The 72,089-nt window shown below is 36.7% G+C and overlaps 1 protein-coding gene across 1 annotated transcript; it reads left to right on the top strand.

Annotated features, from left to right (window-relative positions):
• The first annotated feature begins 15,540 nt into the window (after positions 1 to 15,540).
• On the top strand, positions 15,541 to 54,989 carry PLPPR4 (phospholipid phosphatase related 4). Its single transcript, XM_022553379.2, has 7 exons — positions 15,541 to 15,919; positions 36,211 to 36,396; positions 42,241 to 42,370; positions 44,550 to 44,745; positions 46,382 to 46,439; positions 47,198 to 47,371; positions 50,753 to 54,989. Exons 1-7 carry the CDS (start codon positions 15,842 to 15,844, stop codon positions 52,076 to 52,078), a joined length of 2,148 nt encoding a protein of 715 aa, XP_022409087.1. The 5' UTR covers positions 15,541 to 15,841; the 3' UTR covers positions 52,079 to 54,989.
• Positions 54,990 to 72,089: the final 17,100 nt, after the last annotated feature.

Below are 72,089 nucleotides of genomic sequence, written 5' to 3'. Positions count from 1 at the left end.
AAGCTGTAGTCTGCTGTGAACATTGAGTCATTTTGGTTATAGCAGCCTGAATGGACTGTACTTACTAAGATCTACAGGGCCTTGGCTTGTTAAAAACAGCTGTTGGCTTATGACTCCCGTCACCACAGTGACTTCAGAAGGCTCAGTATCTTCATGTAGTATTTGTTCACCAAATCTTGTGACCACATCAAACTTTTCAAGAACTGTGCATTGGGTTTTCAATGTCCTAAATAATCAAACTCCTCCATTTTTCCTAGGGTTTAATTCTAAGAAAGAAATAATCAGTTCTAGATTTTTTTATGAGAAAACAAATTTGATAGCAACTTAAATGTCCAATAAAATATAAAGAGTATATACACTAATATGTTAATAATTATCACAGTGTAGTGGATTTTGTGTGTGTTTTCCTGGGTTTTCTAATTTTCATGTATCGAACATTTATTAATGTGACGTTTGCTTTGTGAATAAAGAATATAAGATGCTAAGAAAAGGAATCATTAAAATTTTTGGTACATTTTCTTTATCACATACCTCCTGTTGCCAAAACTGAGTTCAAACACTCTGCCTCCAATGGTTGTGATAAACAGCTTGAAAAGCTCTTTACTTGGACTTAGGAAAACAATGGACTATCTGTGTCTGGCCAGATGTATGCTTATGATTACAATGCGATCTTCTCTTAAAAGAATGGCTACTTAACCCAGATGAAAGGCCATTCACAAGCATGCCCTAAATAAGTGGACACAACTGTTTTGAAACTGTTTCGGCAATTGATGCTAAATTATATTCTGTTGCATGTTTTAGACTCAGAAATATTTGAGAAAAAGAATACACAGACAAAAGAAAGGGAATACAAGCTTAACAAAATTTCCATATTTTTAAATTTATTGAATCACTTTTCTAGCAATTATTTATATTAGACTGTGGAGGCAAGGATGACTCATATTCTATGTGTGTCCTCAAGTAATCTACAATCTAATGAGAAGTACCAATACGCATATAAACAATCGTACAACAATGAAATAGATGCTGGAATAAACTATGAAAATAAATACCAAGTGCAATGGGAAGAGAAGGGAGAGACTGACAAACCATAAATCTAAAACAAATTGTCCATGGCTTTTTCTTTCTTTATTTGGTGCATAATAACGTAGTGGGCAAAGAGGAGTCTCACTGTACAATTCTAATCAGGATATAGACTACTCTATGAAGAGTATCCCCTGCAGTTATGTGTCATGGAAACCCTAGAAAAGGAAACCATCCTGGCCTTTGGGGGTTTATAAAGATCTCCACATGGCAGCTTAGAATCCACCACTTCCTAGCCCTATAACTTAGTAATGTTTTCATTGCAAAAGCTTAAGTTTATGATTTATGAAAGACATCATTATCTCAAATTACAAAAACTGAAGTTAGACACTCTCTAATTCTTCTTGAGAATTCTATTAGCGGCACTCTGATTCTCTGTTGTCATGGATGATCTGTTCTTTCTTCCAGAAAACTGAGGAAGGTGAGGGAGAAACCATGCAGGTAACTCAGGGAAGGGCATGCCAGCGGCAGATGTGCAGGCTTCCTCTCAGCAGGCTGGACTTCTTCCTGTAAATCACCTTTTCAAATGTATTGGTTGGCCAAGAAGTTCGTGCTGGTTTTTCCCCCACATCTTATGGAAAAACCTGAACGAACTTTTTGGCCAGCCCAATACTTTACCAAATAGCCTTCCCTGGCCTTCATGCATGTAACAGTGACCACCCCTCGCACAGCCCAGACTATCCCCCTTACCTTTCTTTATTTTTCACTCCATTATGTTCACTACCTGACATATATTTATTTTTTTATTTGTCTGTTCCCCTCCATTAGAATGTAGCTCCTTGCAGGGCAGGGACTTGGTTTATTTTGTTTACTGGCCTATTCCCCATGCCTAGACTGTTCTTGCATGTTCAGTAAATATTTGCTGAGTGAATGGAAAGCTAGTATAAGGGCATGGTTACTGTATCATTTTCATTGTGTGCAAGGCATGCATTTTGTGCCCGTTCTGCTGCTCTGAAGTGGGACTTTTTTAACTCCTGCTATCTGATTCTCTCTCTTAATTAAGTAATGGAATCCAGGAAAAACTGCGGTGCTTGGCATGTACTCTTATCTAGGCTTTTTTGATGTCCTCTGCTTCAGCGCATAGTATTTTACTTTGGGGAATTAATTTCCCAGCATGCAGTGCACCACTGTAAATCTCTCCTGGTTGGTTTTTGGGAGTTGCAGTCTCTGAATGAAAGTAGGAATATGGGGCTAGTTGTGCAAAAAGCAGAAATTTACAAGAAAAGGAATACCCACTCAGTTTCCTGGCTTGTAAAAAACTATTGCTTGAGCCAGGGGCCATTTGGCTGAAGAGGGATTTGATTTTTTTCTATCTTCTTTCAGGTGGGAAGAATTACTTGATTTCCTGAGACAAAGCCAAAGGTACTGATTATAGTTTTCAACTAATGGTAATTCCACCCTGGTTCTAATGAAAGACTGACTGTTAAAATTGTCAATTTTGTATGTTTTTATTATTCCATCATTTATTTTTCTTTTCTCATAGGTACGTTTTCTGGAAAATATGCTATGTTGCAATCCATTAACCATATGATTTTTTTACCCTGAAGTCAGAAATGATCAAATAGAGGCTAGTAAACATTGGTTAGTGATGTTAAAGAAAAAAATAATTCTTAGACTGAATTAGGTAAAATTTAACTTTTCTTTCAACTTTCATATTCCATTGACAGTAAACACATCTGAAGTTGATTCAAAGAAAAGATGCTTTACAAATATAAAAATGTTGCCTTACATTTATACCTATATCTATATCTACATCATCGATCTCTATGTCTGTCTAGATTTATATCTAATCTATATCTAATTTATATCATTATACCATCTATATCTACATTACTTTTTAAACTCACCTTTCTTAAAGCTCACTTTACTCCTCTTCTAATTTTTTCTCTTCTTCCAAGACCATGGAATCTTCCTCTAGAGTTGGTGGGGTGCCAAGGGTGGTAGGGTACACAGGGAAAATGATAAACTTTTTCTTTCTCATTCTAAGTTTCTTTTCTATACCAAGAACTGCCTTTTTAGTTCACCACAATATATTTCATCTGTTTTCCAAATAAGTTAGCGTACAATATATTAGCTATTTTTAGTAGAAGAAAATATTATGAACTGTTATAAATTACTGGCAATAAAAAAATGCATTAGAGTATCAAAATTCTATCTCATTCCAAGTGTATCATTAGTCAGAGTTCTCAGTTGCAAGCAACAGAAACTATTTCTAGCTGATTTAAGCAGAAAAGGAATATATTTAATAAAGAATCTCAGTATCACCAGATAAGCTGAAAGCCAGGCTTGGGAAAGAAGAATGAAAGAAAGATTTTGCAGCCAGAATCCCAGGCAAAGTCGTTCCAGCTGAAATAGCTTTTGCTGTGTAATGAATCATTCCACAATTTAGTGTCAACCATTTGTTTAGCTTACAGTTTTGTGGTTTGACAGTTTGGACTGGGTTCCCTCACAGGTTTGTCATCAGCTGCCAATGAGCTATGTGGCTCTGCTTCTGGTGGTTGGCTGGTTGTTGGAGGACACAATAGGGCTATGTGATTCTCATCAACCAGCAGACTAACCCAGGCTCATACATATACCTGCTACACAGGGTTCCAAGAGAATGAGAATGTGACATTCTTTTGACTTTACAAAAGACAGATATAATTCCCACCCATCTTGACTCTTATTGTGGTGTAGCAGATCCCAAAAATGCAATTTACTGGTATTTATGTTGAATTTAAGCAACTACATTAAATTAATTAATATCAATTTATCTTCCACAGATGGAGATGTGCTGGTCAAATTGTAAATGTAATAACTATTAATCTTAAAAATATTAATCAATTTATGTGTAATAATTATTTTGTCTATTTATATGGTCATTTGTTTCATATTTTAGTACTTTGAGTGATATTTGAAATAGATTCGGAACAAACATATAAGTTTTTACTTGAAGTTAAAGGGCAAACTCCAAAAATAAATAATTTCCAATTTTATAGGGTTCCTTTTACTTCCTGTATCATATAAATTTCACTTGATAAACAGAGTGCTCCTAAGTGAATGAATAAGGTATGGTTTAGAGTCATTTGCTATGTCTTGGTACTATATTTTGATATATTTGTAAGAAATTGAGAAAACAAATGTGCTCATCTATTCAAGGAACTGCACCCAGTACTAAAGGTAGAGATAAATGAGCACAGTTCCATTCTCAACAAGTTCATACTAGGCTAAGGGAAGTTATGCAAAATCAAATGCTTAGAAAACAGATATCAGTCTTCAAAGTTTTTTCTCATCTACCTCTTAAACTAATATGAAAAAATACTCTTACTTGCTCATTTTATGTTATTAAACTTTGATCTGATTTGATTAATTATGCAGAGGCAGATATATGCCGGAATGTAGCTACCTCTCTCGTACAAAATTGTATTGTGTATGATGGCAATGAGTAACAGGTCAGTGGAATACAACATTATTTCCATTAAATCTAGTCATATTCCATTCTAGTCAATAGGATTCAGTGTTTAAATGACATTAAGACCAAGGTTCCATCTGCTTTTCCTGGAAAATTGCTTAATTTACTCTAATTTGCCTGCTGTTTTAAATAACTTTGAAAGAACTCAGCACAGATTGAACAAATTAAAGATATTCATTTAATGTGGCCTTTGCCATTTTATGGCATTTGAAGGTTTAAATTCTTCTCTGAATAATATTTGTAAAGGCACAGGGATATCTGAAATTTAAATATAATATTAAAACTAGTACTCTAATGTATTTTGTGACAGATTAGGAAATATTTTTAATTTCTTTCAAATCTTTAAACATAAATTTTAGACTTTATTTTGTGTTCATATTTTTTCTGTGTGTCTGAAGTCATGTCAGAAATTCACTGTCCTCGGTGAATTCACATCCCTAGAATGTGACATTGAAGAATCAAGCACTCAATATTGTAGTGGGGTAGGATGTTGTTTACAAACGCAGCCATAAGAGAGATGGGTGAGAATGGTATATGAAGAAAGAGTCATGGTCCATTCTGAAGACAGTAAAAGCAACCACATGGGCTCAGAGTAAATGCAGAAACTAAAATTGGGAGTTAGAATAAATGGAGTGAAGCAAAATTGTGAAAGCTGTTGAATATCAGGGGTCAGCAAAGCTTTCTGTAAGGGACATTAAGAGTAAATATCTTAGGTTTTGTGGGTGATATAATCTATGTCACAACTACTGAAATCTGCCACCTGAGCACCACAGCAGCCACAGACAATACAGAAAGGAATGGGAGTGGTTGTGTCCTAGTGACACTAGAAAAGAAGGCTGGATTTGGTCTGCGAGCTGGTCAGTCACCAACCCTGCTCTGGAGAGACCAAGGCCCCCAGGGGCTGATTTGTTGCTCAAAGGGTTCAGTCCGCTGCCAACGCCAGAAGAGAGAGAATCACAAGCCTTACTTGGCTTTGGCATTTTGGATCCATCTGCTGCCACACCCTTGCCATCCACAGCCCAACTCGGATTAACCTAAGGCTGCTGAGGTTCCCTCAGTGACTCGGAACCCTGCACAGGCTACAGCAGCGCCCCGCTTTGGGATGACCAGGTTAGAGTTCTCTTATTTTGCAAATGCTCATCCATTGTTCCTCAAAGCACCGCACCATGTCAGGGTCAAGTCCAGAGGGGCTTCCCACCTTAGTTATATATCTCTCCAAAACTAGCCCTTCTTCGACAACTCTTGGGCCCTATTATTTTGGACAGGGGTCACCAAATCAGAAACTCTTTCCTTCCAGCGTGTTCCTCCTGTGAGTTTTTATGTCTCCTCCTGCCAGGAGACCTCTTGTTTAGGGCTACCCTAGGTCACCTGGAGAGTCTCCCTTAACTTTTATCCAGTAAAATAGGTGTCAGAGTCTGGGCTTCTTGCTTCCATAATGATCCTTACTTTTTAAAAAAAATTATTTATTTATTTATTTATTTATGGCTGGTTGGGTCTTCGTTTCTGTGCGTGGGCTTTTTCTAGTTGCGGCGAGCCGGGGCCACTCTTCATCGCGGTGTGCGGGCCTCTCACTGTCGCGGCCACTCTTGTTGCGGAGCACAAGCTTCAGACACGCAGGCTCAGTGGTTGTGGCTCAGGGGCCTCGTTGCTCCGCGGCATGTGGGATCTTCCCAGACCAGGACTCGAACCCATGTTCGCTGCATTGGCAGGCAGATTCTCAACCACTGCGCTACCAGGGAAGCCCTGATCCTTACTTTTTATAAAACATGTTCATCTCTCAGCATACCAAAGAAAACAGAAAAGCAGCTTTCCTGGCCACAAAACTTTGTGACATCCTTCTCTAAGGATGTTGGATCCTGTTTAATTTACATTTGCCTATGTCCACCCTTTTAAAGCAAAGATCTGCACCAAGGTGACTTCTCTCTCTGCCTGTAGAAAAAACTAGCAGTTTGTCATCGTAAAAAAAAAAGTTAGCCCTCTTTCAAAGAAGCTCTTGTTCAGGTGTGAAGTCATTTTCTTGGGATGCAAGAAGCTCTTTCTGGAAGGATGATGCTTTCTAAATTGAATAAAACTAAATTATCCAAAACGCAAGTTAAAAGAACACTGCACATTTGGATTCTTTTAAATTGCCAGTACTCTACTTATCTTTATCCTGACATCACCTCACAAGTGTTGGCTCATCGCACAACTTGCACAATTCACCAGTCAAAATTTGCCAACTTCAGTTAACCCCAATGAGGTGTGTAGGTGGACAAGTTATGTGTGGCCACAAGTAGTGAAGCTCCAGAATCACTACATAAGAGTGGTTCAGGGACACCCTTATCATCATCCCTTCCTACAAGTTATGCAGTGATGAATAACTTGCGTTGAGGCTTCATTTGTAGTCCAGGGGTCCTCAACCCCCGGGCCACGGACCAGTACCGGCCTAAGGCCTGTTAGGGACCGGGCCACACAGCAGGAGGTGAGCGGTGGGCGAGCGAGTGCACCTTCATCTGCCGCTCCGCATGGCTCCCATGGCTCCCATCGCTCGCATTGCCACCTGAACCATCCTCCCTTCCCCATCCGTGGAAAGATTGTCTTCCATGAAACCTGTCCCTGGTGCCAAAAAGGTTGGGGACCGCTGTTGTAGTCTATTGTGATACATTACAGGACGATGGCATGGTAGGACTGTAGCTTGACATCAGTTAGACACTGACTGCTAACACCTCATATTTTATTCCCAGAGAACAACTCTTACAATATCATTAGTATCATTCTTATAGAGAGTCTATTACACAGAGGTTTTTGGTTATAGGTGATGGGAATTCAATGAAAAGTAACTTAAGCAAAAGTGGTTGGGGAAGGAGCTGGTTACTGACTAATGTAACTGAATCTCCCAGAAGATTGTTTTGCAGCTGGTCTTGTGGGTAGTTGAATTCAAGGGCTCAAAACTCTCAGAAATCTCTCTGTATCTTTGATATCTTCTTCTGTCTTAATCAGCCTGATTCTCTTCTACTATTTTAAGCCTTTCTTCAATTTGGTTGAGGAAACATAACTACAGGCAGTTTGGGATTTAACACTTGTTCAGTCTTGCCACCAAAAAGGGAAATGCATTCTTCACTCCTAACTCCAGTTAGGAAACTCCTGGGAGAGTACTCTGATAGGTTTCCACTTGTTTTATGACCATCTCTGGACAAATCTCCATTGCCAGAGGATAGGGTATCATACATGATAGACATCACTTCAGTTGTGTGCTCACACCATGACCAATATGGTGAATTCTGTGACAGTAAATGCCCCCATGCCTCACAACCACACATTAGCTTGTGTTTGGAGATGTCCTATCTCAGAAGGAGTGGGCTTAAACCAAAGCAGCACATGTTTCCTATGCCTGGAATCTATAAAAGCTAAAAATTGGATAAGATAATATTTCACTAGATTACAAATCAGTGACATAAAATTCCATGTGAAAAAGTGAGTCGAATCTGAGAATTCTAGAGTTTGAACGAGCACCATCTACACATCTGCAAAGACAGACAAGATCCTCTCCACACTTATGTGAAATCGAATTTGTATTAATTTTGCACATCAGAATAAAGTCCAGCATGAATATGGTTATTTTTCAAATATCAATGAACAAATCTTTATCAAAGGTGTAAGTAAAGGAGTAAAAGTTGCTTGAAATGTATAATTTTCATGTAGTGTATATATTACTATGAAATTAAACTATAATCTCTTTCATTTTAAAGTTATGAGACATCTTCATTTTAAAAGCCTATCTTGCTTTAACTCTTTTCATAAGTGATTCAAGTACATACTGCAAGAACAAAAGTGGTGTGAGTGGCGGCAAAGGTTCAAAGCTTTCACACTTCTTTACATCATTTTACATTGCTTTACATTGCTCCCATGTCTGAGAAGATGTTTCCTTTCAGTAATTCCTTCTAAAATCATCTTGACTCCTGCCCTAATTTTTCTTATAATTGGTTATAAAACATAGCATGGTGACTATAGTTAGTAGTATTGTATATTGCACATTTGAAATATTGCATATTTGAAACTTGCCAAGGGAGGAGATCATAAAAGCACTCATCGCAAGAAGAAAACCTGTAATTATGGATGTGTAACATTAACTAGACTTATTGTGGTGATCATTTCACAGTGTATACAAATATTAAATCATTATGTTATACATCTAAAACAAATATAATATTATATGTTAATTAGACCTCAATAAAAAGAAAACATAATGGTTATCATTATGACAGGCAAATGAAGAGGGCACATAGAGAAATCGTCGTTTAGTATAACAAATAAAATAGAAGTCCTAGCCCACAGAGAAGTTCAATAGCTAAGGAGACCAGGATAGGCCAGAGGATCTATGCAAGAACCACACAAGTGCACAGGTGCTCAGAGAAAGAAGAGGACAACTAGCGTATGGATTATGAAAGATGTTTGGAGCTGTTACAGCTCGAAGACAAGCCTAAAAAGCTTCCTAAGAGATGTGTCTCTTCAGTAGAATTGAGGAGAATTTGATCTGCAATATTTAAGAGAGATCCCTGTTGGCTAGACACTGGGCAGAGAAGAGAGGAGGATGAAAACCTGCTGATTGGAGCACACTTCTTAGCTACAGACAGATGCTCAACATCCTCTTTTGGACTAATTATGATACAAACTCTATGTGATCAATGAGCAATTATGGAAGGATTGAGAGAACAGGAGTCACTCTGGACTAATTAAAATAAATTCTCTTTTGTGTGTGTCAGACTCATTTCAAACTTCTTGGGAGACTTGTCAGTGTTCTCAAAGTGTTGGGAGAGAGGAGAAAGAATGGGGGAGCGTGATTATTCCTATGGAATAATGACTCATAAAACCCTAAATTAATCAATAAGTGTGTACTCAGAATCTCTATGTTGTTCTAGAGCTGTGCTAGCCACTGCAGGGGAGAGCAGATATTATGGAATTTATTCATTCAGTAAATATTCACTGAACTTTTGATATGTACAAAATATTATGCTGAAGGTTCAAGAGAATAAAGAGAAGAAAAGAAAGGTGAGTTATGCATGCTCCATACTTCCAAGAAGCAAAATATCTTTGAGGAAAAATAAGACAATTAATGCAGAATATAACATGATCTACAAACAATGTCCAAGGAAAGTCTTAAAGGATCATAGACATGGAAAAGATTGAGGAAGCTTAATCAGGAAGTTGCTTTTTGTCTGCAAATTTTGAGGGTGGGAAAAGGAAGCACACATAAAAGACTTCAATGCAGGAGAGTATGGTTTATGCAGTACCATGTAGGTTGGGGTATCTTGAGTGTAGAGTCTGCATAGGGGAGAATGGGAGGTGAGACAAAAAGATTGGTGGAGGCCAGACCAAGGAAGCCCTTAAATGCTAGGGTAGAGGCTGGAAAACCAAGGAGCATTTTTGAGCAAATGAGTGGCAAAATCAAAATTGTGCTTTAGGAAAATTATACTGGTGCAAAGGTAAAGAACTGATCAGAAAATGAAGAGCTGAATCCAGGGAAATTGGCCTGGAGGCTATTATAATGTCATAGAGATAATGAAGAATTGAACAAAATGGGGAGAGTAGAGGTGGAAGGGAAGGAGATGGATAGAAGAGAAATGATAAGTGTCTCTCCCCCAATTCACTCCTACAGTTGGGAGTACAAGATTAGAATGTATCAGATAAAACAAAACAGTTCATAATCAAGGGCTAGAGTGTGCAGGTCTTAAGTTAATCTTTTAGCAAATAAATGTCTTGTGATCGCTTCATATTAGTTAGGGGTTTTGGGTCACAGAAGTGGACTCTGGCTAAATTAATGAAAGAATGAGAGAGGGAGAGAGGAAGAGAGACAGAGACAGAGAGAAGAATTTATTTGAAAGGATATGGGATGTGCCAAGAAACAAAACTAAACAAAACAAAACAAAACAACAAAGGAGAAAAGCCAGACTTCTGAAAGGAAGGAAACAAGGGCAGTTTGAGAATTGAAAGACCAACATTAATTGCTGTTCTCTCTACTTCTGCTGTGGATCAACACCAGGAACTTTCTGTCTCAGTATGTCTCCCCTCAAGTTTCAAGTTCCTGGGAATAGAGTCTAGGAACTCCAGAGGGGGCTGAATACCTTCAGTACAGGCAGAGCCCTGACTGTGGGGAGTGGGATGGTCCATCAGGAAAATTCAAGAAACTGACTCAAGAAGAAGGAACAATGGATCTTGGACAAACAGAAACAACAGATGTCCACTTCACCATTTTAACTCCATTTTTCGGTGAGGAAACTGAGTCCCTGAGGTAAAATGTTCTCCACAGCCTCACAGTTAGTCAAGGATGAGGCCAGAACTGTAACATCATTTTATCATCTTCCGGAACTCTTCTCATTCCAGTACTTTTCTTCCTTCACACATCTGCATTTTCAGTTCTTTTAAACCTCTCTCTCTTAGAAAAATGAAATAAAAGCTGACATTGTCTTCTCGAAATGCTATGAAGTGAGCTGATTTCTGGGAAACACATTACTAAATTAAATACACCTTTTTATGATCTTAAAGATAAATGTCAGACAAATATCCTGAGGATGAATAGTTGCCGGGAAGCTGAACAAGAGTTTGTATTTGGCTGTGGGCAACCAAAACCAATACGTAGGAAAGCTACTTCTTTCTTATCTCAGGAGTTTGACAGTGTTAATGATGATGTCAAATGCATTTTCAGGCATATTTTTTTCCAGGTTATTTGTGCTGTGAAGTACACTGTCTTGTGAAATGTCAGAGTGCTGTTTTTTCAGTGGGTGCCGTTTTTCATTTGAATGCACTGGAACAGGATTTCCACGGAAAATATTCAAGTTCTGTGAGGCACATTAAATTGTTTTTAATGGCACTATTATTATGAGGACCTGCAGCTAGCATACCTGAAGCAACATTCCACATACAAGTTCTGTCTTTGGCCTAAAGGTGGATTTACATGGTGAAGGTGGGATGGAGCATGTTTGTTACTTCAGGAACGTCCTCTAGGAGCCTCGATGCCATAAGTGGCTTGAATGTCAACTCCTCCCAAGGTCTTCCTTGGTCACCATACTTAAGTTTCTCATGGTAATTACAACTGCATCCTAATGGTTTCTTCAGTAGTATATATCACAGGATATAATTATATGTTTGTTAAGAGAGGCAGTATGTGCAGCCTTTAAGATCACAAAGCTGTAGCAACCCACTGGGTTCAAAATCTCAGCTCCACTGATTATAGTAATTATACTTGTTGCACTTGCATAATCATAACTAACCTCTTCAACTCTCAGTTTCTTTTACTGAAGACATATGACACAGTGGTACCCAGTTTTAAGGATGTTGTGAGAATTAAATGAGGTAACATGTGAAAAGCATTTTTAACAGTTCTTTGTCAGCAGTGAGCATCATGTGTTTTCTATTCCTATGACTAGTGTAATATCTGTGTCTCTCCCCTCTCCACCTGTATTTGACTGTGAGCTCTGTGAAGTCAGGTATCATATCTATTTTCTCCTGTGAGTATCCAGAAAGAAAAATGCCTCTTGCATAGTGGGGGAATTAATCAATATTTGTAGGCTGAATGGATGAATGTATGAATGGATGGGCCAATTTGACAATTTACCAACTGCTTTCACATATATTGTCACATTTGAGCTATAGAACATTGCTGTTAGTTGGTACCAATAGTTTTCTCATTTTATAGATTAGGAAACCGAAGCTGAGAGCTATTAAGTGACTTGCTCAAGAGAAGATTTCAAACATAACAAATCAGGTTTTCTGACTCCAAATCTCATTCTCCTTTGGTTCAACTATTTATTTATTTATTTATTTATTTATTTTCCATCTCTGAATCTTGTCTAGAAGATTTTTCTATAAAATAAGGAAACAATTTGCCCTGTTTACTGCATCGTTTTGAGCATCAAAAGTTTAAGGAGGTAAAACGCATCAACTGTTACCCCAATGTAAGGCATTATTACTGTGTTTAGCATTTAAGGTATTGTATAAAGTAGCTTGATTGTTTTTTGAAATGATTTTAGATGGGAAAGAGAATGTTTTAAAAGAAGGAAAGAAGAAGGAAAGAGAATCTGGGCAAGGGAGGGATAAAGAATTTGCAATAGCAATTGGTTTTGAATTCAGGAGCATTTCCTGATCCCTGACCATGTGGTCAGGTCAAGCTGGTCAAACTACCTAGAGAGGAAAGGAGAGTACCTTTCTTATGTCTCAATACTTCCTTGAAGTTTGAGGTGTGGTCAGCATGCATCTCTGATATTTTATCACATATTTTCAGCTCCTGGCCAATGAAATTAAGGAGCTATAGTTTTAGACTTATGTTTCACTTTCCCTTCATATATAAATGCTGAGTTTCCAGGATGATAAATTCAGGAATGTTCTAACTTGTTTTTTACATCTACCAAGAACTGTAAATTCTGTTTGCATACTAAGAAAATGGAAAAAAACAATACTCACACACAGTAACTTTGGTAGTAGTGAGAAGTATAGCTGATCGACAACACAATAATAAACAGAATCAACTAACAATTCTTAAACATTTAGCATGTGGAAGAAGCTATGTTACGTGATTTTATATGCATCATGTAATTTAACTGAGTCATTCATTTCTTTAACAAATATTTACTGAACATCTGCTATTTTCCAGGAACAGTTCCAGTAGCCAGACACATAATGATAATGAAATGCTTGACCTTATAGAGTTTACATTCTAGTGTGAGAGGAAGGCAATGAAAAAATTGGCCAATAAATACTTTATAAGCTAGTTATAGATAGATAAACTAGATAGTTTAGATAAACTAGATAGCTATAAGTTCTATGAAAACACAGAAAATAATGTGTAAGAGTAGAGTAATGGAGGCCTGGGGTGATTAATGCTGCTTAGGTGGAGCGAGTGGTCAAAGAAACCTTCCCTGAGGAGTTTAAACTTGAGCAAAGGCATGAATGGAGCCAGAGCTTAAACCACGTGATGTTGGCAAAACAGCGTTCCTGGACAAAGGAACAGTAAGTGTAAAGTCCCTGAGGCAGTACAAAGCTAGAGTGGGACTGCCAGACCAATAAGGCACAAAGCAATGTGAATGAAGTCCATGAATCAGGCAGGGTCCTTGGGTAGGGCTTTGAGGAAGAGGTGGGGAGTTTGGATTTTCTCCTGAATGTAATGGAAAGCTCTTGGAGGGTTTGGGCAGAATGACACAATTAGATTTACCTGTCAAAAGATCATTCTGGCTGCTGTATAGGGAGTGGTTTGTAGGTTATAGGGGTAGCAAGGGTGGAAGCTGGTAGAACACTTAGGAGCCTATTGTGCCAGTCCAGGACGGAGATGGTGGTAGGTGTGGAGGGTGGAGGTTGGAGGCCAGTAGTCAGCTTTGGAAGATGGCATAATTCTCTCCTGATTACCTACATTCTCTGAGTGAAATAAAAGTTGAAGTCATTAGCTGAAAATGTCAAGATCTGAAGAGACTGGAGAAGGTATGAGTTAGTTCTCAGAGATTGAGAACGTGAACAGACTATGGAAAAATTACTAGGATTGTGAGGTAGTGGGGACTGTTTGAAGTTTGTGGTCCTGAGTCCAATGTGACACAAGGTGACATGGTTGTGTGTTCTTCTCCATCCACCTTCAGTTATTCTGGTAAAGGCAGAGAACTGGGCTTAACTGGGGCTGGGATTTTGCCAGGTGAGTGTGGTGAACAAGGAGTGGGAACTGAGAGATTATACTGTTGGACTCTGAAACCTAAGCCTGGTAGAAGGTGAGGGCATGAGGTGGTAGTGGCAGTGGTAGATCAGAAGTGTGCACATTGGTAGATCAGATTGTCCTGATGCTGCCAAAGATCTACTGGATTATGCAATGGACTATTTATTTCCCCTCAAAATTCATATGTTGAAACCCTAACCTCCAAAGTGATGGTATTTGGAGGTGGGGGTCTTTGAGAGGTAATTAGATTTAGATGAGGTCATAAGGGTGGTGCCCTCATGATGGGATTAGTGCCCTCATAAGAAGAGAACAGAAAAGTAGCTCTCTTTTTCCTCCATGTGAGCATATAGCCAAAAAGAGAGTCCTCACCACAACCTGATTACACTGGCACCCTGAACTGGGACTTCCAGCTTCCAGAATGGTGAGGAACAAATGTATGTTTTTTTTGCTACCCAGTCTATGTGTTTGTTTATTTGTTTGTTGGATAGAAGGCCAAGCTAAAGCTGGCAATTGAAGAAGTGAGTCGAAAGGTGAGGTAGGAATTGGCCCTCAGATGCTCGAAGTGGAGACTTTGAAGATATTGGAAATGACCAGGGGCATGTTATCATGGAAGTGGGTTACCTTAATTAGTATAATACAACGTTTTATATTCTCTGGGTTTTTTCTGCTCTGTATCCTTGGACTCTTCTGGGTTGCCAAAATAATCATAAAGTTGAGACAAGCCAAGAACATCACCAAAAAGTGAAGGACTTAATTTGTATTCTTAATGTCTGAGAAGTGCCTACTTTTACGGTTATGACTGTAGTACTGACGTGGTTCCGGGGGTGTGATGATGAGGTAACAGCACACCCTGGCTTTTGGGCTCAATGAGGATGCCCACACATCCGCCTCCATTAAGGTCTCATCATTCCCAGACAGGCAATAGTGAATGTTTATCAGCAGGTGAGTCGGCATATCCTAGGGAGCCAGGGAGTCTCCTAGGCAGAGAGTCCTCAGTCGGGGAAGTCGTTCCTGGATAGCAGCCAGCTCTCAAAGAGTTCCCATCACGGCCTACTTTTCAGTATGCGATCCAAGTTTTAATTTCGCGCAGATAGAGGTCAGTTTTCGCGCTGTGGGTCAGTGCTCAAGATCCTGGCTTCTGCTCTCCAGCAATCCTGAAGTTAGAGTTCCTAGAGGGATCCAGGAGGCTTCCCAAGGGGGCGTGGGTGCCTAGTCTCCTCAGCCTCGCTGCTGCAGAATCCAGGGGTGCGTCCCTCGTTTCCGATTCTTGACGTCAAGCCCCGACCGCCGCGAAGCCTCGCCAGGGCGCTGGAGAGCAGAGGGAGGGTGGCGGGGAGGGGAAGCCATTGCAGCAACAGCTTGGAGGAAGGAGCTGGACGTCTCCGCCGAGAAAAACCGGGGGTGGGAGCCAGAGTAGGGGAGGCAGAGGACTTGCTGTCTCTAGGAGCCTCTGGGTTGCTGCAAAGAGGGGCGGAGAGAGGCGGGGGCTCTGCCTGCACCGCGCTGGCTCCAGCGGTGCCCGCGGGGAATGTGACATCAGCGGCGCCGGGCGCTTGCGGCTGGAGGAGGCATCTCGCCTCGGCTGCGCTGTGCACACCTCGCCCCGGGGAAAACGCAGACCCGGGCAGGCGGCAGGGATGTCGGCGAAGGAGAGGCCAAAGGGCAAAGTGATCAAGGACAGCGTGACCCTCCTGCCCTGCTTTTATTTCGTGGAGGTGAGTTGGCCCAGCGCCTTGGCATAATGCAGATCCTCCGGGTGGCTCCGGAGCCAGTTCGGGTCCCGGACGGTGTTGGAGGCGCGGAGCCCGTGCCTGGGTGCGCGCTGCTGCCCCTAAATGCCCCACGCTCCCCCTTCCCCCAGGTTTCTCGGGAGCTCCCCCGAGTGTGCCTGTGAGTGCCCGCTAGCCAGGGGTGATTAACAGTAGCGATGCCACTGCTAGGTGGCCTGCAGACGGGAGATACCTGTGTGAGTGAGTGTGGGGCTAGTTCCCTGGCCCTCCTGGACCGCCTGGGTGCACAGCGTCATCAGTGGCCCAGAGGGGCCATGATACCGATATTTCGGGATTTGTGTCCTCAACCTGCGACTACGTATCTAGAACTCTGTGAGCTTTCTATAGGAATTCAAATACACACAGCCATGCCCGGAGTGTATGGGGGCTGGGGATGTTTACGTAGGATTAGGAGTATTGATTGCTTTATTACACAAAAAACAAAACCAAAAGCCCTAACCCTATTAAAATTACTATGGTGCTCACATCAGCTTCTAAAATTGGGTCCACATCTCTAGGCATCAATTGGTTGGCCCTTTTCCATGGTTAACAAAAACCATCTGCATATACACAAATATACGTATATGTATACATATGTATATGTATGTATGTATAATATTTTTAAAATAAGTGACATCATCTGATTTTACATGACTTGTACGTGTGCATTTATTCTGTGCTGAGCAGTATTACAGATAAGCAGTTAACATGCAGATGTATGCATAAATGAACCGCTAACTTACCAAAATGCAGCATTTAAGAAGGAAAAATTTCTGGGAGGGTTATAAAGATTGACAGGTACAGTGATTCCATGCACTGTGGTCCGTTGCATTAGGAAGACATTTTTAAGCAAGAGGTTTATTAAATCATAGGTAGAGAAGAGATGTATTGGATAGGTTTAGTGAAATCATATGGTTTTAAGCATAAAACTATATTCTGTGTAATTAGAGCCTGGATTGCATAGAGAATTATAAGACTGTTGCTGAATTATAAATATCCTTCTTTGGCTGTCTTTTCAGCCAAATATGGAGGTTTAGCACTTCCAAGTACAGATAGTAGATTCTGTATTTGACGATTGTGAGGCTTATCTGTGTTGAGGGATAGTTACTGTCTTGAAACTTGGGAGAAGAGACATTGTCAGATTGTTTTTATAGACAGTAGTATATGTGCAAGTTTCTCTTAGGTCTCGCAAATTTTAAAAATGGTTTCAGTGTTAAGAAAGATGTACGTGATTTGCATAAGTCTCAGAGAAATGATGGGTGACTCCTTCATCCATGACCCATAGAAAAGAAGGAAAAAAATTGACCTGTTTATTTAAAGTAATTAATTGATTCATTTATTTTTGCCCTTCCTCTTTTCACAAGGGATTTTGAGGCCATGGTTTAGATAATTTTGTTGAAAGCTAATGAAGAGTTTTATCGAGAAAAAACATGTGGGCACAGAAGATTCCATGGTGAAAGGGGTAAAGGAATAGAGAGATAGGATCCCTGCCTTGAAGTTAAATCCTGTCAGGCCACTTGTCGCATTGCTAATCCACTGTGGTTTTGTCCAAAAGCACTTTCATTCACGTCTGGATCTATTACATCTGTTTAGGAGACATCAGTTAATTGCTGGCTTCTGCCTCCAGGACGGAGCACCTGAGGTCAGCTAGAAGCTGACCACATTTGGATTGCAGCTGTATGGCTTCGAGGAAAATACTTTCATGAAAGAGGACGCAAACCAGAGAATTAAGGATGTGCCTTAAAAGAATCTATGTGTGCACTTTTGAGGTACCTTTAACAGGAGTACATTATCTTTTAATCTAAAATTTTAAAAGTAAAAATGCCTCATAATGCATTTGAAATGTGTCTGTAGGAACAAACATCTCACAAATGTTAATTCTTTTCCATGAGTGGAAATAGCCCAAAATCATTACCTTCACTTTGACCCATTCAGATACCCTCTACAAATTCCTTACCAGGGCAAGCTATAGAACAATTACTTGAGGACAGTTCATGGAGTTTCAATGCGCATTTATGACATTATGTCTTGGGGGTAACAGATTTCAAAGGGAGAGCCACAAAATTGGATTGCAAATGATCTCTCTGAAACTTAAATGCATGATGAACCTCTAAAGAGCCTCCAGAAAATGGGGGAAGACATTAGTACACCAATTATTTAAGGGGTTGACAGAATGCACTACTGAACTCCTTTGGAATGACTCATTTTGAGGCCAGTGAGAATAAGCTTTGTAGCTGCTTTGGAGGATGAATAAATATAGCATGAATTAACATGTCAGTAAAGTGCTCTAGAGTAATGGCACTTTGCTTCCAACATAGTTTCCCCAGACCTTTGTAATTAAAATGGAAAAGTGAAACATGAGTGAATCTTTCATCACATATCAGCCCAAAGAACATATTTTAAGCCTTTTCTGTTACTTCAGACAATAATTTAAGGAACAAAAAGAGGCAAAAAGGACCAGAATTTGAGGAGAAAATAGGACCTAAGAATTAAGTTAGGTTCCTACCATATACCATACAAAAATAAATTCTGGACAGACCAATGATTTAGATTTTTAAGAAACAGTTAAAAAACTAAATAATAATAGTAACACAGAAGTATATTTTTAGATTTTACAGTGAGAAAGGCCTTTCTTAACATATTACCAAAGTCAGAAATAATACAGGAAAAGACTAACACATCTTTCTACCATCCCAAATAAAGTTTCTCTGTAACAGAAGATGCTCTCAAGAAAGTTTAGAGAAGAAAACAGTCTCTGGGTCTCAAGTCAGTGACACCATGGACAGTTTAAACTTTGCCTTTCTTCAAGAAGTTCAGGCTGTTTCAAATTGCTATTCATGATAGGCATGAAATATGAAGAAACTAACTAGGAAACTGAGGAGCAACTTTCATTCCAACCAGAGGAGGCTAAAATCAATTCAGACTGAATTAAGGCAGAAAAACCTGGGCCTTACAGACAGATTGACCCGGTTCATATATCACCTATGCCACATACTACTTGGATAATTCTGGCCAAGTTACTTCTCTCATCCTCAGTTTCTACATATGTAATAGAAATTATATGAAGTAATATAAATATATGTATTCATATATAATAGAAATTATAATAACCATATATCTTAGGCTATATTATGAAGTTAAAGCATGAAAGATACCATATATCATACCTGAGCTAGGCACTCAGGATGTATCAGTTTCTTTTGCATGGTGTCAGGGTATAGAGATTATATCCTATATATAGGCCAAGGTGTTCAGTCACTAAAATCAGGTAATCATGTCCCAGCTGACCACCAAACTCGATATTAAACAAACGTTAAGTTAATGGATAGAACTAATTTTTTCTTACATCTTTGGTTTATGCTGCCAATTGTTTATGCTGATAAAGGGGTTTATGGTTGACAGTAATTAAAAATATCAATATTACATGGTGATTTGAAAACACACCATGATTTCCAAGATGGTACCTCACTTTATAAACAAGTTTGACAATTCAGGTTTGCATTGTTCGATGTGGGAAAAGAAAAGTCAAATTATGAAAGGAACTCTCAAACAAGCATATCCAAAGCTTTATCAGGTTGAACAGAAAGCCAGTTAAAAGGAACATTCCACTGAAGAAAAGGTTTCTCTTGCCTTTAAAGTTCCAAAGCACTCTCCAAGTGATGGCTGTATCACTTACAGTGCAATCGCACCCGGCAGCACGTCTAGAAATAGTAAAAGGTCTTTCAGCTTACTAACCCAATATTATACGTGAGAAGGCTGGTTGTCTGCGTGCCTAATGCATTTCCTTTACGACGAGCGTTACAACGGTCCCACCTGTGCTCAGACTCACAATTTCATTCTCATTAGTCATCCTGTTCCAAGATATGGGTTCACATTGACTCAGTATGTAATACAAACAAATGATAAGTTACCCTTTAAACCAAAAAGATACAAGTTCTTAATAAATAAATGGGAAAAAGGTTCTTCTCATTTAAACATTCTGCTTGATGGCATACATTTTTATTACTAATCTAATGTTTACTTTATGGAGGCAAAAGAGCAGTGTTTGACCCATATGCAAAGTATCTTTATAAAGCTATAGATGCAGATAGCTTGAAATTTCTTGTTTTTCATACACTTACACACACGCACGCGAGCACACACACACACACAGGCATGCACAAACACATAGGGAGTAGGAATAGCCTCTCTCCACTGAGTGTAAAATAACTCTACCTGAAGTATTACAGATTCAAAATATTGTAAACACGACAGACTTGAAATTATACAGAAAGTTTTCACTAATTTGAATATTGTACTTAACAATGGATATGTTTCAGGATTTTGTTCATGCAGGTTAATTACTACAGTTTAGGGTCAGTAAACTAGACATTGTGTTCAGGAGTAAAAGCCATCATTTCTCTGTTACCATCCTGCCTGAGGAAGTCCAAAAAGCCTTTGTTTGAGCAAAGATAACCTGGTTAGTTCAGTCTGAACGTCATGCCTAGACGTTATGGTGTCTTGACAGACCTTAATATGTTTTTTATTTTTTTCCCACTGGAAAGTGTCCACTGTATCTTAATTGTAGCAAACATTAATTCACAAGATTTCTGTTTTAGCTCAAGATCTATGTGAAAATTATATAACTCATATGATCTTGCTGGAAAGTATAGCTAGCTGATTTCCTTTTACATAAACTTTAGCATCAGTAGGAAGCACAAAATGACAACATTTCTGTATTGCACGTACCAAAATAGTAGCTGTAGGTTTTTTCCCTTTTCTAGGTGGCATAGATAGTCCACTCAAAGATGTAGTCCAAACCCACCAACAGAGATGAGCTGACAAATCTTTCCTCCTCTTTTAGGGTCACGATGTGCAAAGTCCTTTGGTGAAAAACAAAAATGAAGTACAGACGATAATAGAGTCCTAAGTTTCACAGAGACTAAATGAGGACATTTCCACAAATACCGAGACCAAGTATTGAACATAGAACTCGCCGTTAAGGAATTCTATACTATTGCTAGGCTCCCCCACTATCTTACTGTGTCTTCATGGATGAATCACTCATAGTAATCTTTGTCCTACTTTCCTCTAGAAGGAAAAAAATGGGTGCCTTCTACCAATCTCAAAGGGATATTAATAATAATGATAATAATAATAACAAGGAATAGTCAATTTCAAGCCTCCTTTATATGACAGACCCTGTATACATTATCTTTAATCCTGAGAACTGGATTATTTGTATTAAAGTAATATCGAGAAGGCATTATTATCCTTATTTTTTTATTTTTAAAAATTTTTTTTGCGGTACACGGGCCTCTCACTGCTGTGGCCTCTCCCGTTGCGGAGCACAGGCTCCGGACACGCAGGCTCAGCGGCCATGGCTCACGGGCCTAGCCGCTCTGCGGCATGTGGGATCTTCCCGGACCGGGGCACGAACCCGTGTCCCCTGCATCGGCAGGCGGACTCTCAACCACTGCGCCACCAGCGAAGCCCTATCCTTCTTTCTTTAAACCAGCAAATTGTAACTCAAAGAGCTAAATATCTTTCTGGTGACACAGCACTTAAGTGAAGGAGCCACGATTTGGGTTCTTGTCCATGTCCATCTCCTCCTGCATTACCATTACCCCCACTCCACCTCACACATGACTCTAATGATAATGCTAAACTTAATGAGGGAGTGGGATGGGGAGACCTGTCTCTGCTGTGACTTGGCTAGCTTTGTGGTGTCTGAAGGCATGTATGTGGAAGATGCCTGTTGAGGTTCTTTCTGTCTGAGTTGTGGAATAGAGTTTTCTCTTCATTCAGCTACTGAACTTGGCTTTCTTAATGCTATCTCTCACCTAGAGTAACTGAATTAATTCTAATATGGCTGTGTAGATGACACAATGACTGTCTACCTAAAAAGCTGCTTCCTTTGGGAAAGCACAAATGGTACCCCTGAGGCTTCTGCAGAGGAAGACTGAACACGGAGCTCCGGGTAGAGTGAGAGGGAAGAGCTGGAACGGAAAGAAAATTTAGAAAAGTAGACTGTGTATGTCTATGAGAATGATAGAGCGTGGAGGAAAGAATTCCTAAGAGAACAGAAACAGAGAGAGGCCAGGCCAAGGAGGATTAGGAGAAAAAGCATGAGAAAAATAGAAGATAGGAGTGAAGGGCATGTGAGGGTAATGGGCATCTGTGAGTAAGCCATGGAGATTCCTTTAGGCATTTGAGTTGTCTTAAGTTAGCTTGTTAAATAAAAAGCATTTAGTGCACAGTTGTTACTGTTTACTTTAGGAATGTGTTACAAATATTATCACAATGATTTCCTCCTAGTATGTGTATACATCACAGGCTATTTCTCATGCAAGCTCTCAACAACAACAACAAAAAGTGAGGAAATGTCTTATTACAGAATTGTCTAATAAAATCATGTACTCCCAGGACATTTGGTTTGATTCTTCTATCACAGCATTGGTTTGATTCACCTATCACAAATGAGAAAACTGTGGCTTGACAAGGTTAACTGAGTTACCTAAAAACACACTATGGTTAGTATCAGACAAGAATAGAGCCTGTCCCCCCACTTCTAGTGCTCGTTTCTAATTATACTATTTGTAGAATTCCTTATATTAGAGGGTTCCCCCCTGGATTATAACACAATACAGGTCATTCTAATCCTACACGTGAACAAATTGTGCCGGCTGTTTGAAAGTTCCATCTAAGTACCTTTATGTATTTCATAATACCACGTTGCATTAAACATGTTAAAGCAATTACGAATGGATCTTCTGCTTTTCTAAATTGTTAGGCCCTTTGAAAAGCATGGTTACAGCTAAAAATCATAAAATTGGACGTGATATTTTTCTTTCTCACTGCCCGACTGTCTACCTATAATTTCACAATTACTTCCCTGGACATGAGGTCTCTGACAGAGAGTAAAGGAAAGTGGAAACATTGAAGGGAGTGAGGATACAATTTACAACATCAGTAACAAAATAACTGAATTTTCTTTTACAGTTTAATGTAATTTTTTCATATACATTGATTCATTTGATCCTTTAAAGACAACTGAGGAGTAGATATTAATTCTGTTTTACAAATTAAGTAACTGAGACTCATGAAGGTCCAAGAACTTGCCTAAAACCCAAGCAGTGCTCTTTTCCCCTGTGGGCCACAAGGAGAAAAATGTTTGTGTTTAAACTGTGAAATGTCTAATTATGAATCTCTCAGCTTTCTTTGGTTTCTTCTAGAATTAATTAGCTGAGACATGTACTTCCAGATTACTATGGAATGGAGTCATTTCCTCACAGTGAAGTGGATTTTGGAATGTGAAAGCCAAGGACAGAAATGCTAATTTTGACACAATTAATGTTGAGTTGTTTTTCCTGTCAGTAATTAGGCACTGAATCAATTGCCTCTTAGGTCCATCACTGTTTGGTTGTTTTTAATCACAAAACATTTACGTTAATCAACATAAAGGAGGATAACTGCTTTCTTATTTGCTATCATAAGATGGCTTCTGTACATTCTTCTAAAACTGACATTAGACCATTGAGGTATAAATTAAAGAGAAGGGGAAATACAGGTATTTAAAATCAATGTGTGTTCAGGAAAAGGAAAACAAGGTATCAGTACATTTAGTGGACTGTTGTTGGGGAGTGAGAATCATGGAAATATGTGTGGATATGTTGTCTACAACTTAATGTCCTCACCAAAGCCTGTGCTGTAGGATTGCCTTAGTGGTTAAATCGCCATTTAATAAAGTTCTAATCATGCTTCAGAAACTGGGCCTTCATGGAGAGTCTAAAAGAGAAGAATCTTATATTAAATACACTCCAAAAAGGGGTGCCAAAGTAAAATACCAGGGTGTATTCTGTTTGTACTTCCATGAAAATTCATTTAGTCATTGAATAAATATTTATTTATTTCTTATTATGTACCTTTTCGTTAAATTAATGGAAATAATATGGAATCATTACTGGCATACTTCCTAATCTATAGTAGGATTTCAATAAAGTTTGCCTGAATGGATGGAGTAAAACAAGCCTGATAGTTATAAATTTTTCCTTAACTTTTCTTAGCCAGTGGAGACATTTTTATCTATAAAATAAGTGGTGATGAAGGTTAAATCAATTTCCGAGGTCTGTGAGCCTCATTTCTTAATAATACTTATGCTCATTTTATGATATAGAGCATACCTATGGATTAGTTGAGATTTGAGGCAACATTCAAATGATTTTGAGATGCCTCTTCAAAGAGAGGCATCATTTAAACAAAGGACTTATAGTTTTAATTTTCATAGAAAATTATCTTAGTTACATAACGTATACATGCCAGCAAAGACAATTTTTTTGTGGCTATGTGGAACAAACGATAACATTTTTTTTTAGCAATAAAATGTGCTTCTTTGTCAGATATAGTTGTATCCCATATTATATTGTATTTGTTTTATATATTTGTTCATGACTTTTTGATGCATCTCACAATGAAACATAGTACAATTATACTTAATTTAATCACAGCTTTAACATGTTGGAAAATAAAATTTCTTAATGTCCCACATTAAGCCTCTCTTCAATATCTCTTATATTCATCAATCCCTTTCACAGATACATTCAAGTAAATAAGGTCTTAAGCAGCCTTGGAAAACCATTAATCTTGAAGGTGGGCTCATAATGTACATTTAAGTATGATCTAAGTATGTAGGAGACAAGCTTGGAAAAAGAGAGTGATTCATGATACATTGTTAAATTCTCATCTCTGAAAATAGATTAGAAATCCTTCTCTGGATAATTTATGGATCAAATGAAATATATCAGGCACATAGTACACACTCAATAAATGTTTGTTAGATAACTTAATTATTACATAAGAGAAAATATAAACTTTTACAGTGCTTAAATAAAATGGTATAAGGATAAACTTGATACCTGAATTTAGTAAACAACTCAAAAAAAGTAATTTAAAAATATTGATGTCTTTAATTCACTAATTTATGTGCATATAAGATTATCACATTCGATCTCAAAATCATAAATTTGTTTCTCTTATTCCATATCTCAAATACAGAATTTTTGGTTAATTTCATTTCTCTGACATTATTACAATGACAATATTTTCTTTTCCTTAACTCCTATTTTGTTTGGTATTAAGAAATATATGTTGGACCCCAAAGGTACTATGTATTCTTTTATAAGACTGTTCAGGTCAAAATATATTTGCTTTTTCTATATAAATAAAGTAATCCCACTAATAGTGAAAATAGTGAAAGTTGTCGGGTGACATTCACAGTATATAAAGAAAATGTACATTATATTATTTTCTGCTATTTCTCAATGTCTTTGGGAAGGTAAGGTCAGTGTTAAAAATTGTTAGCAAGAGGTAGTAGGTATAATGACTACAAACGTGAAAACAGGTGCTAGATTTCTTGAGTTTATAATCTAGCTAATAAACTGTATGATCTTTCACAAACCATGTAATTTTTCCATGTTCCAGTTGCTTCTTCTGTAAGATGGGGATAATAATAGTACCTTTATCAAAGGGGTATTGTGGAGATTGGATGAGTTCAGAAATGTAAAAGTATGAACTTTAAATGGTACCTGGCAAATATTAGTAGAATTAAATTGTGATTCATACCCGTGTTTTTAAAAGACAGGTATATGTTCTAAGGGTAAAGAAATTACAGCTGTAAGGAAAGATTTCAAAGCAATTACTTTTAAGAATTGAAATCTAAGTCCCCAACCTCAGGTCTTAGTCTCTAGGTGTAAAGAACAAAATGCTTTCCAAGGCAATACATATAGTACTTGTGTCTAATTATACAAATCAGGACCTGAGGTTAAAGCTGGTGACGGCAGAGTTTACTACTCCAAGCCTAATGCTAGATCAATATTCAGGTAATAAAACAGCCACATACCATTGTTTTAAACTTTACTGTTAGATCATCGAGTGATTGTAATTAGTCTTTTTAGAGCTGTAAAGATGTAATTTATATTTAGACATAGAACACATTTTTTCCATTAAACCTAACATATATGTTAGATCTGTTCTCTCTTCCCTATTAATTACCATTGCTATTTGAGGGACTCAATTTGAGCTTTTTGTGTTCTTTAATGTTAACAAAAATTATTAGAATTCTAGAAATTCACAGTAGGAGCATATTCTATGGTGGAAGTAAACAAGGATCTTTTAACTTGGGGATTTTTCTTTCATCATGTTAACTACACTATGAGAACTGTGTAAACAGTTCTGTTCAAATCATCATCCATACATGCATTAACTTGGTACATTGAGGGTACGCAGTATGTCAGGTCCTGCCTAATATAAGGCCCTGGGGATAGAGAAGTGAAAGAGACAATTTCCCTGTTCCCAAGGGTCTTTTCATTGAATAAGAGAGAAAGGTGAAGGAGCAACTGTCATTCCATATGACAGAGGCATTCATCGGGCCATCTCTGTGCAGTTAGAGAGTGATCCAAAGGAAACAGGACGGGAAAGCATCTGGAGCTTGAAATGTGCCCAATTCCTGATATTTTATATTAGAAGTCATTCACTAGGGAAAACAGAAGTGAAGATGAAAGCAGACCACATCCAAGATATAATTAAAGTTTCTTGAGATATTACCAAAAAATTAAAATAACATTGGAGAAAACTGCACAGGAAAGAACATTCAAGACCTTGGAACACCATAAAATTAAGAACATGATTTGAAAGTGCCTGCCACCCCTTTGCTCTTGGTGCCATCAAACCCATTGTACACATGGCTATCTCTTACTTCTGTCCTTTAAATTGGCATTTCCACTGAAGCCTGGGGCTACTTTTTCCTGAAAAGCACCAGACTAGTGCCAGCTGGCAATGGTGAAATGTACCAAAGTGGCAGCAGGGTGTAGTGGGATTCAAGCTTCCAGGAATTTAACAGATCAAGTTCCAATTGCTGTAAGCCAGACATGCTGCTTACCTTATCTGGAGCAGGGTCTTCTTGTTAAAATGTATCTTAAAATTCCCAGGTAGGTTGTGAGTATTAAATTAGATAATTTATGGGGAAATGTCTAAATTAAAAGTCAGTAAATGTTCTTTTCTTTTTATGTAAGAGGAGGTGTTCAATAAATTCTTTCAGTAACAAAGTGAAACGACCTCTAGAAAGGACAGACATTAGATTTGCACGAAAGAAGCAATTTTCACGTTTGAGTGATAGGAAGTCCTCGGAGAAACTGTTTAATAAGAGTATTTAAGAGTTAAGAGCAAGGGAGACTTTTTTCGAACCACGCGCACCCTCTGCAAGCCCTCTTCCCATTTGGGAATTGCAACCAATGTGGCAATGTCGAGAGGGAAATCGTTTTAAGACCCGTGAGCAAAGCAGTTTAGAGCATGTTTCCTGGACTTAGGCACCTGGGTAGGAATCTGGATGCTCCCACTCACCAACTCACTGGCCAATTTATGTGACCTCTCTCTGTCTCAGTTTTCTCATGTGTAAATTACGATACCAATAGACGGTTTATAAGGTGTAGATTGAATGCAGCAATCTATTATATAACTTAGCACTGTCTCTGGAACCTAAGTCCTCAACACTTTCTATGTATTATTAAGAAATTGTCCATGTTTTCTGTTTATTTAATAGTAATGTCCTGATTTCTTTCAATTAAATTCAGCAAATATTTTCTGGACACCCAAAATTTTCAAAGCACTGTGTGAATTACAAAGGCCTCACTTTGCAGTATCAGATGTTAAGGGAAGGGCTGGTAATATACAGATAACTACAATTCAAGGCAGACTAACAGGTCTTACAATAAAGACATATATGGAGTCCATGAGGCAGAATCTTCGGTTCTGAATGGAGAGCATGGGGAAGGTTTCAGGGAGAAAAAATTATGTGATCTTACCTTTTATGAGGACAGTTTTTATGGGAAACAAATGTGAAAATGTAATGTAAAGCAGAGACTAGAACATGTGTGTTTGGAACATCAGTGTAATGGGAACATAGGTGTTCATGGGTTGAAAGAGTGGAGAGTAGGTAAAGAGCAAAATTAAACAAGAAAGGCAGATTGAGGCTATAATACAAAAGATCGTGCATAATGCAAAAGGTCATTCTAGGAAATTTGTACTTTATTTTGTAATTAGTGGGGCACTATTAAAGGCATGATTAGATGTGAATTCTAGAAAAACTAGCCTGGAAGCATTGTGGAAGATGAAACAAATTGTAGAGAGAATAGTGGTAAAAAAATCTAGTACATTATATATGGTAGTGAGACTGTCAAAGAAATGTGAGGAATGTTTTTTACTTCATGACAAAACATGGAGAATTCTAGAACTAAATGGCAATGTAAAAAGCCCCTTATTTCACTGGTGACAAGTAAGACCCAGGAAGGTTAAGTGACTTGCTCCAAATCCCAGAAGCTAGTGGAATAAATGAGGGAAGAAACTGGGTTTTGCTGGTTCTGAGGCCAGCATTGATTTTCCTCAATTACACTGCCCTGTTTTAATTGGTATCTATGCATGTCATATAAGCCACATCCATTCTATTTGTGAAAACTAGATTTTTAGACCTTGAATAATGTAATAGACTCATTCTGACCTACTCTTAATGACCCTACAAGTGTTAGTGTGCTTTTTATAATCTATATAACCTAAATATGCTACAATTATGGTGAAGTAGTTTTATAAACCACAAAGCCCTATACTATATTATTAGTTATTATTATTGTCAATGTTTAAAGGAAACATTTATCTGTATTAGCTACAAGGCACAAATGCTAAGGAATGTCATTAAAGATTGTACTGTAGGAAATGGAAAATTCTATCATCACTGTGTGTGTTGACCTATGACAACATGCTTATCAGCCACCAGCTTTAATAAAATTACTTTGATCTGCTAATATTTCTTCCTGTTTTAATTTCATTTGAATATAATGTATTTATGTTTTAAAGTTCACATTTTATATGACTTGGGGATACTTATCAGAATTTATTCCAAGCCTCCCATTTAAAATTTGTTATTAATATAAAAATCATTCTTTTTCTCTTAGGTTATCTCTTGCATATGAGTAGTATGAAGATACACAATTATATTCTTTGGTTCTTGTGACATTAGTCATATCAAAACCAAGTTAATTTAACTTTGAAGTTTCCTGTGCAAGTGTTGTTCTTCAAAAGTAAAGATGATATTATTTAAATCATCATACATCAATGATGTTATTTAAGTCATCATGTATCAACCTGCAGCCTTGGACTCTCTTTAGCCCAAGGTTGGCATCTTACTCTCTTTTTGACATTTTGATAACTGAAAGGCATCTCAGTTTTCCTATTTCCAAAACAAAACCTTAGAGTCCTCCTACTTAAGCTTCTCCCAGCCTTCCCCATCCCAGTAAATAACACCCCCAGCCCAAATGCTCAAGCCCCAAATCCCTGAAATCAACCCTTACTGGTTTTTCTTCAATATCCAACTCATCAAGAAGTCTGGTCTTTTTCTCTCTAAGGTTATATCCAGAATCTGGAAATTTCTCTACATCCTAGTAAAACCTGCCATCATCTCTTGCCTGGATTACTGCAAGTGCCAAGCATCCACTAGCAGGTGAACTCCACGAGTGCAGGGAGTTTTCTCTATCTTGTTTACCTTTATATTCTTCACCCTTAGGGCAGTGCCTAGCACATACCAGGCACTAGATAAGTATTTGTTGGGTTTTGAAGAAACTTCTAATTTTTACCCTGCTTCTATCTTTGACCCATCACAATCATTCTCAACCCAACTGCCAGAGTGATCTTTGTAAAATATATTTCAAGTCTTACTGCACTTCTGCTTCAACTCTCCAAAGTTACTTCCAAACGTACTTTGAATGAATGAAACACTAATTCTGCCATGGCCTTCAATTCTCTGCCATGGCCTTCAATTCTCTGCAAAGTCTGGTCCCAAATCCATCTCTCTGACTTCATCTTATATCACTGCTCCCTTTTTTTATTTTCAAATGACATGTCACTTTAAATTATTTATTTATTTATTTTTGGCTGTGTTGGGTCTTCGCTTCGGTGCGTGGGCTTTCTCTAGTTGCAGCAAGCGGGGGCCACTCTTCATCGCGGTGCGCGGGCCTCTCACTGTTGCGGCCTCTCTTGTTGCGGAGCACAAGCTCCAGACGCGCAGGCTCAGTAGTTGTGGCTCACGGGCCTAGTTGCTCCGCAGCATGTGGGATTTTCCCCGACCAGGGCTCGAACCCGTGTCCCCTGCATTGGCAGGCAGATTCTCAACTACTGCACCACCAGGGAAGCCCAATCACTGCTCCCTTTTGACTATGCCTCTTACCTGGTTTTTATATGGTTAGTTCATTCTTGCCCACTCAAGTCTTTGTTTAAATGATTCCTATTAAGTAAGCCTTCATTGACTAAAATAGCAATCCAGGCACTCAATTACCACAGCCCCCTGTTTTATCATCTTTATAATATATGTTCTTTCTAGTATTATAATTTTTAATTTTTTATCTGTCTTCTTCAGCAAGAATGAAATCTTCATCAGAATAAGGACTTGGAGTTTTATCATAGCTGTATTCCCAGGATGTAGAACAACTCCTAGAACTAGTAGGTTTCAATAGATATTTGTTGATTGAATAAGTTAATGAGCCATAAATATCATATATGGTAATTGACCCTCTGTGACTATGATCCTACCAGTTTATGAGTATCTCAGCGCACTCTGAATTTACCATGGTTATGAAAAAGGAAAAGAATGGAATTGACATGTCTATAGGCTAAGAGCAAGTGAACTACCTGAATGAGAAGTAAAAGTTTGTTATTATCAAGATGCTAAAAGCAAATAAGCTATATGACTTAGATAAAATGTCATGATAGAGTCCATAAAATGTTTCACTAACATTGATATATACCTTATATTTGTCTTTTTCAAACTGGCATCAGAAAAATCAATATTATCTAGCAAATGCCGTCTTTTGAAACACATTTCATTTGCCCTGTTTTCTAAAACTGTTATACTTTTCTCTTTAAAAATTGCTCTATTATTTTTACTCACAAGTTCCTTAGCAGAAGACAGTTATAAGAATAATTGTCTTTTTTCTTTTTGTCTCTTTTCTTTTGTCTCTTTTCTTTTTGAAAACTGTTTTCCTAATCTTCAGATAATTTCCCTTCTCTGTATTGCTGCATAAAAGTAGCCTTGTTCACACTTTTTTCTTGGCTACAACATAACTAGAGAATAAAATTCCTAATGCCTGATTATATAGACCTTTTAAAATCTCTTTTTAAATCTCATTTTAAATGCAATCAAAAGATGATTTTATTACATATATATCAATTCTATATCTATGCCAAAGCTAGCACACACCGTCTGTTAAATTTCTTACATTCAAAAGAAGGTTGTCGTGGAGTACCTCAAAAGATAAAAGATACCTTTGAAAGACAAGGATGTTTGAAGCAAACATTGTCATTTAATCCATCACACTGACCAGTAGTAAAATACAGTATAGGAAAACAATGTCTAAAATTACTTTTTCCTCAATATTATAAACATTTCGTTCAAATCCCTCTTTCTTAAAAACCAAAATTGATGTAAAAGACAAAGAATAAAAGACACTTTTTTTAAAAAGTCAGAGAAACAAATATCAAAAGGGAAGAAAAATATGATCCTTATTTTGAAGACAGAAGAAGGTCTTGAAACATGTTTCAATAGAACTATAAAAAATATTAGTATATGGATAGAAAAATACATGGATAAAAAACTGGAAAAATTGGCAGTTTCAAGAAGGCTGATGTCTGAAAGGATTGAAATACATAATATTAATGAAGGACATATTTTCTTTCATATATTAATTTATTATGTGTATGCATATATATTTGAAAGACACTATGATGTATATTACTAGTTTAAATATTAAAACGAGTAAGCTTAGGTCTCTATCTTAAGGACATTTTCGTTTGAGAAGCAGGACAAAAGCTATAACTAATCTATACCAGATAACTATAATAAAGAACAGTGTATAGAAATTTCATAAAAAGAAGTACTGGGGAATTAAGAAAGAGGAAATTACTCTCAAAAAGGATCACCTAGTAAGGAAAGTGAAAAAGGTGACATTTGATGAGTATATTATTGTTAATAGTTATAACAGCAACAATAAAACTAACATTTACAAACTAGTCTTCACTCCAGGTATTGTTGAATATGACTTGTAATACTTCATTTAATCCTTTAAACTGCCTGTGATGATGGGTACTAGCAATGTACCTGTTTCATAGAGAAGAAAACAGGTTTAAGAAAACCATTTCCAAGGTCACACTGGTAGTGAACAGAAGAGCTTATTTTCAAAGAACCTCCTAGGTGACTTGGAAACCATATGGCCCCACTGGATTCACTACAGTATGTAGAATTCTGAGTGTCTCTTCCCACTTACACACACACACACACACACACGGAATAGCACATTAATTCCATGGCTATGTAACATCTTCACTGGCACATTGGAGCAGATTCTGAAGTAATCGACAAAATTCAATGGTGAAGAATGCCCTTAATAGGGAAGATTTACTTAATTTTTACATTTACCAAATTGATAAAGTTTTGTTCACCCTTCTATAGAAGACATCAAACTCACTTTACTAGGGCATGAACATTTAAAAATGAGGTAATCAGTTGTTATCTGGGTGATGTCTTATGTAGAAGACCTAAAATATGAACTAATGGCATCAAGGAAAGAATGTAGATCATCAAATCTGGTTAAATATTTAACATTCAAATTAAAGGAGAGAAATTTAATCTAAACTTATTGAAACCATATTTTCAAGATAAAGTTTAGGCTAAGTGATACATATTTTTAACTACAGATTTGCAAATAGAAACTCTTCATTAAACAGAACTGTAGGCTACACTGTACCCCCATTCTTTGATGCTAGTTGTATTTCATTACCCGAAAACTCTACTTCCGTTTTTGGAAAGGAAGCATAGAGTAGTGGTTTAGTAGAGGTTACAATTCGTGGCTTCAAAATCCAACCTCTGCCACTTCCTAGAGGAGACTGGCCTTATCTACCTGCAAAGTGTGATTAATAGTAGCGCTTATGTCGTAATAGAAAGTTTTTAGTTAAATGGGTTAATATCAATGAATAAAATTAATTAAAATTTCTAAAACAGAAAATTGTCTGGCACAGTAAGTGCTATTTCAAGTATTTCTTAAATTAAAACTAAAATATATTTAAGTGGATTTAAATGGAAAATATGAATTGTTCACATGAACCATGAAGTATTGATTTATTGGTCAAGACTGGAAGCTACTATTCCTTACAGGAGAGGGAAGTGGTGAGGAGGAATGACCAGATATTCAGAGTGGTCAAATGATAATGGATTCTAATAAGAAAAATGTAAGTGTTTTGACATGCTTTTTGCTCTCTTTATTGGAAAGCATCCATCTGAAAAACAGAAAGTGCCAGATTAATCTTCATACATTATTAATTTTTCCAATAAACCTAATTCTCACCTCAAAAAAAAACCTCTTGGGAATAGAAGACATAATGCTGCCTTGTAAATTTGTTTATTTTTTAAACCAAGTGAACAGAAATCATGGATGGTCAATAATATTTTTAACAAAATTTGCTCTGTTTTGTTAAATAAATATTGTATCCTCCACAAGCAACAAAGCCTTAAACTAGATAATTTTTTTGGTGTTACAGAAATCTGCATCTTCAGATTCTGAAAGGAGTAGCATCAACAATATATTTGCAGTATTTTTTCTCTAGCCAAGAGCAGGTGTCTCACTAAGCTTATGATCCTTGATGACCAAGCCCGTGTCTTGTTTGCCATATTATAGTAAGGACCCACGTAGTACCTGGCACATTGTAGGTTGAAGGAATGAATAACTGAATCCATAAAACAAAGTCTAAAAAGTAAATTGTGCCTAGTTTAGGTTTAGCAGACAAACTAGAGGATGTCCAGTGAAATTAGAATTTCAGATAAACAACAAATAATTTTTAGCATAAGTATCTCCCAAATATTGCATGGAGCACACTAACACTAAAAATGATTTATTACTTACCTGAAATTCTAATCTTATTGAGTGACCTATATTTTCATTAGCTAAATCTGGTAAATCTTGTCTAGCTATGGTAATGAATTAATATTTACTTGTTTATTCAGTTAGTCATTTATCAACAAGTATTATTGCTTCATTAAATTGTTAAATGATGTATTGCATGCCTACCATGCGCCAGGAACAATGCTATGCCTTGGGGACCCAACGATAAATAACACTGGCAGACTCTTATTTCATGGAGCATGTATTTCAGTGAGAGATGGGGGGAGAAGAAAAATAAATAAGTGAAGTATTCAATTGACAAGGCAATTTCAGTTATGAAGAAATCAAGCAAGATGATAAGGGTTTAGAGGGAAAGATGGATCAATGACTACCTTGGATGGTACAGGAAGTCATCATTAAAGGATGAGGAGAGGCCAGTCAGACATAGAGCTGGGGGAGAGCACAAAAGGAAGAAGAAACAGCAAATGCAAAAACCCCTAGGTAGAAATGAATTTGACTGTTACAGAAAAAGAGTGAAGACCATAGGACTATATCAAACTGAAAAGCTTCTGCACAGCAAAGGAAACCATCAAAAAATGAAAAGGTAGCCTACCAAATGGGACAAAATACTATAAATCATATACCTTATAAGGGGTTAATGTCCAAAGTATTTATAAGGAACTCATACAACTTAGTAGCAAAACAACCAAAACCCAAAAAAACAAAAACAAACAAAAAAAACCAAGCAATTTGATTATAAAATGGGCAGAGGATCTTAATAGACAATTTTCCAAAGAACACATATGGATGGCCAATAGGTATATGAAAAGATGCTCAACGTCAGTAACCATGAAGAAATGTAAATTAAAACCACAATGAGATATCACCTCACACCTGTTAGAAGGGCTATCATCAAAAAGACGAGAAATAACAAGTGTTGACAAGGATATGGTGAAAAGAGAACCACTGTGCACTGTTTGGGAATGTCAATTGCTGCAATCATTATGGAAAACAGTATGAAGGTTCCTAAAAATATTAAAAATAGGACTACCATATGATCCAGCAATTCCACTTCTGGGTATTTATCTGAAGAAAACTAAAACACCAAGTGGAAAAGATATATGCCCCCACTATGTTCTCTATAGTATTGTTTACAGTAGCCAAGACATGGATGCAACCCAAATGTCCATCAATGGATGAATAGGTAAGGAAAATATGGTACATATATACAATGGAATATTATCCAGCCCTCAAAAAGAAGGAAATATTGCCATTTAGGACAACATGGACGGACTTTTACAGCATTATGCTAAGTGAAATAAGGCAGCCAGAGAAAGATAAATACTGGACGATCTCATTTATATGTGGAATCTAAAACAACAACAGCAATAAAAACCCAAATTCATAGCTACAGAGAACAGATTGGTGGTTGCCAGAGGTGGGGAATGGGCAGTGGGGAAAATCGGTTAAAGGGGTCAAAAGTTACAGACGTTCAGTTATAAGACAAATCAGTCCTGGGGATGATTAATGTACAGTATGGGGACTATAGGTAATAATATTGTATTTATATTTGAAAGTTGCTAAGAGAGTGATCTTAAAAGTATTCATCATAAGAAAAAATATTGTAACTGTGTAGTGATGGATGTTGACTAAACTAATTGTGGTGATCATTTTGCAATATATACAAATATTGAATCATTATGTTGTACACCTGAAACTAATATAATGTTTTAGGTTGATAGATGTCAATTATTTCTCAATTAAAACAAAAGTGAAGTCCCATTGGATTGTAGTGGGTAGGGAGCTGGGGAATAGTATAAATATGGTATAAAAAGATGTAAGAAACTGAAGCAAGAGCCAGATCATGCAGAAACTTGCATTCCATGGTGTGACATTTGGATTTTATTCAAGTAGAATGGGAACCACTGGAGTAGTTAAAATGGGGAGTGTTATGACCTAAAACATTTTCAGAATATTTGGAATGCTGGGTAGAAAATGGATAGATGGGGTGGGGAGGGTAAGCGTGAAAATGGAACAGCATTTAGGAGGTGATCCAAGAGCAAAGGGGAGGCATGACATGGGTTCAGAGCAGGCTGGTGACAGAGGTGGATGAATTAGAGCTTTATTTTGAAGGCAGAAGCAATAGTAAGTATGAATGATTTTAATTCTTAGATCAGAGAGGAGCGGTGAAAGGGAGAAATACATGTTTCTTATTTCAAGATGTACTGATTCTATGTATGACCTGTGTATAAGAATAAATTGATCTCCTATGTCCTTCATTCTCAGTTGCCTATATTGGCATCATCGGTGGTTAGCCTGTATTTCCTGGAACTCACAGATGTCTTCAAACCTGTGCACTCTGGATTCAGCTGCTATGACCGGAGTCTTAGCATGCCATACATTGAACCCACACAGGAGGCAATTCCATTCCTCATGCTGCTTAGCTTGGCTTTCGCCGGACCTGCAATTACGGTAAGAATTGCCCCCAAATTGTGTTTGTCAGCCCCAGAAGACGAAGAATGACCACATTTATGTAATAAATGGGTTAAAAGTAAACCAAAAAAATTCTGATATGTTTCCTCATTAACGTATTTTTCATGTGTTCATGTCATATCTGAAGTCTGGGAAACTGTGGGGAAGAAACAATTCTATAGCAAACAGACTTTCTTCTCAAAAGTGCATGTTGCTCTCACTTTTTACCAGGTTAGCACTTTTTATGGATTCTGAGCACTGGGCATCCACAACTGTACAGTGAAGAGGGCACAACTCACATTCCTGCCCCCTGCCCCCCGCACAAAATAAAATACTTTAGATTCAGAACAAGCACTTGCATTTTAAAATATATGACATAAAGAAATGCCCTAACCTACTGAAATTGAATTAGAAACATAATTGTTTTTAGTTTGCTAACATACACATTGTGAATAACACACTTTTCAATAAATTCATTAATAAATAACACTGGCCTAGCTTTTACACCATCTCTTATACCCCCAGACTCTACCTAAAGGACAAGAAACATGTTTCAGCGTTAATATTTATTTCTAACAGTAGGAAACCTTACTTTACTTTTATCATGCTCATGAATGACAGAGGAAGTGGTTATTAAATAAAGAGCTTATTCTGGTTCAGTACAGCAGCAGTTTTAGAAAAGTCTCTGCATAGACCTATACTTTTATATAGCTATGGAGAAGCCACCGCAATGAGAAGCCGGCACACCACAGAGAAGAGTAGCCCCCGCTCGCAGCAACTAGAGAAAGCTCGCGAGCAGCAATGAAGATCTAACGCAGCCAAAAATAAATAAATAAATTTATTTAAAAAAATTTCCCTATATTAAATAATTATAACATGCTATCTACACTATAAATAAATTATATAAAATATTCTCAGAAGATAAAACTGGAACTTAATTTTCCCTAGAACTTTATCATACTTAAAAGATCTCAAAATACTTTGTAAATAAATGAGTTATTTGAGCTTCAGTAACTCTGAGGTGATTGGAACTATTAACGATGTACTTGGAAGTAGCTGAGACTCAGACTAATAAAAACATATTTAAAGTGCATTATTGCTCAGAATAACAGCATTTGCTGGTCATTCCTCTAAATGACTTATAGGAAGTCTACATCATCCAGTCATTTGACAAGAGCAGAAAGAATATATGCTTTAAATCTAGTAGACCAGAAAGCATTTCTCCTAGTTGGAATGTAATACAGAAATTTATCGTAATTGATATAGTATTTGAAATAAAATACATAAGATACTGTACAAATGCTCATGATTCTGCTGAAAAGACTATGCTGATATTTAATCATTTAAATAATTTGCTTTTTATATACCCAGAAGTCTTTCTTCCCTAGGGTGTTTTACTAAGTGGCTAGGAGAGCAAGTCTTAACTGTGGCTCTCCCTGCCAGCATCGTTGATCTCACATTGATCCTTTTGCTGACACTGTTACATGTCCTGGAGACAATGACCTTGGCCTCATCATCGTGTTCCTTCTTCTCTGACTCCCTCATTTCCAGGAATAAATTCTCAGTATGCAATTATGCTTTCTGGGGGATTCTGGGTCAACGCTTTCTTTCTTGAGCCTTGAGAAGTGAAAGAAACGAATGCCAACTCCTTCCACAAAGACTGCCTGAATTCCTGGGTCTCTACAGGGCCTCCATAGCTGCTGCAATGCCTCTTAATGGCACAGGAAGCAAACTAGGGAAATATTTACAGCACAGCATCCCTAATTTTCCCCATATCATTCAGGATATTCCACGATGTCAGTCATTCTTTTCGTCCACACTGGCTTCATGGATTTTGAGTAAACAACTTGATGGTAAAACAAATCCTGACTTTATGGGCATCGGATACTGTCTTCCACACCTTTCTCTCTAAACATATATCATATATTTTCTAAATTTCTTTCTAATTTCATTTTCCTCTGTTTTTAAGGCCTTTCCCTGAAACACTGGTCCTATTGTGTCTGTAGTCATTCTGTTCTAGAACCATAATTCTGTCTCTAATCTTACTACATATGTTTCTGCTCCAACTCCTTTCCCCCCTCTTCCTGAAAGTGGAAATAACAGACTCTAATCCCTGACTTTCAAGGATGCCACTTTCTTTTTATCTTTATGGCAGAGTATTAATCTGTTCCAAAATGGAGTGGTGGGGGAAGCAGAGAGGCAGGCTGAATTCTTCCTTTGGAAATGGCTTTCAGATCTCAGTTGCGTGAGGAGAGGCACTTCCTATTTTTACCCATTCACATGAAGAGAAGACAAAGCAAAACAAAAGACCACACATGGGTAATATTCTTTAAAAGGACGTTTATATGAACAAAAGGGAGATCAACTGATTTTTTATACAGGCATTTACATATAAATCATTTAATGTTTGCTTCTCAGTTTCTTTTTTTATGCTTTGAAGGGTGTTTTAAAAATACCTTGTCTTCGTGATGTTGTACAAGAAACTGAAAAATTCCTTGCGTCTCTGTGAAATACATATTCTTATTTCTTTGAAATAGTCCTTAAATTGGAAAATTTCACCCTTAATATTAACTTTTCATTTACTTTTAAGTGATAATGAAACAAGCATTTTGTTTAGTCCTTTGGAGATTGTTTCTCAGGGAAAATAGCACAGAATATCTAGGCTTATCATAAATCTTCATGAAGTCTACATGAATAGAAAAAATGTATATGTTCTCGTCCCTGGAAGTAAAATTTTATTGCATATGATTAAAGGATAAGTATATCTAATTTTATAGAAGAATTGTATTGAAGTTTGATTATAGTTTCTAGAAGGTAACCTAAGCTTTAGGAGACTATACTATCTCCTTTAGGTGGCTATTCCAAGGGCAGTATCCATGTAATAATAAGCAATATATTTCCTCTCTACATCTCCCCTGAAGCTGAGTCACTTCAGAATCTCTTCCAAAAATCTGTCCATGATATTTGACGTGCAAAAAAAAAATGGTATTGTTTCTTTTCAGGCTTGTATACAGCATAAACAGAATATTGTGAGAAGATGCTTGTCATAGACTGTTTTATATTTACAAATGACAAGATCAACAAATAATTTTCTTGTCAACACCTAATCCCTGAAACTAAGTTGCATCACAACAGTGTGCCATTCAGAACTGGGAAACAAGCAGGAGCATTTGGAAATACATCAGGAAGCAGCTCTCCTTTCCCTGAAGATAATTCTATCTTTAAAGCAAATTAAGGGACTTCCCTGGAGGTCCAGTGGTTGGGACTCCGCGCTTCCAATGCAAGGGGTGCTCGTTCAATCCCTGGTCGGGGAACTAGGATCCCACATGCCACGTGGCACAGACAAAAGATTAAAAAAAAATAACTGCAAATTAAATCATTTTGAAAATTCATACAATGACATGTAGGTCAAGGTTAAATGAATAGTAGTGTGAGGAGAAAATTAATGTGCTCCATAGAGAGAGGCAAAGTTGGGTGAAGTCAAAATACTGACAAGAAACCTCTATCCATAATCAAGCCAAAGAGTATGAAAGCGCTCTCCTGACATATGAGTTTTGAGCATATTAAACGACTAAATTAAAACTCCTGAAGTCTCAAGATCCCTTGAGATAATAACTGTGGTGTTGTTTAAGAAAGGTTTCTGTAATGGCACTGAACAAATAAATTCTTCTATAATTTAGCATTCGTGGATAAGATGTGAATCACTATTTACATGTATGATTACAAAGAAAGAAACAAAATTATTCACAGAATTATTATTGAAGAAGTGAAGATGAAATCAATCTCAATGCATTTCAGAACATATTTCAGAAATGAGTGGTTAATTTTTTTGAAATGATGAATTTGAGATAATCATGATAATATTCTACATGCATGGTGGGTCATGTCATGTCTTTCTGTGCAGAATAACCTGTTGTGTTTCTATGTCTAACAAAGTGATAATGTAGTATGATATTTTTCAAGACGTATAAATAATTAATTTAGTATTCAATGATTTGAAAAAAATTCCTCTTGATTATTTCTATTTGATTGTTCATAAATGAGTTTATCATGTATGCCACAAGATTTTCACACATGTATGGTGACTTGTAGTTTCATTAGGAAAATTATTTTTATACAAATAAAGGTTCTTTATAATTGTACACATACCATATTGCCTATGGTACTAAATATAGCAGATTGAACATTTGAAGCATAAGGTCATAGACTTACAGTCATTAGTTTAAAAAAAGATAATTTTAAGTACTTTATAAAATAAGTGTTAAGTTGGTATTGAGAACTGGGAAGTTTCCCTTGGAAAATGTGTTTCAGCTAATAATCATGGTGATAATCTTTAAAATGACATGATCACATACCTAAGGGACTGCCATTCCCTACTTTTCTCAGTTCCACATTTTTACCCATATCAATTCTAATTTCACAGTAATCTCTTGGGCACAGTAACCCCAAATATTTAAGATTTTTTGCATAAATAAAACTCATAATCTCAAATCTTGCTTTTCTTATACAGAATAGCTACCAGCCCGAATGCCCAAGGTAATTAGCCAATGAGAATCCCACAGCGAAGGTAACAAAAGCAAATCCCACAATGCCAGGTACTTTGCTAGATAGTGAGGATAAAAGGTAAAAAAGAAATAAATGGTCTTCCCTCAGAGGGTCATAGGCAAGTGAGAAATAATCAAATGAATAATCAAAGTGCACTAATCAAGCTATGCCAGAGGGAAGGACAAGATACTAAGAGAGCCACACGGAAGGGGACATAATTCAATTTAGGGTATAGTAAAGAATTTCAGGGAAAAGTTCCTGAAGGAAATGATGCCTAAATATATTGAGTTTCTTCACTGATGTCCTATGTCCTAGAATCCTACAGCAAGTGCCCTGTTCCTTATCTTAAGTATGGTCCTCTGTTCACTGTAAACACATTTTCTAAATATTTCATACCTAAGACATATTACTCAGTATGAGTGGATAACTCTTCAGAAATTAGCCACATCAATTCCATTTCAATTGCCCTGGAGGGTTTTCACCCAGAAGTTCCTGCTTACCTAGATTCTCTTATAATCTACATTCTCCAATAAGATAGTTACTAGCCACATGTGGTTATTTCATTTTAAATCTAATTGATTTACATTTTAAATAATTAACTAAGTACAATGAAATGAAATTAAAAATTCAGCTCCTCAACTGCAGTAGCTAAATTTCAAGTGCTCAGTAGTCAGTAGTGCTGTTTCAAGTGCTCAGTAGTGGTTTACCATATCGGACAATGCAGAAAATATGTCCATCATCACAGAAAAGTTTACTGGACAGCTCTGCTTTAGGAAGCACCTTTCTTCCCTCATGTTTGCTTTTCATGGGTTGGTCCTTCTGCTCAATCCCCAAATTATTTTCTTGAAACAATATGCTAATAAAATGTTCCTGATTCTAACTCTAGTACGTATTTTATTCTCCCCTCAGGCACCTTGTCTTCATGGTTTCAAGAATGAAATGTCAAGATTCTAAGAGTTAGAGCAGAATCAGTCACTATGTGATTAATCAGTTAGGTGTCACTGGGTATTGCTGGGCATAGGGTCACAGTCTGGGTGCTGCAACCGCGTTAAAATGCCAGGATGCTGTCATACCCTTGACCAGTATGTAGGAGCACAGAAGATCCAGCAGTGCTTTTTACAGTGCCCTGATTGCTTACTTCTCACTGCTTCCTCAAATACTCAGGAGACACTGCTCACATCTCTAAAGGTCTTACGAAAAATACATCTTGACTTTATTGAAAATATGGCATGTTAAGAGATAACTTATACTTCATTTGTACCCGTTAAATCCAATTTGAACACCCTCTTGTCTTTGCAGATTATGGTAGGGGAAGGAATTCTCTACTGTTGCCTATCCAAAAGAAGGAATGGAATTGGCCTGGAGCCCAATATTAATGCCGGAGGCTGCAACTTCAACTCTTTCCTTAGAAGAGCGGTCAGATTCGTTGGTAGGTGTGGGAAACCACAAAGAAAGGAAATGTTTTTCAAATAGAAATGTTATATTTAATTACAGATATTAAGTCCTTAAATCTATAATTTAGATGTATAATGTCAAATACATGATGAATTTTACGTTATTAAAAAAAATCCCATTAAAACACCCAAATTTGAGTTTTGTATCTAAAATGTGTTATTTACAGTTATAACCTCTGTTTGAGAGCCAACATGCCATGCATTTCAGTATATTTTTGTCTTAGCTCTGGTAGAAGCATGAATTTACTTTAAAATAGTTCCTTGGATCTGTGTTCATTTTTTAAAATGGAGAATAAATGTCAGCAGGCCAGTATGAATGGATAACCCTTCAGAAACTACTTTAGCCACATCAGTGATTCCATTTCAATTGTCCTGGAGTGTTTTCATCGAGAAGTTACCGCCCATGAAAATGTCACCATAGAGTACGGCATCAAGGCTATTTTTCCTTGGTTATATCATCTAACTTTACCTCCTATTTTTTGAGACCTACAGGAAATCAGTGGGCCTGCATCAGAATCAAGCCAGATCTAAGCCTTCATCTCTTCTGATTAGCATGTGACTATCTTAATATTGTTTGAGTCACAGACCTTTTTTTTTTAACTGAGTTGAAAAGTCAAGCCAAAGTACATCACCCCAATGTAAATGCTTTAATTGATTCCCTGTAAATCAGTAAAAAGTTATTTCTACCTTTAATGTCTCAGCTGAAAGGAATAGGTAGCTTCATTTAATACCTAGTAGATAATTAAATACAATCACCTCTCCCGCTAGAGGAAAACATCTGGTCTAAATCATGCCCTAGACTCTGCCCCACTATGAAAGGCACATCTTTGCCACACAAGGACTGTACGGCAAGAATAATCCCCTTACCAGGGTCATGAACTAAGACAAAGTAAAACTTCAGGACATATAGCTGATCTCAGGAAAAGTTTTCCTACTGTAACAAAATGCTGTGGCAAAGTGGCACATAACCTCTCTGAAAAGCCTCATGATGGTGAGGATGGGCCATCCTTTCCTAGAGAAGTGTGCCCCAGAGTCAGCAACGCTCATCCCCTGGGGGGCCTAGAGATTCTCATTCTCCAAAGGTAAAAATGAGTGGGTTTCCTCACTTATCCATACTCCTCTCCAAGATCTTACATGCTGCTAGGAATTAGAATGTATAAATAAAAGTCCAGTGTCATGAATACGGGTGAGTGGGTGGAGAAATAATTGGGAGAGTGGTTTTTAGGTGACAATAAGCAGAGAAGGAAAATGCAAAAAGAGGTAACATACAGGCCAACCATCTTGGTCTAGAGGAATCCACTGATGAGTTACCCAGGTGCCTGTCACAGTGATTTCTATGAGCAAATCAGAGATCAGAATCCAGGCTATCAAGTCAGAGTGACTCCAGGGTGTCTAGACAATGCAGAGGGAGAAGGTGAGTTCAGATCATGTGTATGTGAGCAGAGCTAGATTCCCAAGGATAAAGCCAGGCAAGGGACTTGAAGCAGGAATGGAGTTCGAGTGTCCAAGCCTGCATCAGGGTTTGTGAGTTTATGGTTTCATACTGGGCCCAGGAGATAAAAGAAAGATAGAATTTCAACCGGGATATTTAAGAATATCATCTCCGAATTCCAAACATGAAGGAAGCCTCCCTACAGCTCTGTCCTTGTATGATTATTGTTTCCTGCCCTTTTCTCTGTTTTAATTAGAATTCCTGGTATAATGAACATTTTTGGCAACTGTGGCTGTAGATAGGGACTACTGGGGAGAGAGAGCCCTGGAAGCTCAAACGTGCTAAGCAATTTACAACGATTTTGAATTTTGCTTCATTCCCCATATTTAATTCTTCTCAAATCACACAGCTGTCACCTTAACATTTTCCAAGTGTCTGTCAAGTGATCTATGGTTCATGATATTAAGAATTGGCCCAGTTTAACCCAACTGACAAAAATACCTCAAATGACTACTTTGGAAATACTCATTGCCCTTATTTTGGATTTCAGTATCTGTTTGAAAGTTTAGGCATTTTCTTTACTATCTTCCTGAAATGAACTCAGAGAAAATGATCACAACAGATGTGAAGATTGTCATGTTAATGTGTAATAAGCATGGTTGATGATGGCACATCAGCATTAAGCACTAGCTTGGTAACAGTTTCTTTCCTTTTGCTTATAGGTGTTCATGTGTTTGGACTCTGCTCTACAGCTCTCATCACAGATATCATCCAGCTGTCCACAGGCTACCAGGCACCGTACTTTCTGACTGTGTGCAAGCCAAACTATACCTCTCTGAATGTGTCTTGCAAAGAGAATTCCTACATTGTAGAAGATATTTGCTCAGGATCTGATCTTACAGTTATCAACAGCGGCAGGTTAGAAACGGAGATTATGAAAATTTCCGTCAGTGTTTTCATTGTTCATTAATAGCTTGGGGTATCATCGCAGGCATACATTTTTCAATCATAATGATTTTGGTTTTATTTTTCTTTTCAATTCAGTGATCTCTTTAGGGATAATACCATAGAAACCCACTAGTGGTTCATTCTGAATCCTTCTGTCTGTCTCCAAATTTCAGCCTCACATTCATGCCACTCATCTTCATATCACCAAACCCCAATCATGTTCTGTGATTTACCCTGTACTACCTATGGTTTTAGGTTATCACAATTGGTTTATTTTAGATATTTATAGTTAGTCATGGCTTAGAGTCAGTATGTGTCATGTAGTGACTTAAGTGGAAGGCTAAAATATCTATGATATTTCCAGCTTCATTATATATTTTATTAAAAAAAAAAGAAATCATGTGAATTTTCCTTTTGGTAGTGTTTTAAAAGAAATAGCATCTAGGATTGCATATGTCTTCTTTGAGTAAACTCAGAAAATCTGTACAGCTTCTGACCTTGCATTTCAGAAAATAAAAACTGAAAAACCCAAGAAACTACCAAGACATTAAATTGTTTTCAATCAATAAAGTAAAAAAAAAAAAAAAACTTATATGGAAAGAGAAGTCCAAAAGAAATAAATTACAGAAGGATGAAGGGCAACAAAAAAAGATATAAGAATTGTATTTTTCACTCACTGAGTTCCCAAAGATTGAGTCAAAAATAAGTTAAGTACACTTGAAGAATCAGAGACTTATATTATGTAATTATATACATTCACGATCTTACGATCCATTCAATTCAATAATTTTGAACCTACATTTAAGACCTATTCTCTCTATTCTTTCTCAATTCTTTTACATTTTCTTGTCTGTGTTGAATGGTAGTCCTTTTTATTGAGTACCAAATAATTAGGAGGACATTAATAAAACGGCATTTTATTTTTTCCATTTTTTATCCATTAAAAGAAATCTCTATTCTCCATCTGTCTGTCCTTTACAGTGTCTCTCTCACTATCCTCTGTTCTACCTCTCCCACCTTGCTTCTTATTTCACTAAATAATATACTCTGTGATTCTGGAGATAATGATTATTTTAAAGTGGGATAGATAGAGAAACATTTTGTTAAAATTAGACTTTTTCGATGCTCTCTAGAGTGTAAAAAAACACATCTAGACCTGCCGCTGTGAGAAAATAATTTTGTCTTTTAAATTTGTATGTAAATGAAACCATATATTTAAGAGCATAGAAAAAGTTTAAAAGCTTTAAAACCTTAGGTTTTATAAACCTTTAAGCTGACATAATTATAATACCAATAAACAATTATAATGCTTTCCATTCCATTTCTACTTTCAACCATCATTCCAACGGTATAAAGAAGTGATCCCTAACAAAGCTAACACTTTACATTGGAAAGTGCATCACTACTCTACTTTAATAGTAATGGTGATTAGCAGCGTTTATTTTATCACTCAGATCTTTCTCCAGAAAACTAAACAGAAATTAAAGTTACTGCTTATTATCTTGAGGCTTTTAAGTTGAACACTGTAACCACCCAGTGTTCTTGAGATGATTGTTAGCAGTATTTCAGAAACAGAAGGCATAATTTGACTCTTTTCCTTTGGCAGAAAATCATTCCCTTCACAACATGCGACCCTTGCTGCCTTTGCAGCTGTGTACATTTCGGTAAGTAACTGGGTCTTTTTTGTCAAACTGCGTCCTAGAGAAAATCAGAGAAATGAGTGTTGTCTCCAATGACTAATTAGATTATATAGCTGTGTAATAGCAGAACAGTAAACTTTAGCACAGCAGTCCTTCAATACAATGGCATCAGAAATAGAAACTGGATGCTACTATAAAGAGTAAGATAATTTTTTGACACAGTCATAATGTTTATTTAGCCTCATACCTCTTTAATGTAATATTATACTTCACGGGAGGATATTGTAAACTACATGAATGTTATAAATTCTAAAATTGAAAGAATTGTGTTAAGTACACACACACACACACACACACACACACACACCACACACTTTCGTTTCAGTTTTTATGTAACAGTGAGTTCTAAGTCAGTGTTGATAAATGCTATACAATGAATTGTCACCATATCTGATTACTAGTCCACTAGATCTTATGTGAAAAAAATGGATTGAAATTACGTGACAAATAACATGGAGACTAACCAGTTATCTGGATAATTCTACGGCTTCAATTTTTTTCCAGACTTTTGTGTAATTATATGAGAGATCTGTTATTTATTTGATGAATTTTGTCATGTATTTCCTTTTTTTCAGGGATAGAATATAGCCATAGCAGGGGGAATGGAACAGTAAAATTGATGTCACGTGTATCAGACTTTTGAGTTTACCTTTTTATTTGATTATAATTGAATAGTAAAATGACCTTTCTTACATACTTAACCCAGTTCTTTCATTTTAAAGATGTACTTCAATTCCACACTAACGGATTCCTCTAAGCTTCTGAAACCTCTCTTGGTCTTCACCTTTATCATCTGTGGAATCATCTGTGGGCTAACACGGATAACTCAGTATAAGAACCACCCAGTTGATGTCTATTGTGGCTTTTTAATAGGAGGAGGAATTGCTCTATACTTGGTAAATAATTTATTACTATTCAATAAAGCACAGTTTAGAACGGAAAACATGCAGAAAATTTGTTTTGCACTGTAATGATTTACTTGCAATATAGTTTATATCTATGAGAAAATCTCTGACTGCATCTCCATTCTAAGCCAAAACATATATCCCACTTTCAGTAAAATAATTTACTAAACTCTTACCATGGGCCAGAAACTGTGATTTTAGAAAGATTATTGCATTTTACCCTTACCCCTCCCACCAAAAACAAAAGTCAAGGGCTACTATTACTAGTATAATTTTATAGATAAGGAAAGTAAGGTTAGTGAAAGTGAAAGTTTAATGGAAAATTATATACTTTGCCCAACATCACAAATGTAGCATCTGGATATAACTATGATCCAACTAATATTGAATTCTTTAGCAGTACTCTATTTTCAAGGCCGATCTTCCTTCAAGAATACCCTCAACATAAGGAAACTGAGATTGTCCGTTTCATTCATTCATTCATTCATTCATTCATTTTACATTTATTCAATATCTGATCCGTGCCAGGTACTATACTGAGCATCGGAACACTAATAAATAAGGTACATCTTTTATGAGTTTCAGTGCAAAGATTAATAAAAGTATAAATGATTACAACATGTTAAATGATGTATTAGGTATGAACAAAGAGCTCTGAGGATAGCAAACTGCCCAAGGAAGTTAGGGAAGTCTTCATAGAACTGATACGGTTTTTAAAAAATGAGAGTTTCTTAGGGTAAAGAAAGGAGGGCATCCAAGCTGAAGAAACTGCATATGCAAAAAGATGGACATGTGAATGAGCGAGTCTAAGTGGAGGGTGAGGGAACAGAAGGAATGAGAGATAATGGCCAGGTTTCTAGCTTGAAAGACTGGCAGATGGTGACTTCATTAGCTGACCTGGTAAACGATAGAGGAAGCAAATTGGTGGAGGGAAAGGAGGTGTACAAACTCAATTTAAGGATCAACAGGCAGTTGAATAGTTGGGTCTGGAGCTTAAAGTAGCAATGAGTGGTGGAGAATAGATTTGGGAATCATGGACATTATCGGTGGAAGTACCATTATAGTTATGGCGGTATATAAAATTGCCAGGTCCTAAGAACAAAAGGAGCCAGGGAAGCACCAATATGCAAGCCGCCTGCAGAAGAAAAAAGGCAATAATGAAAGAAACTAAGAGAATCTACAGAGAAATAACAATTAACTGTCTATTGGAACCATTCTAAATCTTGTGGTCTTGGTGTACTTGTGAAAGGCATTACGAGAAAATGCTTACAAAAAATAGTAAACGTACTGAAGTGAGCATTGATTTATTTTTTTTTCATTTTTATATACTAGCATAGTCAGGATTGTCACTTCAAATCTCATACTGCCTCATATACTTTCCTCAGTGGAGGAGAAAGCCATCAAATGAAAGTTAGTGTGTCAGGAATTGTGCATAAGCCTGTGTTGCCCATGGGAGTATTCACTGGCAACGGGTGTTACAGAGTATGACTGAGAACTGTTTCTCTCCAGTTCATGTATTGCTTTTGTACATGTCTGATTTTCATGGTTTCCTGGAGTCCCAAGGGTTTGGGCTTGAATCTCAATTCTCCTGCTATTTGGCCAAGTTTTCTTCACCTGTAAAATGAGGATAATAGCTATCTGCCTCATATCATAAGAAGGATTAAACAGCTATATTTATTAAGCCCAGTGCTGGGCACTGAATTTTGAACAATATAAGCAGAGGTTATGTACAGTCTAGTGGAGGATGGTCCTAGACTTAACAAATTTAAATACAATCATTTTTTAAACTAATTTTTATTGGAGTATAGTTGCTTTACAATGTTGTGTTAGTTTCTTGCTGTACAGCAAAGTGAATCAGTCATACATATACATATATCCACTCTTTTTTAGATTTTTTCCCATTTAGGTCATCACAGAGTACTGAGTAGAGTTCCCTGTGCTATACAGTAATTATTAATGGAACATTAGGGAGGGACTGTTCATCCTGGAAACTCTGGCAGTGTGAGCATAGATAGGTATTATTTAGAAGAAGATTTTAAACAGGAATTAAAGTACTTGGAGAGGCAGAATCTTGACTTTATTCCATTCCTGTTTACATTCTGCCCTGAAACTGTAAATTTATCAGTTCTAAGCCAATGCTGTTGTTCATTTTTAGGCACTCTATAAAATGTCAAATCCGTAAAATTCCTTGCATTTGATTTGAAAAGTAGACAGTGGCTACCTTCTATGGAAATTAGCTTGCAAATAGGTATTTGCTGCTGGCTCTTATCTCTAAACTAAACATCTCAAAAACTAAAAATCCAGCAGGGATTAGAGCATCTATGTGTCAAAAGCCTAAAATTTCTGAAGCTGAACTTTAGCCTTTTTCAGATTTTTATCCCCCAAATCTGAAACAAACAAAAAATTGATGACCTGAGTATGAAGACAAGATTAAATAAAGTTTGGTTCAAATTTACTGTAATAGTACTGAGTTGATCAAATATTGCTTTCAAAATTTAAGACCAGGTTTAAATCAGGAAAGAACATGAATGCCCCAATCTAGTGACAGTTTCTGCCCTCTCTTCCAAGAACATTCTGGAAAATGTTGAACAGAGGGCTGTGCTCCATGTGAGTTGTGAAAATATGTGTCTCTGGCCCCACTACAAAATCTGATATCATGTTTTATGAATGACTCGTTCTGTATTTCCACATCTGTTCTGCTTTCCAGCATGAGGTATGATTGAAAATGGTAGACAATATAAATCAGTTAAGCCATTTGAGGTGTCACTCAACAAGTGGTTCATAAATCCAGAAAAATGAATTCCTTTGAAAAGGGGAAGAATGCTCTGATTTCTCTCATTGTCTGACTTCTCTTCTCAAAACAGAGGACAAGATTGTCAAAAACATCCCAGTGGGATGGAGAAAGGAGAGAAAATCCAACTAATAATAAAAAGTAATGGGGCTTCCCTGGTGGTGCAGTGGTTGAGAGTCCGCGTGCCGATGCAGGGGACACGGGTTCGTGCCCCGGTCCGGGAAGATTCCACATGCCGCGGAGCGGCTGGGCACGTGAGCCATGGCAGCTGAGCCTGCGCATCCGAAGCCTGTGCTCCGCAACGGGAGAGGCCACAACAGTGAGAGGCCCACGTACCGCCAAAAAAAAAAAAAAAAAAAAAGTAATGGACTCCATAGTTCTGAACAGTTAGTTCAGTGATTTATGATATAACTTACAAACTATTTCCTGAGTAATTGTACCTTTAGGTTTTGGTTATTTGTATTAGTCAATGGTTTATAGAGAACACACACTTATTTATGTGCCTCAGTACATCCTCCAAGGCAAACTCCCAGTAACCATGTCTTCTAATGCATGATATTTATTGTTTCTTCCAACATTAGGGTCTGTATGCTGTGGGGAATTTTCTGCCTAGCGAAGAGAGTATGTTTCAGCACAGAGAAGCCCTCAGGTCTCTGACAGACCTCAATCAAGACCCCAGCCGAGTTTTATCTGCTAAAAATGGTAGCAGTAGTGACGGAATTGCTCACACAGAAGGCATCCTCAACCGAAACCATAGAGATGCTAGCTCATTGACAAACCTCAAAAGGGCAAATGCTGATGTAGAAATCATCACTCCACGGAGCCCCATGGGGAAGGAAAACATGGTTACCTTCAGCAATACCTTGCCTAGAGCCAACACCCCATCCGTGGAAGACCCTGTGAGAAGAAACGCCACCATTCATGCCTCTATGGATTCTGCTAGATCCAAGCAGCTCCTCACCCAGTGGAAGAATAAGAATGAAAGTCGTAAGTTGTCCCTGCAGGTTATAGAGACCGAGCCTGGACAGTCACCACCCAGATCCATTGAAATGAGGTCAAGCTCGGAGCCGTCGAGGGTGGGGGTCAATGGAGACCACCATGGTCCCGGCAATCAGTACCTCAAGATCCAGCCTGGCACCGTCCCCGGGTGTAACAACAGTATGCCTGGGGGACCAAGAGTGTCCATTCAGTCCCGCCCCGGGTCCTCACAGTTAGTGCACATCCCTGAGGAGACGCAGGAAAACATAAGCACCTCCCCCAAAAGCAGCTCCGCTCGGGCCAAGTGGCTGAAAGCTGCGGAGAAGACCGTGGCCTGTAATAGAAGCAACAGCCAGCCTCGAATCATGCAAGTCATAGCCATGTCCAAGCAGCAGGGCGTCCTCCAAAGCAGCCCCAAGAACACCGAAGGCAGTACGGTCTCCTGCACTGGCTCCATCCGCTACAAAACCTTGACAGACCACGAACCCAGTGGGATCGTGAGGGTTGAGGCTCACCCGGAGAACAACAGGCCCGTCATACAGATCCCGTCCACCGAAGGCGAAGGCAGTGGCTCCTGGAAATGGAAAGCCCCTGAAAAGGGCAGCCTTCGCCAAACTTATGAACTCAACGATCTCAACAGGGACTCCGAAAGCTGTGAGTCCCTGAAAGACAGTTATGGCTCTGGAGATCGAAAGAGAAGCAACATTGATAACCACGAGCATCACCACCATGGAATCACCACCATCCGCGTCACCCCAGTAGAGGGCAGCGAAATTGGTTCAGAGACCCTGTCCATTTCTTCTTCCCGCGACTCCACCCTGCGGAGAAAGGGCAACATCATCTTAATTCCTGAAAGAAGCAGCAGCCCTGAAAACACTAGGAATATCTTCTACAAAGGAACCTCCCCAACACGGGCTTATAAGGACTGAGGGATGGCCATTCAATCATTTGGGCCACCCCCAAAAGACCACGTGTAGATTCTACCAGTGCTCTGTTCCAGCGAATCGAGAACCTTCTCACCAAACTAGATTATACACCATCAGCCCGGAACTCAGTGACTCTTGAGAACTACTCTACCCAAGCTTGTAGACTTCACATCAAGGAGAGGGAAAAGCACAATTCAAGAACCTAACTAATGTGATAATGTGAAGACTTTTCTTAAGACCTACCTTCAAACTCAAATGGTTTGCAGAGGGTAGTATCAAAAGAAAGTGGTTTCCTTCAATGTATACTATTGTACTTCCTGAATGTGCCAACTTTAGGGATCTTTCTTTATAATTAGCTGTGGGAATCCAGAACACATGTTTTCCCTATAGCAGAGGCCATGCAGTATTATATATTCATTTTGCAGAATCTGCACCAAGAGCTCAATACGGGTGGTGCTGATCATTATAGTACGTATACCATGTAAACTCTCAAATTCTATTTAGCTGTGAAATAGTGATGTGCAACTCCTTGTCAAAGAAATGCTACTGTATTAAGAAGATGTTGGCTTCTTTGTGTTAGAATAGGACACCCTGCGGCTTCTCTGTAGTGGCTCTGTCACAGTCAAAAAAAAAAGAAAAGGTTTTGTGCATTTCTTCAAAATTATGCTTTCTTCAACAACAAAAATTGATAGGGATATTTTCAGTGAAAGAGAATACTTTTCTGCATAGCTTTTTGCTGCTTACTTTTTATTTAAATATAGTTACTGCTAATGAAAAATCTGTTTTTAGTGAGTAAATTTGAATAATTTAAAAAATACTGTTTTAGAGAGTCTTTTGAAATTGTGATCATATTTTGCATTTTATGCCTTCTCCTTTATTGATTTAAATTTTTTATGTTATAGATATGTTGTTCTATTTTTAAAGCAAAAATAACAGTTGACATTCTTTGAGCAAAATATACTGCTGTGAATTTATAAACAAGGAATATGAACCAAAACTCGACATTGTGGGTTACATTGACAGCAGTGTTGGTCATGTCTAACTTTAGATGTTTCCAGCCAACTGGCTTATGTTGCTATCTTAAGTAATCCAAAAATTTCGTTTGTTCCAGATTATTAACTTTTTTTATATCCTAATAACCAGTAAATTAGAGCCACAGTAGTTGGGTTTTACCGTCTTCTCTAAAGTATTTTTGTTAATTGGATACCAACAGGGAGAATCTGAAAAAGATGTAAATTGTTAAGAAGAAAATCACAGTATACGTTAAGAATGTATTTCTTCAAAATATCTAGATAGGCACAGTTTTTGTGCTCAACATACAAATGACAGTTTTTGCTACCTATCCTGAATGAAGCCTTCAACTTAAATCAAACAAAACCAATATTATCAATAAGAAGATAAAAACAAAACATTTTGAAGTGTCTTCCAAGTTAAAATTTTATTTTAAGTATGAAGAAATATTTGGTTCCTGTAATTTAGTATTAAACCTTTTTTTTTTTTTTTTGCGGTATGTGGGCCTCTCACTGTTGTGGCCTCTCCCGTTGCGGAGCACAGGTTCTGGACGTGCAGGCTCAACGGCCATGGCTCACGGGCCCAGCCGCTCTGCGGCATGTGGGATCTTCCCGGACCGGGGCACGAACCCGTGTCCCTTGCATCGGCAGGCGGACTCTCAACCACTGCGCCACCAGGGAAGCCCAGAGTATTAAACCTTTTTACACTATTTCTGAAGAATTCTAATGTGCATTTGATGATTGCCAAGGGGACAAAAGGTAACAACAGTGCTGGTTGATCTGATCTCAGTTTAATTTTCAGTGAGAACAGAAGTAGTTGTTTAGAGATGAGTAGTACCACATTCTTATCAACTTCTACCAGAAAAGGGCAGAGATTTGTAGAGTAACCAACCTCCTAAAGCATTAGGGATTTAGCTGAAACCAGCAGAATTGAAAACTCTGGCAATAAAATACAGATTCAACTATACCCCTTCTGGCAATTTCCATCTCAGAGAGGGGAGTGAGAGTACAATGTTGCCTTCCCCATTTCTTAACCACTACCACAACCATTATGACACTCCTACTGGCTTTTGCCAATTTATAGAGAGGAAGGGGGACTGGTTTTAGTGCTCTGAAGGAAAAAAAAAGCTGCAGCATTTCAGGTGCAGTATGATGTTTCCTAATCTTTCCTATTTCTTAACAGAAGATTTTAAAGTACTTCTCTAGTCATCGAAGGTTTTTTTTCTTTACATAAATATTGATATATTCGTTTTCTACTCCAAGTGCCAAAGGCTACAGTTTTTAATGACTTAAATTGTACCACACTGTTAAGGAAATATAATGATAGTCACTAGAACTCAGACCTCTGCATGTATATTTGATAACACATCTTTTGTATAAAAAAATTACAAAAAAAATTGTTTACATTCCACTGGTACCTTAATTTAAAATAAATGAGACTAACAGGTGTTATCTCTTCTTAGTGTTCTATTTATCTTATTTGCTAATGAGAGCACTTCTTCCCTTGTTAGGCTGTGCTTTATTGATAAAATCAAGTACTGAATAAAGAGAGTTAATTATCTTTTTAAAGTAAATAAAATTATGAAAATATATATGATATATATAAAGTATTGTGTTTAATAAAATGTTATGCAATGTTTTCCAAACTGATAAAGTTTGTAAAGTGCTATAATGTATTTTGTTAAGTACAGATCAGAGCTATTGTGTGAGTATATTGTGCTAACATCATAGAAATAAAGATTAGATTTCTTCATCAAAATTGGAGCATTTTGATCTTTTACTTCAGATGGAGTATGAATGGATAATCACTTGACTTATAGGAAAACAGCTGAAGAAATAAGAATGACTCAGACTGATTATATTCATAATTATTTAGAAGAAAGAGCATTGTACTAAGAAGGAAAAGCTTCTCAAACTATGATATAATGTTTCCTTATCTTTTAGAATTTTGATTTTATGCTTATAAAGAAGCTCTTTTAGATTTTTTAGACATAGATTTTTCACATATCAATGTTATAGAGTATTGAAAAAGAAAATATGAAAAAGTCAGGGTCAATTGTTCTCAATCAATTTTTTACTAAGAGTAGTTGATGTGCATTATTACCCTCTGAGTCAGCTTCTCTTAAAAAGAATGCTTTATTATTAACTCCAGGATTGTTTTCCAAGCCATTAACACCTGTTATATGAGTTACACTGCTAATACTTTGTCCATCTCCCTAGAAGGTATTAACACACAAGTTTTTAGACCACAGCCAGGACTTATGATTTAATCAAATTATCCTTAAGTGGCTGGTTCACTAAAACATGAAGTTACAGTTGTCCAGTGATGCCACCAAGTTCACGCAAGTGCCAACAGCAACCAAATTCATGCATACCATGCAACTACACCATGATAGCCACCTGGCCAAGAGCCATTGTAAGATGCTACTGATTATAGAAAACATACTTGTTTTAGAAACATTAACATGTGAAAAATTGATGTGTACCTTATAACGGCTGAAATATAATATTAAGCCTCTCTGGGTTTTGAATTTTTCCTCTCTGGAAAGGGGACATTCAGCTATATTATCTTTTCTAAAGGATATCCCAATGTTCTTTCTATGTATTACTATTATGTATTTTATCCAGAGAGCAAAAACTGACAAGAAAATAGGAAATAACTTGCTGGTCTAAAATGACTAACAAGTATTATCATCTTTGACCACAAAGTTTATATAAGCAAGCCAATGGGGTTGCTAAAAGCCTACATCAACCATTTTACTACATAATATATCAAAATTGGTGATTTATATACAGGTACCCCTGATCCTAGTACCTTTCTCATGATGTATCAGGTGAGTGGATTCTGGGTTATATACATAAGAAACTATCATTAGAGCAATATCTTTTCTGCCTTTTACAGGTCAAGTCTTTACTTGATATCTATGGGTCATTTCATATTGCAGTTCAAATGGAATACGGAAATTTATGCATGATTCAGAGAGTAATTTAGTTAAAATAACTGAAGGAAACCAAAAGGAATTGAAATGGTTTAATCTAAAAGGAAAATGTGGCCTGGAAAATGGGTAATGGTCTGTTGTGACTGGATGTTTCATTTCCCCTGCTTATTAAATGTGTCTCCTGTCTTTATTCTGTAGAAAGCTTCTAAAACACTCTAGGGTCAAATGCTGCAGGTTGAAGGAAGTATAGATTTCAGTAATAGTATATGATATTATAGGTAAGACCCAATTATAGGAAATTCCCAGTGACCATGCTTCCTAATTGCAAAAAAAAAAAAATGTCTAGATGAGTCCTCTGACACAGAAATGACTTCCATTTCACTGACCATACAATGGTCAATGAAAGTCCCTGATTGCTAGTGTTTGTGCACTATTGTCAATGATAAAGAGGGGCAAACTGAACAAAACTATAGTTCTGCCACCAATTCTATTTAACAAACTTGTTGAGTGACCATTTTATCTCCTTTATTCCCCCTACCTTAAGATTCTCAGCCATTGCCTATGAGAAAAATCCATCTAAACTCTAATGTTAGCTTTTAAAAATAGTACAATTGACAAGCAGGTGAATGAGTTTGAAGAAAAAAATATGAAAATTGTATTAATATAAAATCTCCCTTTCTCTTAATCACCTCCGTACACTTTGTACCTGGCTACTACCTTATAGAAAACAAGCCAGATATTCTCTATAGTAGGAGCTTCCCCCCTACCCCCCATTGTGTGGTTTGTACCTTCTAGCCTGTGATAGCCTTCTGAGAAAAGATATGAAGATATGTCATCTTTGAGTATTAGGAAAACTAATTCACTCCACCCCCAGCCCAATCTTTCCTATTCTGTGTCTAAATTAAACAATCACAGATATTTCTGGAAGTATAAAAAGAGGTATTAAAAAAATAAACTCAAAATGAGTCAAGGACCTAAATGTAAAATGTAGAAATATAAAATTTTTAGTGAAAAACACAGGAGAAAATCTGTAGGATATAGAACAAAGACTAGCTGCTAGTCCTTGGTTGGATACAGTGTCTGCAAATGTTTTTTTCCAGTCTGTAGTTTATCTGTTCAACCTTTTAACAGGGTCTTTGAAAGAGCAAAGTTTTAAAATTTTGATGAGGTCCAATTTATCTTTTCTCTTTATGTGCTGTTTTTTGAAAGTCAAGTCTAGAATACATTAAAAAAAATCCTCAAAACTCAACAGTAAAAAATCAGTAACACAGTAAACAGTAAAGACTAAAAGAGAAAAACAGTAAAAATAAAAAAATGGGCAAAGGCATGAACAGACATTTCAAAAAGGATATGCAGATAGTAAATAAGCACACAAATAGATGTTCAACATTATTAGCCATTTGAGAAATACAAATTAAAGTCATAATGAGATATTACTACATACTTATAAGAATGACTAAAATTTAAAAAATAATGATAATACCAAATGTTAACAAGAATGTGGAGAAACTGCATCACTTACACATTCCTGGTGGGAATGTAAAATGGTATAACCACTCTGAAAAATAGTTTGGCAATTTCTTAAAAAAAAAAAAAACTAAAGATACACTTACATTACCCAGGAATTGCACTCTTGGGCATTTATCCCACAGAAATAAAAATTTGTGTCCATAAGAAAAATGGTACCTATGTATTCATCTCAGTTTTATTAATAATAGCCAAAAACTGGAAATAATCTAGATGTCCTTCCTTGGGTGAATGGTTAAACAAACTGTTATACAACTATACCATGGACCACTACTCAGCAATAAAAAGAAATGAACTATTGATACACACAACTTGAATGAATTTCCAGGGAATTATGCTGAATGAAAAAGCCAAAAGGTTACACCCTGTATGATTCCATTCCATATAATACAGATATGAGCAGCCAGTAGTTGGAGAAGTAGCTTTTCCCTCTGTAACTCATGGCTTCCAAAGTTTCTCTAGTTGTCATGATTTCCCAGCAGGATTGGCGGTGGGAAGGAGGGAGTCAAGGATAAGCAGCTTTCTCTTTAAGAAGATGACACTGAAGTTGTATCTGTCATGTATAATCTACCCAATTGGAGCAAACTAGATCATCTTGCTGCAAAAAAGTCTGGAAGTTGTAGTTAGTCTCTAGCTGAAAGGCCTTATTACCAGCTAAAAGTCTGTGTCTTCTCTAACTAGATGGAAAAGGATGAGAATGGCTCCTAGATGAGAATGATCAGTCTCTGTCATGCAGCTTCAAGACTCTTCACAGTACAACCTACAGACCTTTATAGGCCACTACTTCTCCATTCACTTCTTCATTTGTGTGTGTGTTTGCCTGTGTGCATGTGGTTTATTTTTAACTCTCCTTCCAGAGAGTCTTCGCACTGCTTTTTAAATCTCTTTTGCCCTTCAAGACTAAATCTCAATCTTCCCTTATACAACTTTAGAGCTAGAAGGAATTTGAGATACCACTCATCCTTTTAGGTAAAATCACTATAATTATCTATGTTCTACACATGAGAAAAGTAAAACACATGAGAAGTGATATACTCAAAGTCACACTACTGGTAGAGGTCAGGAGGGCACTGAGAGAGGGAAACAACTATCTTCTGTTCATTTTGTAATCCCTAATGTTTAGCACATCACCTGCCACATAGGTTAGACACTCAATAAACATTTGAAATGAATGAATGAATGAAACATTATGACACCAGAGTTGGTACATTTTTCAAAAAGGCTAAGCTATCTCTCCCTTTTGAGAATATTTATAGATCTGTGTTTTGCATGGTCAATGTTTTCACAATTATATAGTTTGTACAATTAATCACCTTAATTAACAAGGCATTGAATATTTACTACACACTAAATTGTAAGCTCTTTATAAGTAGCACCTAACACAATAGGTGATCAATAAATATAAGAATAATTGAATGAATACAGTATGTTCTACCTACTATGTGTAAAAAAATTATGAAAATAAGTAAATAGAATATATTATACAAAGGAAAATATATGAGGGTGTTTGGAAGAGAAAAAATGGTTGTCCATTTAATTGTTCCCTGAAGTCCCGTAGTTCTCAGAAATCCCTTCACGACCTTGAAGCCAAATGTATCTATATTTCTCTCTTTTTTCTTATTTGAAGCATCTTTTAAAAATGTTGACATGTTGTTAAGAGCCAGATTTCTTGGAACAAGCTGTCTCCTCACAATAGATATGATTTTGCAAAAGTTGTTTGTTCAAACGTTCCCACCTCCACAGTAATCTCCATAGAGGCAAGTGCCAATAAAGAATACTTACTCTATCATTAAAAGAAAAAAGGTAGAAAGCCCTCTTTGTAGTCAGCATTCAAGGTATTTTTCAAATTCAAAATTAGATATTAGAGTCCAGGGACTAGAGTATCAATACTTTATTTAGATCTGGCATGTCCACTGGTCTCGTGTTGTCACCCAATCTGCCACTAGGATATCACAATTATTTTCAGAATTATGGAGTAGCGAAAGAGTCTTTGGGGTCAGGCTGACAAGTATTCAAATTCCAGCTCTACCTACTGTGTGCCTCCGTTTTCTTTTCTGTATAATAAGGATAATAATTTAGCATTGTTATGGAGATTAAATGAATAAATATAGGCAAAGCATTTAAAACACTGTGTGGCAGTATATTAGTTCTTAATCTTGGGCATTATTTTTTGACTTCTTTATCTCTAGTCCTCATCTCTCCCTAGAACTCTAGAACCAAATATACAACTGCCTACTTGATTGATATCTCTACTTAAATATCTATAATTATCTCAGATTTAACATTCTCAAAATACATTTTCTGATTTATATTCCCAAATTTATTTCTCCATCTTAATAAGAGCAAACTATCCTCCCCCACTACTATGGCTAAAGAAAAAAAAAATATATCTAAACTATGACTTAATCCATTCTTTTCCCTTACCATTCATCATGGTACTGCCACAAGTGGTGAAGAGGAAACACATTTTAGAAGTGGAGAGCACTGAGTACAGTCCTGGCTCAATCACTCAACAATTCTGTGACCTTGAGCAACTCTTCCACCCTTCCTGAGAACTCTGTATTTATTATTTTTAAAATTATAAATTTATTTAAAAATGCTTTGTTGTGAGAATTAAGGTTATAAATGTGTACACCAACCGTCATTTTTGTCATCCTTTTTAAGAGTCATGTCCTAGTATTTTTAGGAAATAAAGGCTGATCGTTATCTCAGATCATGTCTTGAGTTTTCCATCCACCAGTTGCTGCTCAGCCTGCTGTGCTGTTACGTTCTTACTTCTCTTCTTGTCACCACCAAGGACGATTAGACATGGTGGCTTAATACAATACTGTTCTTTTCACTTAGGTTTAATGGGAGGAAGAATGAGGAAAGGCAAAATTCTTGTTACTGCTCCATTCTTTTGTTCTTCACACTACTATACATGTGAGCCTATACTGATGTAACCAAATAATCATAGGGAATTATCAGTATAAACATGGAGGAAAAAATATTAACAATTTGTGCTAAAAATTAATTTCCTATAATTAAAGAAAAAATATCTAGGAAGTTAAACTCTTCATAAAGGTCCATGATTGATTGCCTCAGTTTCTCACTCTGCCTCAATTTCTTTATTATTGAAACACCTTTTCTTTTTTCTAATCTCCTTTAGCAAATCTCTCATTTCCTACCGAGAGGGGCCAGTTTCAGCCCATTCCATCTATCTTTTCTTAAGTTCTGCCTAAGTGTTAGAACGAGGTCCTAGGAAGAGAGGTTCTGGGAACAGTGTGGCAAGAACTTTGCCTAAGTTCCACCAAGAAATTTAAATTTGGACCCTTTGAGAATCAGAATGAGTTGCACATAGGACAATTGATTCTTTCACCAGTTAACTATTGAATCAATCTCTCTCTTTCTCTCTCTGTGTGTCTCTTTATAAAGTGAATATTTCTGTTATCCTTCCTTTCTTTCCTAAGCACCGCTATCTGTTTTCATTCTCTTATGTTTTCTTATGACTCTTTGAGTTTTTATATCTCTTCTCAGAGAATTGTTTATTTCTTGATATTCAAGAACAAGTGTTCATTAATCTTTATGACAATATTTTCCTCGGTTTAGTCTTCACTAATCTTCAATTTATTATGTTTCTTTCTGTCCTTCTGGATATCTAGTCCCCCTCTAAAAAACAAAAAACAAAAACAAAAAAACCCTAAACCTTTACATGCATCCCAGGCCGGTCCCTTTCTGATTAAGCCTCAATTTAAAATCAGTTTTCTTCGGGAAACTACCCTTTGTTGAAAGACTGTGCAGAGACATCTTTACTGCCCTGTTATCTTAAACAAATATTCCAGGATTTTAAAAAATTAAACTATTTTTTTACAGAAGTTTTAGTTTCACGGCAATATTGAGCAGAAGGTACAGGGATATTACACATACTCCCTGCTCCCCCACATATGCATAGCCTCTCTATTATCAATGACCCCCCAGTAGAGCAGTACAGTTGTTACGATAGATGAGCTTACACTGGCGCATCATTATCACACAGAGTCCATAGTGTACATTAGGGTTCACTCTTGGTGATGTATAGTCTATGGGTTTACACAATGTATAATGTATAATGACATGTATCCACCATTATAGAAGGGTACTCCACCTATTCATCCTGCTCTCCCCCTTCCCCAACTCCTGGAAACCACGGATCTTTTCTTGATTTGGTTTGGTTTTGTATTTTTCATTGCCATATAATTGACATATAACATTATATTAGTTTCAAGTGTACAATATAATGATTTGATATTTGTATATATTGTGAAATGATCACCCACTGATCTTTTAACCATCTCCATAGTTTCACCTTTTCCAGAATATCATATAATTCGAATCATACCATATGTAGCCTTTTAGATCAGCTTCTTTCACTTAGTAATATGCATTTAAATTTCCTCCATGTCTCTTCATGCTGGATAGCTCATTTATTCTCAAAACTGAATGATATTCTATTGTCTGGGTACCACAGTTGATTTATCTATTCATCGACTGAAAGATATCTGGTTGTTTCCAAGTATTGGCAATTGTGTACAAACTGCTATAAGCACCCATGTGCAGGTTTTTGTGTGGACATTAGTTTTTAAATCTTTTGAATAAATACTGAGGAGTGTGATTGCTGAATCGCATGGTAAGAGTGGGTTTAGTTTTGTAAGGAACTGCCAAACTGTCTTTCACAGTGATTGCACCATGTTGCATCCTCCTCAGCAATGTATAAAAATTCCTGTTACTCCACATCCTAGGCAGCATTTGGTATTGCTGCTGTTCTAGATTTTGGCCATTCTAATAGGTGTGTGGTGGTGTCTCTTTGTTGTTTTAATTTGCATTTCACTGCTGGCACATGATGTGGAGCATATTTTTATATGTTTGTTTACCACCTGTATATCTTCTCTGATGAGCTATCTGTTAAGGTCTTTGGCCTATTTTCCAATCAGTTGGTTTGTATTCTTATTGTTGAGTTTTAAGTGGTTTTTGTATAATTTGGATAATGGTTCTTTATCAGATGAGTCTTTTGCAAATATTTTCTCCCAGTCTGTGGCCTTTCTGTTCATTCTGTTATTTCTAACATTCCTGCCATGCCTGGTTTTGATGCTTGCTCTGTCTCTTCAAATTGTGTTTGTTGCCTTTTGGTATGCCTTGTAATTATTCTTGATAGTTGAATATGAATTTTGAGAATAAAATGGATGATACATGTACAATTTCTTTTAAAACCACAGACTAATAAATGACATGAATATAAATTAGAGAATAATTTAGGGTTTGTTTGTTAAGAAACTTACTTCTTTTTGAATGAGCTTAGATTTTTATTTGGAGATACTTTGTGGGTTTTTTACCCATTTTTTAAATTGAAGTATAGTTAATTTACAATGTTGTGTTAGTTTCAGGTGTACAACAAAGTGATGCAGTTTATATATATTTATATATATATATATATATTCTTTTTCAGATTCTTTACCATTATTGGTTAATATAATATGTTAAATATAGTTCCCTGTGCTATACAGTAGGTCCTTGTTGTTTATCTATTTTATATACAGTAGTGTGTATATGTTAATTCCAAACTCCTAATTTATCTGCCCTGCTATCCCCTTTACATTTTAACTTCCTCATTATAAATAGTTGAGGTTGTAAATCCAATGAGTTGTGATATAGTCAAGTAAATGGTTTCAGTGAACAGTTCAAGTATATCTGTGGCTTGACAAGGTATGTTCAATGCTTGAGTATTTCTACCTGTAATTCAGCTGGCTGCCACCAGGAGATAGGAGTGCCATTTGTGTTATGTAACTAGACTATCTCAGTATAGTAATTGAAATTACAATGAATAAGCTATTTGATATTTATTAAAATCATAATAAATCTACTGCTCAAATATTAAATAAATACATTTTTATAATAACAAAGAAAATGGCATTTAGAGCAGGACTTTAAGAAATATAAGATCCAGCCATAAAGCACTGTTGGTTTATTTACACTAATATTAGTCACTGTATAAATCAACAGTTAGGGGAGAACACAGTGCAAACTCCATTCTGCACCAGGAAGGAGTTGCTTTCCCAGCCCCTGAAGCCACTGCTGCCACCTCAATGTGGAACCAAAGAGGCTCCTTTCCTCTCCTCCTGTCAAAACAATGGGACTCGGGGCCACACAGGCTCCAGCACAACTGCTTTAAGAGGCACTGCAAGTGTTGCTGTTGCTGTCACAAGCTGTGCTCAATGCTGTGACAAACTAGAAACCAGATAGCAGACATTCTTTGCACCTGTGCAGAACTCCAGCACCAACTCAACAGGTGCCTACCACCTGCAGTAGCAGTGTACTTGAGTCCTCAGGATAACCTCATAGAGTAGACACTGTTATTCTTTCCACTTTACAGATGAGCAAACTGAAGAACTGTAAGATTGAGAACTTGCCCAATGTCATAAGTTAGGACTCAAACCCAGGCTCTTTCGGTGCAGAGCTTGCCCCATGACTGACTGCCTGTAGATAATATAACCCTTATTATTTTATTATTATTGGTTTATTATTAATTTTAAAATGTATTATTAATTTTAAAAAATTATTATTAATTCTAAAAATCATAAAATAGATAATGCTATTATGAAAAAATTCCAGTTCAAGTCCCCAAAATTGAACTGTACGTGGTTTATACAGGACTTTGAAAATATTATGGCCTGAGTCATTTAAAGGCCTTTAGCCTTGTTTCAAAAAATTTTAAAATGCTATCCAGGATCTATTCTAAACTAGGCTCTACAGAAAAAAAAAAAATGTGAATAAGAGTGGATCATTGCCTTCAAGAAACTGCTTGTTTTTCCAAAACTTAGTAAAGAGTCTTGTTAAATGGCCTCTTCTGGCTACTTCTAAATTATTGTTATTATTATTATTATTTGGTTTATAAACAACAGAAAATTATTTTTTACACTTCTGGAGGCTGAAAAGTCCAAGAAAAAAAGTGCTGGCCAACTTGATGTCTGGTGAGAACCCCCTTCCTAGATGGCTATCTTTTCCCTGTAACCTCACATGGTGGAAGAGGCGAAAAGGAGTTTTCTGAGTCCTGCATTTTTTTTGCGGTACATGGGCCTCTCACTGTTGTGGCCTCTCCCATTGCGGACACGCAGGCTCCGGATACGCAGGCTCACGGGCCCAGCCGCTCCGCGGCATCTTCTCGTACCGGGGCACAAACCTGTGTCCCCTGCATCGGCAGACAGACTCTCAACCACTGCACCACCAGGGAAGCCCTCAGTCCTGCATTTTAAGGGTGATGATCCCATTTATGAGGGCTCCACCCTCATGACCTAAGCACTTCCCAAAGACCACCCTCCTGATACCATCACATTGCACATTAGGTTTCCACATGTCAATTTTAGTGGACATGAACATTTTGGTGATCATAGTAACTAAAGAGACAATTCATAATTCCACATAATTGGAAGGTTTCTCCAATAGAACATCTCAAACTATGAATTCTTTTTTTAACAATTTTTAAAGGTTTATTTCTAAATTATTAATTTTGTATATTTGATAAAAAGGAGATAGACTTTTACTTCCTGATTGGATTTTCAGTCTTTACTTTTACCCTTGATCATTCAATTCATCTTCTAATTCAAGGGCGAAAAATATTGAGAAAAAAAAATGTTGCACATCTCTTTACTAAGATGTTAAAGTGTGTCTTTGCAACTCACTTTTCAATCCAAATGTGGTTACTGAAGTAAAGCATATTTGTAAGGGGTACCCTTATTCTCTTGTCTCTTTGAGTAATCCTTCCCCCCCAGTCTTTTTCTTCACTTTGCTTAGTCAGTTTATATTAAACAAATGCCTTAAATTTTCCTGTCCTAAAATTTTAGTCCATGTCTAAAACACATAATATTACTGATGAAATTTTCTCTGAAAGGAATCATTTTTTTCATTAATTCATAACATAAGGAAAGTGGCATTTAAAGCAGGACTTTAAAAAATATAAAATCCAGCCATGGATCTGCAGGAAAGTGCTATAAATAATTTCATACAAAACAGTGATTGTTTCATAAGGGAAAACTGTAATGTGGTCTACATCTTAATGATTCTACATTTTAATAAGTACCTCAGGTGATAAACATTCACATTAGCATTTGGAAAACATTGCATGGGCAGTATTCACCAGGAGGACAAGGACTATGTTTTTCCATTGTATTTCTAGTGTCAACTACAGTGCACTGGTGTTGGAGAAACTCAAAATCATCCATATGAATTTATTAAATTCTTCTCACAACTTAATAGTTTTTATTATTTCAACTTGAAAAATGAGAAACAAAAACTCTAAGAAGTTAGAAGACTCTGTCAAGTACACTAACTAGCTAGTGACAAGCCAGATTTTTAAATCCAGGTTCTGCGATTGCAGCTATGTCTATGATGGTGCTCCCCCGAAATCTGACTTTTTTCTTCCTTCTTGGTGAGTATCCGACTCAAAAATGTCCACTCATTCAGGCTGGAGAAGACATGCAGATTTGGAGGGAGGTGGAGCAAAGAATTTAATCCACCAAAATCCCATCAAAGGACTTTAGATTGTAAAGTTCCTTATCAATAGCAGAAAAAGTATGGCTTCTTTTGATAATGGACTTTTGAACAGAGGCCTTGTTCTAATATGAGTTCAGTTTATCATTTACTAATTTCTTTTCATTTTAAAAAAAACACTACAGTTTATTTAGAATCCCTTAGAAGTAGTCTTAGGGGAAAAAAAAATTAAGGGACTCTTCCAAAATCCAAGACTATCCAGATCAGGATTCCTATCTCTAAACTGAGCTTTTAATCAATTTCTAACTTTTTTGTTAATTGATGGATACCAGGAGCACGGCAGGAGCCTATGCCTTCATATGGTCTCTGAAATGTTCCCAGTAGGTAAGCATCACCTTTCAGCTCTGTTACCCCTGCTCTGTCCACTTCCACACATGCCTTGCAAGACCCTGGAGCATAATCATTGGGTAGCTTCATTACCAAGTCAGAGAAATTCTTTCAGTTCTTGTGGACTAGATTGTTAGATATATATAAATATGTGGTGTGTGGGTTTGTGCATGCCTGCGCATAGTCTTTAAGAGAAAACATACACCTCTTAGTATGTTAGTTGAAGCTTCTAAGTAGTGGGTGTATGAATATTTCATGTTTCCTCCTGGCTGTTGCTTCTGTAACCTGTTTCTAAAGTGATAAAAAGAGAGAGAGAAGAGTGCAAGAGAGGTCGGTTTCCATAGGAACGAAGGTAACCATGGAAAAAACCGGTTAAAGCTAGAGTATTGCCTGTAGGGAAACTGAACTCGCACCACCAGCGTGTTAGGAACAATACATTTACCTAATTCAATTGCATTTTCAAGAGTCATATCTAAAAATCTTCCATAGTGAACTACCATACAAACATGAACTATCTGGCCTCTGAAAATAAAAATATTTTAAATCAGAAAAGTAACTATATTTTTATTTGGGCTAGTACCATTTGAATATGGTGTGTGTGGCAGGGAAGCCAGCTGAAGCATAGATATTCTAGGAGAAAATTAAGGCATTACAAAATAATTACTTTTTCTTAAATAATAACTCTGTAGTACATCTAACTGTAAAACACACTAGGTACTTATTATTAGTAATGTTTAGCCTTGGGAGTTGTGCCTGAAGAATCAAAAATAAGAATAAAGTAATAAATAACTTGTAAAGCTTTTCTAAATTTACAAGATGAATTGATAGGAAAAATTCAATTTAAAAGAAAAATTGGTAACTTACAAATAACTTCTCACAATCAATATAAGGAAACAAGTCTGAACTGTAGTATATTTTAAGGGCCCAGAGGAAAAGTTCCATTTTAGAAAAATCTCTAATTTCTCACGTAAACTTTAAAATTTCTGCTTATAGCTTTTGAAGAGTATTTAAGTACTAAAATAATGACAACAGTTAAGTTCTGGAAACCTCAGAATTATCTTTCAATTCTTCTTCTTTCCTCTCTCTCCACGCCCAACTCCTCATAAAATTCTGTGTTCTGTCAATACTCATCCTTAACCCATGACCTCGCTCGAGTACCCCTTTATCCCAGCTGCTCTAGTTCCCCACCCGGCAAGCTTCCGCTCCAAGCAGAACCACAATTCTTTCTTGTACTTACTAGCCCACGCTCCCAGTCCAAATTGGCCAGTTTCTCATTTGTTTGCCAGGAGGGACTGATAAAATGATTTTGCAATATAATGTAAATGACTGATAGGGCAGTCAGTGTGTTACACTTCCCACCCAGGGTGATCTGAATTTAAAACGGAGATTTATAATCCAAAAAAATTAATTTGTTGATTCAGATCATTTAGAAATGGGAGAAACAATTTTTTATTTAAGTAAGTAAACAAATGAATATTCATAGGAAGAATAAATCAATGATGTTAGAATTTCAGCAATAACACAACTGTAGACTGCAATAGTCTCTTAATTTGCACACTTTTGGCAACTAGCTCTTCACATACAACCAACAGCTCTGCAACAAAATTTTGGAAACTTAGAAGCAACCTGATTTCTTCTTCACCACCTCTACCACAATGCTTAGCTTGCAGCACTGGGTACATTTTTTTTTTTTTCCGGGGGGGTACCTTTAAAATGGAGACAAGGTGAGGCTGAAAACAAGAGGCTGTTTAAGAATCAGCAAGCGCCACCAAATACTGTTCCTCACAGTCCCTTCCCCACCTCTGCAGAAGACTGAAAATTTGTCCTTGAGATGGTGAGACAGAGGCTTATTTGAGAATAAGAAGTCTGTCCCTTGGACACATCACAGATGGAGGCAGGAATCACGTTAAAAACTCAAAGTTAAGTGAAAGTCTGTTGGTCATATACTGAATTTTGAAAACCCAACTTCTTCCCCCATTGGGATCTCAGAAGGATGGCAAGTAGACTAATAATCTCCAGGTCAAAGACTGAAAAATTCATTTTGAGGAATCTGATTGGCACAAGAAAAAAGAACTAAAGGTACTGATGTTAGCCCAGCCAGATGAACCAGGCCAGAGATCAATGGATCAAGAAGATATAATAACAAAAATTAACACTACTAAAGGGAGAAATTAACAAATCCCCATTCACAGGTGGTGATTTTAATATCCGTTTCTTTGTAATTGATAGAACAGGCAAAAAAAAATAAGTAACAACATTGAAGTTTTGAATAACACTGCCAAACTTGACCTAACTGATACTTACACATTACACAAAACTGCAGAATATACATTTTTCAAGTGCACCATGAAATGCTCACTAAGACAAATCACATGCTGGGCCATAAAACAAGTCATGATAAATCTTTAAAAAACTGAAATCATGTGTTTTCATATCACAACTGCATTTAATTAAAAAAATCAGTAAGATATCTAGAACATCTACAAATACTCAGAAATTAATTAACTTCTAAATAATTAATGGAGCAAAGAAAAAACCACAGGGAAATTAGAAAATATTTCTTATTAAATGATAATAAAAACACAACAGACCAAAACTAGCAGGATGTAGTTAAAGTAGTACTAATGCAGTACTTAGAAAGAAATGTATAGTTTAAAATGTTCATATTTAACCGCAAAGCCAATTATCTGAAACAAGGCACTCTGTTGGACACCAGAATACAATGGGAACAAAAATACAGTCCCTGTCCTGATGGTGAATACAGCCTGTGCAAAGGTTGCCATATATTAGCATGAAAAATCACTACCAGGGGTACTCATTAAAATGTAGAATCATTAATATGTAAACCAAATTACAGATTTCTCTTCTGAAGCAATCACTGTTGTGGTATGCCCTTCACAGCAAGGAGATCCATGTGGCTAACATACATATGCAGAAGTCTTCAATTTCATCACATATTAGGAAGGTGCTAATTAGAAACAATGAGAATTCACTACATACCCACCAGGATAGCTAGATGAAAAGGACAGGAAATGCCAAGTGTTGCAAAGATGTGGAACAACCAGAACTTTCAGCTACTGTTGGTGGGAGTTTAAATTGGTTTAAGCACTTTGAAGAGTTGTTTAGCAGTAATGGCTACAGATGAATATGTGCATAGCCCATGACTCAGCAGTTTACTTCCTTAGTGAACACCCTGCAAAATGTTTACATATGTTGACCAAAAACTGTGTATGTACAATCATATTTGGAGTAGCGCTATTTGTGAAAGCCAAAATAAAAAACACCTAAATGTCTGGCAACAGAAAAATTTTTTTAAAAATATGACATAGCCACACAATTAGATACTACACAACAATAAATATGGATAAAATACAAATGCATGCAAAATTGGATGAATATCATAAAGGTAATGTTGAGTAAAAGGAACCCCACAGATAAAGTAGTATGGACAGAATGATTCTATTCATATAAATTTCAAAAACAGGTAAAACTATTTCATGGTGGTAGAAGTCAGAGTAATATTATTAGTAATGTTTAGCCTTGGGAGTTGTGGGTAGTAACTGGTAAGGGGCATAAAGCTAGCTTTGGGATGCTGGCAATGTTCTGTTCCTCAACTTGTGCACTGTTGACATTTGAGTGTCCACTTGGTGAAAATTCACTGGTCTGTACACAGAATTTGTTCACACATACTGTCTATTATATTTCAATTAAAAGCTCAAATAAAAACAAAAGAAATATTTTCCTTTGTCTTTAATTTGATTCATAAAAGTCACCACCAAAATATCTTCATTATCAGGATTTCTTATGCTGAGAATTGCCAGCCACCGTTCTTTTTCTCATTACACTTAGTTAAAATGGCCTCTATTGTTCTATTATTTCTCATACTTACCATGTACTGTTTGGGTGTTCAAATGAATGGGAGACCTTTACCATTTTCAAATAATAAGTCAAATAATAAGTTTACTATTTCAGTAAGAGAATTATTTTTGAGGTGAACAACTGACTCTGAAATTCCCCTGTCCTCCTATGTAATCCTTTTTGAATTACAGTGTAATGTAGTTTATAGCTCCCTGAGTATGGTGGTAGCTACCTGAGCTGTTTCCCTTTGGGAATGGAATGCATTGTTTCTGCAGCTGAACAAGTCTATATTGAGTCATAATCCTACTCTTGACCATTGGAGATAGCTAGTATAATTAAATATCTATTCTTGCACTCTAATCATTTTCCTTTTCCTTAGTAGACAGATGGGAAAGCAATCACTAGTTGGTGGTTCTTCCAAGTCAACTTTTGTGAAGCCATTAATTAAACAAAAGGATATTCACAGATATATGAATTATCTTATGCTCCTTAGTAAATTATAAACTTTTTTCGCTATTTAGGAAAAAATCCAGGTGCTCATATTGGTTTATGTGAGATTCAATTACAAGTTGCCTTGAAGTTTAGGGTAACTGATATTGACTTACTGAATAAAGAATCTTGACTCTCTGACATTCCCTTAATACAACTCCATGTTAAAACACTGAATACCCACAAGTGAGAAAAATCCATTCGTTTAACCATTTATGAATGGAATATTTGCTTTCTTTTCTTTTACCTTTTATAAATTAAAAAATATTTTTAAAAGGGAAAATAAATTCCATTCCTACCAGAATTAGCTGTAATTCTTACTGCAGTCTTATCAGTGAGTCACAGTCATGAATTCAGGAATGATTGCATTAGTGCACCAAAAGTGCCCACTGAAAATACAAATGCAGTTAATCTTTATGGGATTTTATCACTTTGGTGGTGGTATATTATACTTCCTAACCTCTTCTTCAGTTTCAACCAGTGGATTTAACACAAAGTCTGTGTAATGGTAGTTGCAAGTGTGAGTTTGGGTCAAGATATCTCTCCATCAAATCAAAATGATTTGGAAATTGCACTTGAGATAAGTCTAATACTGGAAATTAAGACAGAAGAATAATAGTGGTTTGTCTTAAGATTTAGGCCTCTCAAAGTACAGTAGAGTTTTATATTTATCCAGTTTCTTCTGATTTCTTGACAGCATCTTAAAATGAGAGTATGCCAAACTTCGCTGCAGTTGCACGAATTTATACTAGTGGATAAACCGTAATTGTAAACTGTTTTTCCTTCTGTTATCATCCTTTGAAAAAAAAATCTATTTTGCATTTTTTCTAATAATTATGAGGGATTTTGTGTTTTATTGCTTTCTATTCATAATACTCACATCTTTACTTACACTTTTATGGTTTCTGAATTGATTGCTGTTTTAGTTTCTATGGTAACTCTGCCAGTTGCATTTACCTATAAATAGATATTTTATAATAGCAGGCTTATGAAAGTTCATTTCTTGAATACCCTTCTGCAATAAGAAGAATTGCTAGAAAAATAACATATGAATCAAGGTTTAAGGAAACAGATATCTTGTACCTGTCAGTGTGTAAAAATAGAAGACTAAAATTAAAAATTCATGTAGATGCAGGCTGGCAAGTTACATGGTGAAAAGAGAGAATACATTGAATATTTTAAAAGAAAAATGTAGAGTTGGGCTATACTTTTTATTTTAGCCCCCACAACAAATTTCACAATACCTTTAAAAAAACATTTATTAACCCCATATAAACTATCTAGACTCCATTTCTTTCATTGGCA

The sequence above is a fragment of the Delphinapterus leucas genome, chromosome 1 (assembly GCF_059928025.1).
Source record: "Delphinapterus leucas isolate spDelLeu-1000000601 "Yukka" chromosome 1, BTC_Dleu_Yukka2, whole genome shotgun sequence".
In the NCBI taxonomy this organism is placed as follows: domain Eukaryota; kingdom Metazoa; phylum Chordata; class Mammalia; order Artiodactyla; family Monodontidae; genus Delphinapterus; species Delphinapterus leucas.
This window is presented reverse-complemented; position numbering and strand designations above follow the sequence as displayed.

Excerpts from the sequence above, each read along its gene's own strand:
- PLPPR4 (XM_022553379.2), top strand. The coding sequence starts at position 15,842 with ATGTCGGCGAAGGAGAGGCCAAAGGGCAAAGTGATCAAGGACAGCGTG. Across the intron at positions 36,397-42,240 it reads TCGCCGGACCTGCAATTACG|ATTATGGTAGGGGAAGGAAT; the intron begins GTAAGAATTGCC and ends TTGTCTTTGCAG. Across the intron at positions 47,372-50,752 it reads GAGGAATTGCTCTATACTTG|GGTCTGTATGCTGTGGGGAA; the intron begins GTAAATAATTTA and ends TTCCAACATTAG.